We start from the raw sequence: 72,089 nt of genomic DNA, 5'->3' as shown, positions 1-72,089 counted from the left end.
TTGTTCGCACTACATTCTCAGTTTGATGAGTTGTTGACTGAGCTTGATTTAAATTATGCGCTAATTCCATTTCAGCACAGAAACGAGCAACCTTTGAATTATGAGGCTAGTGTAAGTGATGCAGCATCTCACCCGAAATGTTGACCATCCCTTTGCCTCCACTGATGCTGCCTGACCTGCTGAGTTCCTCCAGCAGTTTGTTTTTTGCTCCAGATCTCAGCATTTACGATCTCCTGTGTCTCTAATTTACCATCTTAATGCTTTTCAAAATGTCTAAGCTCCTCTTTGAGGTTCTCATGGTTGGATGTGTATAAGTTATAGAATGAATGATAACACTTCTCTGTTATTAAGCACCAGTTGCAGCATTGTCTCTTATGCATTTTTGCTTCTCAATGATCTACACAGTTGTGAAATAATAGTTGTTCAATTCTGAAATCTATTTTAATGCCATAATCTTAAAGTAGGATGGAGATGGGATTTGGAGAGGTAGGGAGTGGAAGGGAAAGGAGTTAATTTCTTTATAAATGGTTTGTTTACCTGAATAAACTTTTAAGCATACCCTGCACAGGTGAAGAGAGTTTCTAGTATTTTCTGGTTTTGTTTCTGATTTCTAGTTCTGAGCTTGACCTTTTATTTGAAAAAAAATACTTCTTTTAGCTTATCTATCACTGTTGATCATTGCTTTGCTGCTCCCAACTCAGCTCTCAGCTGTGGAAGCAACTGGTTGTTTAGTCTTCCTTGGCACTGAGTCCATTGAGCATCGCAGCTGCACCAAAGACATGATGGCAGGCCTGGTTTTCTATGCCAGTGCCATGATTCACATTAGCTGCAAGTATACTCTGTGTATAGCTTAGTTATAAATCTGACTCTCTCATCCTCACAGACTATGTTGTTTAGGCAGTTCCCACCATCAACACCAAATAGCTATGACAGGGATGACAATGTGGTTAGCAGAATTTGGACAGATGCAGTCAATCAGGTTGCGCAGGCAATTACACAATTCATTAACTAAGCATGCTTTCTTTTGTACATATATTGGAGTGCTACAAATAATTACCTAGAGTGTCTGGCTTTCTCTAAAATTTTTGTACAATCAAGAATCCTACCAAACCTCCCTCGAGAACTGTTGACTGCACTCATACCCTAAGGCACAGCATGTGTAGACTTGTCAGAAACTACAACTGTAGTTCCTCAAATGGGTAGCTTAGACAAGACTTCAACTGCTCCGAACTAGAAAATATTGGAAAATATATCCAAGCATTTCTTCTGTCTTTTCGCTTTACAGATTCTTGTAATTCCAACGTGATCTTTTGCTGTTATTTGAAATTACCAGCATTTGTCTTTTTTATTAACACTTAATCTGACCTGTACTTCTGCTTGTGAAACTTGCACACACTCAATTATAGGAGGAACAAAGCAGAGCTTAGGCTTTTTGGAGTGGTAAATTATTCTTTTCTAATAATTCAAAGCCAGGGAATATTTAACAAAGATTTATTATCTTGAAATATGTAGACACACCTTGGACAAATATATTCATTAAGCTTCTAATAAATCTCCTGATATAGCTTGAGGTTCATGCATAGAAATTGAGTAATGCATTTGGCATAATGTAAAATGCCCACAGCACCTCTTTGCAAGCCATTATTAAAAGAGCAAACATGGAAAGAAGTACATTAAACATGGAGACACACGAGACTGCAGATGCTGGAATCTGGAGCAACAAACAATCTGCTGGAAGAACTCAGCGGGTCGAGCAGCAGCTGTGGGGGGAACAGGGAGGAACTGCTTGACCAGATGAACTCCTCCAGCAGACTGTTTGTTGCAGTATGCTAAACATGATGTCCTGAGAAATAAGAAAACTTATATATGGTCATGAATATGTAGAAATTAAAACAAGAGTTACAAATCCAATTACCTTTCAGTATTTGATCTGACCTTTCCACTCTACTCTCATCTCCCCATAACTTCTCTTTCATTTGCTTTACATTGTGAAGATGCAGAACCTGAAATCCCCAAACTCCTTGTTTACAGAGTGGAAATAGATAATGTACGAAAATTGAAGTGCTCCAAAAGGGGATAAAGGAGTTTGGGAACAGAAACCTAAAAGATTTATCAATGTTTAACATATGCAACAGCATTAAACATATTCTACCCAACGTTATCACACAATTTTTGATTAAAACAAAATTAACAATTTAAGAAGCAGTGGTTATTCTGATATTACTATACAGATTCAAGGGCTGGAACAGGAGAAAGGTTGATAGCCAAATGATAACAATAGCAGAGGTGAGTAGGTTGAGAGGAATTATTGGGATTATTCAAATAGTCAAGAATGGGAAGAACAAAACTTGGGCAAAAGATTGCAAGATCCAGTGGCATAAGAATATTGCAAGACTCAAATACTGTTAATGACCCTGCATACAGACATACATGGAAGAAGAAACTGAGGAAGCCAAGGAAGTGCTGAATTGACAACGTCAAGAGTGATTTATCACAGAGAAGGAACCAGATGGTGGAAGCCGTGAGCTGAGTCCAGAACCAGCAACTATGGAGTGAATTAATTCAGCTCCAGCATTACTGTTGAGTTAGTGTGTGTGAATTTGGTAATAGTAAGCATTTATTACATTGAAAAATATGCTGAGTGAATTTGTTTCTAGTTTAGCACTTTACTTTTCTATCAAGAGATGACATGGTGGATATTAGTCCATGGCCTCTCCATTCCTTGTCCCTGTAATGTCTTCCAGCTCTGCAATCCTTTAAAAATCTCTGTGCTCTCCCAATTCTGGCCTCTTGTGCATTCCCAAATTTAATCATTCCGCTAACATGAGTGTACCTGAGTCCTGAACTCTGGAGTTCCGTCCCCAAACTTCAGCCTCTCTATTTTTCTATCCTATCAGATTCTCCTCAAAACCTAACCATCTTCTTATATGCTATTCTGTCATTTTTGTTTGATTATGTTCCTGGGAAGCATCTTGGGATGTTCTACCATATTAAACGTGCTATTCCAGCACAAGACTTTGTTGTTGGTAATATAAAGGAGAAAATATTTTTGATCTACTGTGGTCCAAATTTAATGTGTGAACAATTTAAAATAAAATCATCTGAACTAACCATCAATTCAAATTTTGGGGTGGGCCTCAAAATGGGCAGAAATCTAACTACCTTAAGCTTTAAGCTGCTCAGTATGACTGGGGTAGGCATAGGATGGATGCAGGTAATGTTGATGGGGCATTGAAGGAATTTGATAAATTGCAGTAGGTTGGATATTTTTAACGAGTTAGGAAGAGGATTATACTATCAAATGCATTTTTTATTTTCCACTTTGTAATGCATGCACATAAATATGATGATGTTAGTGCTGAGATTGCTTTACTGAGAGCCAGTCAAGCAAACAGTTTTATTCCAGTCAACCAAACAATGCCAATTTATAATCTGGCCACAATTAAATTCTTGTCAAGATGACAGATTTAATGGACACTTTTGAATGCATGTACTAAATGTCCATGATGTTATTTGAAAATAGATTGTACTGATTGACTGGTTTAGGGATTCTTAAGGCCCAGGACAAAGCTTACAGCATGAAGTCAAAGTTTAAACAGAATAAAAGCCACGGGCAATGTCTGAGATCCCACTCTAAGCAAATTCCACTTTAATCAATGCTAGAAAGCCCATGATTTAAGGTGGTGTCATATTAAAACATCTCATTTAAACTCCTGCAATATTCAATTTTATTTAGGAGAATAACAAGATCATAAAAAATGTCAAAAATGAGAGGAGGTCATTCATCTATTAAGATTCACTACCCTCTCCCCATCAACACCCCCTCACCAGTATATAATGGAATTCAAAAGAAAAGCCATCAAAGTTAAGAAAGTAATATATAAAAATACACTCTGCATCTTGTCTAAACAAATAACAGTAAAACTATATTAAAAAAACTAGAAAGATGCAATTTTCAGAGATGTTTTTGGATCTAATTTTACCAGTTTGCACATTCTGCATTGAAGTATCATTATTTATGTAATGGAATAAAGTTATACAACAACTTGTTGCTGAAACTACAAAGATATTGACCCATGTTATTATATAACACAGATTTGTACCTTAGTCACTGGACTAGAATTTTGTCATCAACTTTTTTTCCCAGCATCAAAATGGCATTTGCAATCTTCCTAATGCTGTTCTAAAAAGCTCTAAAATAACACAAGAAATTTCATAAGACCATCTTAAAAAAGCACAGGTGGGCTCCTTCAAGAAACATTACACAGGGACTGAGTTACTGATCTGATTTCTCTCGTCAGAACATCTTTTCTCACTGCTCAGGCTTCAGGAAGTAGCCCATATAAGGTCACACCACAATACAACCAGCACTCTCACCTTGTTTCTGAAGGACAAGAGACAGTCTAGAAAGGAGCTCATGTTAACATTTGCCAGAAAGATGTCTATAAGAATATAAGTGCTCCTTATCAACACCTGCATTTTTGAAGCCTCTGCATTACCCTTTGAGAGCTGAACAGATAACAAACATTGACCAAAAATCAAAGGGTACCTTTCATAATGGTTGAACAATTTTAACTTCTGCAATGCAGCAGTGACCAGCAAAGTGTCATATGTCAGATATCTCAGGAGAGGCAGACTGTAAGGCCTCCATAAGCAATTTTGACTTTGAGTGGTGCAGATCCTTGTGTGAGTTTACATTCATGGTTTTAGAGGTTACAGACAGACCTCAAGTGACAAACAAAGCCAAGCTCCTGCACTGCTCTTAAAGCTAGGATCACTCTCGCTCTCAAAAACCTTGCCTCAGGTTGCTTATAGGTTGTTGCATTGCAGAAGTCATAAGAAATCTCCAGTGGAGAACCTTCAATACTCAGTCAAAGTGAGTTCCACATTCATACCGAGAAGGTGCATTTGGCAACTCCTCCATTGTGAAGTTCAGAAATTCATAGAAGGCACACATGCCCTTACAAATGCCTCCCAAACAACTTTCTGCCACCATCACGATTTGACAAAAAAGCAAGTTCCTGCACACACTGTTCTTCAGAACTGGTGCAAGCTCTTTTGTCCCCTCGAGAGGACCCTGCCAGCCCCTCCATTCATTGTAACATGCACTCTTCCTTTCCCACTCTCCCCAGCAGTTGAAAGGATGCTGGATGTATTGTAAGGTCTTTAGGGTCTACTTCCCAAGATCAAAGATGGTGAAGAATATTTTTAGTGTCACCTCTTTTCTCAGGTGTCTATCCCTTGTTTGTTACTCATTTCTGATCTGATGAACAAGAAGCTACTTCCCTTTTGACAGGATTTCTTCTGGCATTTTTCAAGTGGAACCTGCCATGACCAGTTGTGGGTCTGGCAACTTACTTTTTTCCTCCAACATAGGTGGAGGCTATTTAGACCATCAAGTCTATGCCAGCTCTCAGAGCAATCTTATCGATTCCATTCCCCCACCACTTCCTTATAACCCATTTTCTCCCCTACCACCCACCCACAGTGAAAGTAATTTACAGCAGCCAATTAATTGATAAAATAGCATGTTTTTGGGATGTGGAAATAAAAAGGAGCACCTGGGAAATCCACGGCTTCACAGAGAGAACGTGCAAACATCACACTGACAGCACTGGAGGTCAGGGTTCAATCTGGGCAGCTGAAGCAGTGGGGTAGCAGCACTACCTGCTGCACCATGCTGCCCAGCATTCTTGTAAATCAGGATTCCAGTTTGGGTCAGTCTAAATGTGGTTTGTTTGACAGAAAGGTATGCAAGGAAGCCATGCCTGGCCTTTTAATAGAGCTCACTTTAAGCCTTCAATTTTTTTTTTCCCCAGAAGTTTCTTCTGTGAATGAACAGCCATACTTCAGACCAAAGGAGAGCAAGATTTTGAGTATTGCTCCAATGAAAAATTTACTTGCAGCAGTATCACAGGCACATAGTATCATATCAGCAGCACTCACAAGGAAACCATCAATTAAACACAATTTTTTACAAGAAAGAACACAATTAGAAAAAAATGAAAACAAAGTCCATTTTAGTGCAAAGTCATCAAAGTGGTCACAGTGTTGCTAAATTGTAGTGATTAGGGTTGTGGTGTGGGACTTCAGATTGATGTGACATGAGTGAGATGGATGCCAGAAAAAAAGCGCAAGGATACATACAACCTCCCCACCATCAGTAGCATCTACAGGAGGTGCTGCCTCAAGAAAGCAACATCCATCATCAAAGATCCTCACCATCCAGGCCATGCCATCTTCTCGCAGCTACCATCGGGCAGGAGGTACAGAAGCCTGTAGTCCCACATCACCAGGTTCAAGAACAGCTACTTCCTTACAACCATTTGGTTCTTGAACCAACCACTGCAACCTTAATCACTACAGTTTAGCAACACTGTGACCACTTTTGATCACTTTGCACTAAAATGGACTTAGTTTTCTTTTGTTCTAATTGTATTCTTTCTTGTAAAAATTGTGTTTAATTTATGTTTAATTGATATTTTTCTTGTGAATACTTCTTATATGATGCTATGTGCCTGTGATTCTGCTGCAAGTAACATTTTCATTGCACCTATGCATACATGTGCTCATACATATGACAATTTTTTGAAATTTCACATCAAAAAAGCACTCTCCCAGAAGCATTCCCCAAATTGGTTAATCCTGAATTCAGGCAGTTTTCATCTGAGCAACACTTTTTTTCTGGCATTAAATACAGAAGGAAATCTAGACCATTGTCTTCAATACAAGAATGTCCAAATGAGTTTCAGAGTCAGGTTTCCAGGTGTAAGTCGAAGCCAAAATATTAACAACAGGCTGTTTTAAACTTGTCTGAACAGCACTGTTACCAGAAGAAACAGCAAAACTTTTACTGCAGAGTAAAGGGCGGGGAAGGTCTAACAAATGTTGCAAACACCAGTGATTGTTCCACATTGTTGTCAGCTGTTTGGTTTAGCCAATGCTTACTGCAATCAGACCAAATAGATTTTGTTCTGGTCATAACAAACCAAGGATTTAGATTCAACATTGCAAGTCCAATACGGGGCATATTCAGTTTGTCCTTCTGTGCCTTAGACCTAAGCAACAGGCAAACAAATTCCATTCTATTAAACCCTCCTAGTCTAGAACACTGTGTCTCAAGCAGCTTCCCAAAAGGACTGCAAAATCAGTGTGGAATATATTATACAAAATTCATTCTTATTTTGGATTAATGATAAAACTGAATTCTCTCTTCAATGAAACATATTATTGTATTTTGTAAAACTGCATATTTTATATTTTTGAGAATGAAATAACTTTTAGGTTACAAATGTGACATTTTAAAGAAAGTATGGCTGAGAAATTCAAAGCTTTTGTACAATTGGTGGTAAATTTTATCCAAAAATAGATGGATGAACTTTAAAGAAGTTTCAGTACTTAGTTTACTGGTAAGACACTTTTGACTTTTTAGTTCTAGATCCTCTGTACTTATGGTTAACATATGCATGATAACCTTTGGGCCTGCATATTGCCTTCAAATGGAGGATAACACTGAATTTCACTTTACTTGCACAAAATTGTTCTGTACAGAGAACAGCCAGAAATGGTATGCAACTTTACCATATGCTTGTTTGGACATTACTTAAGGAAGGCCCAATCTTACCTGGAATACACCAGGAATCCAAAGCATCCATCTTCTTTCAAAAACAGCTCTTTCAAAATGGTTTTCTGTGTGATTGTTCCCATGAACTGCCTTAACTGCTGTTGTTAACAGGACCCCTTCATACTCTCTCCAACCCTCTCATACTAGTTCCCATCATTGAATTTCAGATGAAATTTCCTTAGTCTTTTCCATTACAGACTGAACCAATCCTCTCTCACAGGACATTTTTAAAGTCAAATATAATCGATTCTTCCTCCCTCCCCCACATCTGTGATCCACTCTAAGCACCAATTATCACCTTTGCAAATCCCTCACTCTCACTGTATCTCTCTCCTTATCTTTCCACCCACCCTCCTGATCCTCTCCACTCTCCAACCATATCCACCATCTGTTCTCCACTGCAAGCTCCATTCTGCCCAATAGCAACAACTAACAGCTAAGTAACCTCTGCGGGAAATCACATGGTCTGTTCTTTTTCTTCAAGAATAAAAACTTTATTCATTATAAAAAATATATATAAAAGAAGAAACAGTGCAAAACTTTTACATTCATGGTCATTACACTCAGTAGTGTTAACTCATTTTTTTAAAAACCATAACATCATTGCCACTCGTGTTCTCCCTGGGGTGATAGCTTTTTCATTGTTTGAGGGCCATTCTCACCCAACCCTGCCCTTCCATGTGTGGTAGGGGAAGGAGCCTATACTGTGGTCCTTCCCCACAGAGCCTTAGTATTGATTGCACCAAGCTTCAGTGCGTTCCTCAGCACATACTCCTGCACCCTGAACTGTGCCATTCTGCAGCATTCCCTTACAGACATCTCATTGTGCTAGAAGACCAACAAGGTTTGGGCAGACCAAAGGCCGTCCTTCACCGAGTTGATGACCTTCCAGTGGCACTTGATGTCTGTCTCGGTGTGTGTCCCTGGGAACAGCCCATAGATCAGAGAGTCCTCTGTCACGCTGCTGCTGGGGATGAACCAGGACACGGACCCCTGCATCTGTTTCCACACCATCTTAGCAAACCCACAGTCTGCAAAGAGGTGGGTGACAGTTTCTTCCCCACCGCAGCTGTCCCGAGGGCAGCGTAGATTGGGGGTTATGTCGTATGTAGAGGAAGGCTCTGACTGTGAGCAAACCTCTAACCACCAGTCAAGTGAGGGTTTGGTGCTTGTTAGTCAGATCTGGCAATGAAGCATTCTGCCAGATGGTTTGGACCGTTTGCTCAGGGAACAAACCCCCCAGAATCCATAGTGTCGCTGCCCCGCAGCGTCTGGAGTAGGTTCCATGCTGACCACTGCCTGATGGACTTGTGGTCAAAGGTAATTACATGGAAGAACTCTTCCACAAAGGACAGGTAGTGCGGCAATGTCCAGCTGACTGGGGTGCTGCATGGTAAAGGGGCCAGGCCTATCCTCTGCAACACCAGGGATAGGTAGAACCTCAGTACATAGTGACACTTGGTGCCCACATACTTTGGGTCCACACGCCATCTGATGCAGCCACACATGAAGGCGGTCATCAGGATGAGGGCAAAGCTTGGTACACTTTTGCCCTCATTCTCGGGGGACTTGTGCATCGTGACCCATTGGACTCGCTGCATCTTGGACCCCCAGATAAACTGAAAGGCATCCCAGATGATTGCCGAGGCAGAGGAGTGAGGAACAGGCCACATCTGCACCAAGTACTGCAGCCTTGAGAGCACATCGCACCTGATGACCAAGTTCTTCCCAGTTATTGACAAGAGAACTCCATTTCCACAAACCCAATTTTTGTGTGACCTTCCCGATCCACTCCAGTCAATTTTTGTTACACACCTCAGCCCCTCCAAACCAGATTGCCAGCACTTTCAGGTAGTCAGACCCGACGGTGAAGGGGACATTGGAACAGTCACGCCAGTTGCCAAGGAGCATGGCCTCGCTCTTCATGTGGTTGACTCTGGCCCCTGATGCCAACTCCAACTGGTCACAAATGCTGATTATTCTGTGAACTGACCATGGATCCGAGCAGAAGACGGTGACATCGTCCATATACAGGGAGATGTTGACTTGCGTGCCTCCACTGCCCGACAATGTCACCCCTCTTATGCTCTCGTCCTTCTTGATGGATTTGGCAAAGGGTTCTCTGCAGCACACAAACAAGACAGGGGAGAGTGGACAACCCTGCCTGACTCCAGACTTGATGGGGAAACTATCTGTCTCCCACCTATTGATTTGAATTGCACTACAGATATCTGTGTAGAGCAGTTGGATCTAATTTCTGATTCCCTCTCCAAAACCCATTCTGGAGAGCACGTCCATCACATACATGTGTGATATCCTGTCAAAGGTGTTCTCCTGGTCCAAGCTGACTAGGCAGGCATCCATCCCTCTGTCCTGCACGTAGGCAATGGTGTCCCTGAGCAGCGCAAGGCTGTCAGAGATTTTCATGCCAGGAACAGGTTTGGTCTGGGTGGATCACATCCCAGAGCAGATTTGACCCAATTGGCGATGGTCTTGGACAGGATCTTATAATCCACATTCAACAGTGAAATGGGTCTCCAATTCCTGATGTGTTTCATTTCCCCCTTCTGCTTGTTGGGGAGGTAATGATGCCATTCCTCATGGAGCCTGACATGCTGCCAGCCAGAAGCATAGCATTATACGCTTCCAGCAGGTCTGGGCCTATCCAATCCCACAGAGCCGAGTACAATTCAGCCGGTAAGCCGTCGCTTCCAGGAGTTTTATTCATGCCAAAGGAATGGATGGAGCCAGTCAGCTCCTCCAGGGACAGTGACCAGTCCAGACTCTCCTGCTTAATGTCATCTAGCTCCTCTGTGATAGTGGACAGGAAATTTTGAGAGGGTGTGCTGTCTGTGGTCTTACTATCATACAGACCAGCATAAAAGGATCTGCAGATCCACAGTACGTTTGTCTGTGAGGATGTTACTGAGCTGTCCTCTTCCTCTAAGCTGAGGATCACAGAGCTCCCCCTGTGAACCTTTCAGAAGAAGTGTGAGCACATCTCACCCTGCTCCACAAAGCGGACTCTGGATCTGATGATGATCTTGGAAGATTCCGAAGTAAAGAGCACAGCTTGCCGACTCTTCACTTCTCGAAGTTCCTCTCTCACATCCAACCCCTTGAATGCAGAAGGAGAAGTTGCTGCAAGTCTGTCTGAAGTTGGGACAATTCCCTCTGACTTTGTCTTGCTTTCTGAATACCTTTGAGGATGCAGAACCTCTTGATATTCTCCTTGGTTGCTTCCCACCAGCAAATTGGAAAGTCAAAGAGGGTTTTCATGGTTCTCCAGCCTGTGTAATCCCTCTTTAGTTCCTTGATGTTCTATGGGGTCAGCAGCTTGACATTCAACTTCCATGTCCACCTGCCTGCAAGTCCTCCTGTAGGTGACAGGAAGCTCGAAGGAGGCAGTGATCAGGGAAGTATGCCAGCATGATGTTGGTGGATCTGACTGTGACTGCCTTCGACATGAAGAGGAAGTCTGTCCAGGACCATACTGAACTGCCCGGTCCGGTTCAAGTGTGTAGCAGCTGATCTCCACCCGCAGGTGTGCTGAAGGCGTCACCCAGCTTTGCATCTTTAACCGTTTCCATCAGGAGTCTGGAGCTGCTGTCCAGTCTCCTGATGGCATTGCTGGATTGTCCAGCTGCATCAATGATGAAGTTGGAGTCTCCAGCCAGAACGGCTGGTAGGGACATTAGCAGTAGCAGGAGCTGCTGGAGGACAGCTAGCCGCTCACTCAGCATGGGTGAGGTGTACACATTGATTAGCCAGAGCAGATTGTTATGGTACTTTACATCAGCCACATGGAGCCGCCCTCCCCCCCCCACCACCTCTTTGATTTCAGTGATAGAGAAGTTGCCTCCCCGCAGCAGAATCCCCAGGCCGGATGCACAACTATCATTCCCCCCCAACCAAACAGATAATCCCTTGGACCTCCATCGCAACCACCTCTGATAGTTGTGGAGGTGTGGCAGCCCACACTCCTGTAAAAAAAAGTCACACCTGCCTTGATCTTAACAATGTATTAACACATTGCACAGTGCTCTTCACACTGCGCAGGTTTAGAGATGCCTGTTTTACTTCCATAGTTATTTGAGTTCTGGGATCACAAATGCTACAGTCTATCGACAATCAGCCTGAGCCCTCATGCGCACAGCCTTGGTGAACTGCAGCACTTTTTTTTGGGCTCATGTACTGGGAACAGTCCTCCCCAGAGTGTGGCGATGCTGGTGGTGTCACTGGGAAGAGCTTCGTCTCTGTTCCTGTTCCAACCTCTGGCTCTGATTGTTCCGTGCCCTCCATCTCTCAGAACTAGGGTGCGTCAGAATCTGTGCTGTTCCTGGTCTCCAGGAGCTGGGGGCTGACGGATTCTGTGCTGTTCCTGGACTCCCGGAGCTAGGGGTCGATGGCCTCCATGCTGCTCCTGGTCTCCTGGAGCGGTGGGGCAGCAGGCTGAATTCCTTCCTCACCCATATTTGTCTGTAGGCTCCCCTCCTCTCTGCTCCCTCCATTTTGGCACTTCCACTGCCTGCGTCGATGGTTTTGCATATCAGCATCATCCTCCAACGAGGAGAAGTTGCTGGTGTCTGTCTGTTGTATTGCCTTTTTCTTCCCATTATTTTTACTCTCCACAGTCCGTTCTCTCTTGCGTGGTGTCTTCTGGTACTTCTTCCTTTTCACCACCTGCCACTCCCCTACTTGTCCCTCTGCCCTTCCCTCTTCCATTGACTCCTCCTCTTAAGGAGGGGCCTGGGGGTTTGTGGCTGGGGTTTGGGAGCACGAGGCAGTTGGCTTTTCCTCAGCCCTGGTCTCATTCTCTGTTGGGGCCTCTGCATTGGCAGGGGGTGTGCCAGCATTCCTCTGGGGGTTGTAGTGCCAGCTCCTCCTCTTATTGCCTGGACAAAGGTACAGGCACGCTCTGGGCAGATCTTGAAGAGATAGCCTGTCTCCCCACACGGGTTGCAACTTTTGCTTTCTCTGCAGCACTTGGTCTGGTGGCCTTCCTGCTTGCTGTTCTTGCAGATGACTGCAATGCATTGGGCCGCCACATGTCCAGACTTGTTGCAGTTACAACACAGTCTGGGTTGTCCTGCAAATACCATGTAACCGCGGTTTCCTCCAGTAGCAAACATTGAGGAAGGGTGGATGATGGCACCATCTGGATCCACCCTTAGCTTGACCTTCACCTTCACCTGGCGCTTGCTGATCCAGATCCCAAACAGGTACTTGATGTCCACACAGCTTCCTGCTCCCTTGACATAATGGGCCAGGGAGGTGAGCTCATCCACAACAGGCACATGTGGATTGAACAGGTGCGCCGTTATCACACGTTCCTTCAGGGAGGGGAGGGTGAAGAGAGGCTGCAGCTTCAACAGTGACAGCAGAGCCTCATTTCCCCCTCTCCAGAAAGTCCTGCAGCATCTTCTACCATCCCACAAGGTACTTAAAGGTAACATCAGAGTACCCGATACTTGGGAAGTCCTGGATGCAGTAGATGTCCTTCGCCTTGAACTTGCAGCACCCCAGCAGGACCTTCTTGATGAAGACGTCTCTGGTGAAGGGATTCTCCTTGCTGAGGTCCTTCGTTGCTACGCTGACAGTGTTTCGAATCCCCCGTTCTCCTCCCAAGGCGCTCGTTGCTGCAGCCATCCTGATGGAGCTGGTTGGTTATAGCAAGTAATTTGCAGGAAAGAGGTGTTAGATTGGTTTCCTAATCAGCATTAGCATCCACCCCTATATCAGCAGGTTAAGTTCTCGTCAGGTAGTCACTTGATCGTGAAATGTCACCGTTGTCTTCCTTCTTCTTCAACGTCAATGTTCAGGTTCACCCACAGAAAGAACGGCCTTTCTGACCACGGTCTTTCCCCTGGCAGGAAAGTATTTCTCATCATAAACTGTAGAAATAATCCTTGAAAGTGTTCTATTACACATGATATCTTGGACCTCCCGCACACTATAACCTCACTGAAAGGCTTCTTTCAGATGCATGTCATATCCAGCTTTCTCCATCTGATCTGTGGTGACACACACTTCTGACAATTCAGCACATTATTTTTGGACAGCATAAAGGACTTTTTTAATAAAATTCTTTGCAATTAAGCAATATTTACATTGGAATTGGTTTATTATTGTCACATTTACTAAGGTACAGTGAAAAACTTGTCTTACATACTGTACCATTCATACAGATCAATTCATTGCACAGTGCATTGAGGTAGTACAAGGTAAAACAATAACAGAATGCAGAATAAAGTGTAATAGCTACAGAGAAAGTGCAATGCAAGTAGACAATAAGGTGCAAGGTCATAACGAGGTAGATTGCGAGGTCAAGAGTCCATTTTATTGTACTAGGGAACCATTCAATAGACCAATAACAGTGGGATTGAAACTGTCCTTGAACCTGGTGGTATGTGCTTTCAGGCTTTCGTATCTTCTGCCCGATAGAAGAGGGGAGAAGAGAGAATGTCCAGGGTGGGTGGGGTCTTGGATTATGCTGGCTGCTTTACTGAAGCAGTGAGAAATATAGATAGAGTCCATGGAGGGGAGGCTGGTTTCTATGCTGTGCTGAGCTGTATCCACAACTCTCTGCAGTTTCTTGCGGTCACGGGCAGAGCAGTTGCCATACCAAACCATGATGCATCTGGATTGAATGCTTTCTATGGTGCATCAAAAAAAATTGGACACACAAAATTTCCTTAGCCTTCTGAGGAAGTAGAGGCGCTAGTGAGCTTTCTTGGTTGGACCAGGACAGGCTATTGGTGATGTTCACTCCTGGGAACTTGAAACTCTCAACCCTCTTAACCTTAGTGCTGTTGATGTAAACAGGAGCATGTGCACCATTCCCCCTTCCTGAAGTGAATGACCAACTCTTTTGTTTTGCTGATATTGAAGGAAAGGTTTTTGTCATGACACCATGTCACTAAGCTCTTTATCTCCTTCCCATACTCCAACTCAATGTTATTTGAGGTACAGTGAAAAACTTGTCTTACGTACTGTACCATTCATACAGATCAATTCATTGCACAGAGTAATATTACAAAAAAATAAAAAAATAGAATATTCAGAAAATTAGCATTAATTGGTTTTGAATTGAGTTGAGTAAATTATGTGGCATCTGGGATTATCCAATCCCGGTGTACAAAACGTCCTGTTAAAAATCTGTTGCCAATAGATTAATAAGAGCTATCATCTGCTCATGCAAAACCAGTACCCATTAATGTTTTAAGTTTTACAGCAAATGCAAGGATAAACTGAGGAAATGTCTGAATGTATCAAGAACTTAATGTGGGAGAGGAACCAAACATGAGTTGAAAACAACCAAATTAGTATGCAGCAGACTGTGTTGAGATTCAATTTCCACTGATAACAAATGTTTGAAAGTTAAGACTAGGGATAGTCTACTACTCATAAATGTAAAAGGAATGGATTTTTGAGCTCTGAGTGTTACTGAGAATTGGCAGAACTTTTTGCTTGCTTCTACCTCTCAGGAGTCACCAGAAAGATAAGTGGACTTCTGTAAGGACCGACACAAATAACATTAATGTTATTAGTCCTTTCCTGTCTTTGATACTGACAATAATTAGAAACTGTACATTAACTTTCGGACCCTGTGAAAGTTTTAAATATGAAAGCACATAAAAGATTAGATTTTTTTGTTAATTTGTGACTGATAAAAAACTGAAAGCATAACTATCTAGATTTCACGGAGTGAGTTTTGCCAGCAAATGTTAGCAGTTCCCGCACTTTCCCCAACCTAAGTGCCACCATCGTTTCACAAGAATATGATAATACTGAACACTAACTGGCTGTCATTTTCCAACAATTTCCTGATTGTACTTTAAACGCTAAACTCAATGATCATTGCAAAGTTGCAGCAACTGAGGTACCTGCCTCAACCAGGTTAAATCTAGCAAAGGAACACCACCTTCATTCATTTGAATGGAGGGAATGGTGCAGGAGATCAAGGTAAGTTAATGTGCAATTTTTGAATTGCTTTTAGAATGTATTTAAATAGTTGATTTGTTTCTTTAGTTTTTAGTTTCCCTAATCATGTTTGTAATTTTCCACGCATTGAATATTGTTTTAACTGCTTAGGAATGTTACTGAGCATCTATGGATGCCAATGTCTGATGAATTTGACAGGCTGCATAGCTGGAGAATGGCTCAGTCCAGTCCAGATGAAGGATCTCGACCTAAAACGTTGACAGTCCCATTTCCCTCCATAGATGCTGTCTGACCTGCTGAATTCCTCCAGTATTTTGGTTGTTGCTCCAGATTCTGGCATCTTCAGTCTCGTGTGTCTCCAGGAGAAAATCTAAGCCTGCTTCTGTGGATATGTAAACCATTGCCCAGAAATTCAATGCACACGTGGTTTTTTTCAGCATTGTGCAATTGGGAAAATCAATATTTTCCAGTGTAAAGTCATTTTGCCCTCACTCAGAAAATTCAACCAAGCATTTCTTGTCACCTCTAAAACCTTGACATGATGTCACTATTAGGACTTGCAAGAGATGATGTCATTCCCTGTACAACATGTCTATTGGAGCATTTCTAGAGAATTTGGACCATGTTGTCTTGGGACCTCCTTTTGTTGGCCATTCCCAGGACATTTCTCCCAACACAATACAAAGCTGGGAGGCCTATCAACACAGAGGCCATGGGCCCTTCTCCACAAGAATAATGTGTCCCCCTAACAATCAACCCCATCCCAACAATCTCTCTGAGACATCTCCAACCTCCTGATCTGTGCCCCTAACACCCCCGCCCCACCCAATTCCCCATTAGGACTTTATTCCTTGTCCCATTCCCTAATTCAAAAACCTGATCAGCTCCATCCCCCACCATGGACTCCTAATCTCTGATCTCCCCACCGACAATAGTCACCTGGGTCTCTGCTCTTAGGCATGCATATTAACATTGAAAAATTAACATTGCAAACAATGGATTTACTGGCTCAAAATTGAACTTGTTTGTGCAGTTTTTGTGTGCAAATTGATAGGAGGGGAAATGCATGAGCACTTGTAATTCACCAAGAAACTACAAGGAAACTCTGCAGCAGATCAACAAGGAGAATTGAGTTAAAGGGCCATCACTGCTCCATTGACATATTGTTTTCTGCATCTGTCACCTCAGGGGAAAAAAAAACTAACAGCAGTTCCAGGTATTCCACAATTTAAAGCAACTCTTCTACATAACTCGCAGCAGAGATACATGCTGCGATCCCTGCCAGTGTGATGTGCCTAAATCTTGCAGTGGCACAGAGCTACTTGCAGCTCAGGATTCCATCTGTGTGGATAACCGTGGGTTGGGAGAGGGCAGATACCCTGAAGACTTACCTCCCTACTTCCCTCAGTTGCCCTCACCTTCTTAGCAGCCTTCTTCCGCAGCTGCTCTGTGGCTTCAATGGGGAGAGCTTCTTTAAGGCTCTGACACCCTTCCTTTAGTTCATTGTGAGACTGATATGGTGGCTGCAATCTCTAAAGGTGGATGCCATGGTTAAAATTTCACACATGAATGAAGGTGTTAACCAACCAAACAAATACTTAACTGGCTTCTCTGGCTTTTTTTTCCCCAAAATTTCCAGATTTTTCTGCAGATCAGCGGATGCTCCATGCAGCACCGCCCATTGAATCCACCCAAAAGGCTCACTTCCAGTTTCTAAGCAAACATTCCTCAGAGCTACAATATCTCCCCAGAATGTGTACACAGAAATAAATTGTTATTATTTGAAAATAAAACCAAAGTGCTACTAAGCAGTTGGACAAGAAAAGAAGAAAGGAAACTGTTCTGGTAAGAAGATGGACCTGAAATTAGAAGAGACCAAATCTAACTGTGATGTTTGTCAATCAAGAAAATCATTCTTAGATTTTGTGGTTCATTGCTCTTCCTATTTTTCTTGGGGTCAGTATTTCTCATCCAATCCTTGCACCTTTGCATTTGACCCATTATTATTCTGACTGCTTATATAAATGTTTAGGAATTCATACTCAGGCGAGAGCACTAACTGCACTTTACCGTTACATCAGCACGTTCCCCAGTGATTTCAATGGGATAACTTGCTGTCATTACTCTATGGTGCTCTTAGCTCCTCTGACTGAGAGGTGAATTTCCAGGCACATATGTTCTCAGATCTTCCTTAAATTCAAGTGGTAGGAGAATAAATACTTATTAGACCAATGTTGCATGAAATAGACTGGTGATGGCATTTTGAGACTGTTAAACATAAAACAAACAACTAAAAAATAAAAATTACATTTAAATTAATTTATACAGAAACACATAAAACCTAAATAATTTAAAGCATTAAATAAGACACAAATGATGAAAAGCATGAAACTAAACCTAAACAATTTAATAAAACTTGGAATTTACCTTTCTATTCATCCTATAACGGCAGACCTACAGTCTCCATTGAAATCAAAGTTCATAGCTTCCTGCACAAAATTTAATGGAGCAGAGGATCTGAGAGCCAATTCCCTAGCATCAATGTCGAAGATAGAGCTTGACTGCTGGACTCAAAGGGTCCAGTGGCAGAGTGAATGGATAGATCAGGTGTTCTGAATCTGTCAATAAACTTGGAACTTCAGTTTAGACTGTTAGCACTTACCAGCAATATTCAGACCATTCTTTTAAACTCCCAGAGCTATCTGTTCAACACAAAAATATGCCAATCTAGCATGAATTCAGTCAAAACACATACAATATTTTGGATTACATGGTGGCTTGTTCTCTGATCTTGGATAACTTACTCTGAAGTGGTATCTATTATTGTACCAAATATAACTGGATGTTATTTTGGGACCAGTCCTAGTTTACACCATATGTATGTTTAGCATTGAACAGAAAGAAATCAATTCTTCCAACTAAAGTGCACAAATGTGCACTTCGTAAACAACATGTCAGCAGCATCTCGTTTAATGATTTGTAACTCAAATACATCATCATCTCACATTATAGTCATGGAAATTTTTCACTCTGTCTTTTGATATTACTTTTGATAAGAATGGAGAAGACAAAGGTGGTGAGTGTGGGTTAATGTTCCACAACTAAACATACACAAACTTATCATATGATCTTGATCAAGAAGATGCACCAGATATAATCTATGCTTATTAACTTATGTAATAACTTGTGTATTGCAGGAGGCAATGCATCATTGTCATGTGACAATGACCCTGGTTTTTTTTTCATTCCATGTACACTTCCTGGATGTGTAAAATTACTGAACAGTTCAGTATCTTAAAAATGTCGTACATCATCCTGAGTTGGTTGGGTAATTATTGGGCAGGGAGGAGTTAGAAAGTGGGAGCAAAGAAAATACATTCACATAGGTGAGATATGACAAGTAATCTTATGTAATCTTTACTGAGACCTTAGCTTTCATCACACAAACCAATGTTTTGTGTGAAAGAGTAGAGAGCAATGTTTCCATGTCTGCAGATGAGCCAGATTAACAATGTACAGACAAACAGTAAGTTACAAAGTGACATGCATTAGTGCTAGGGGTAGATTTTGGGTTTGGATTTGGAGTAGAGTTACCATTAGGGTTTGGGTTAGTGGGAACTCAACTCAGGGTCAAACATGACATCAAGTTGCAAAACTGCTTCAGTTGTACAATTGTAGCAGGTAAGATCTCTTTGGAAATACGCAAAATATTTCCATTTTAGATCTGATCGCAGCAAATATTTATCAGCAATGACAATAGCAATATAATTTGGTTTAGGTCACACAAAAACTGAGTGCACAGGTGCAAATGGAATCAAAAAGACAAATAAAATATTGACTTTATTAAGACCTGGAATACAAAAGGGAGAAAGTTATAACCTCATATGTAGAGTCTTGCACTGATTCTATCCATGAGTACTTCAAGTCATACAGCATGGAAGCAGGCTTTTCGGCCCAACTCATCCATGCCGACTGTGTTGCCCAGTGAGCTAGTCCCATCTGCCTGCATTTGGCCCATAGCCCTCTAAACCCCTCCTATCCATTTGCTTATTTAGATAGCTTTTAAATGTTGATAATGTGCTCCCCTCAACCACTATTTCTAGCAGTTCATTCCAAATACATACCACCCCTTGCATGAAGAAGCTGTCCTGATGTCCCTTTTAAATCTCTCACCTCCAATCTTAAACCTGTGCCCTCTTGTTTTTAGCAGCCCATCCCTGGGAAAAAGACTATGTGCTTTCATCCCATCTGTGCCCCTCATGATCTTATATACCTCCATCAGGTCATCCCTCAACTTCTTACGTTCTAGGGAATAAAGTTAGAGTCTTCGCAACTTCTCCTTGTAACTCAGGTCCCCACGTCCAGGCAACATCCTGGTAAATCTTTTCTGCACTCTTTCCAGTTAAATAACATCTTTCCTATAACAGGGTGACCAAAACTGTACACAATACTCCAAGTGTGGCCTCACCAACATCTTATATATCTGCAACATAACTTCTCAACTCCAACACTCAATGCCCTGATTGATGAAGGCCAGCATGCCAAACGTCTTCTTCACACCCTACCTACCTGAGCTACTGCTTTCAGCGAACTATGCACTTGCACTGCTAGGTCCTTCTGTTCCATAACACTCCCCAGGACCCTACCATTCACTGTATAAGTCCTACCCTGGCTTGATATCCCAAAATGTATTACCTCCTATTTAGCTGGATTAAAAGCCATTTGCCAATTCTCAGCCCACATACCTAGTTGATTAAGATCCCCCTGTAATTTTTTTCATAACCTTCGACACGATTTATAACATCACTTATTTTAGACTTTGGACATAATACTTTGAGACATTTATATTTGCCTTGGAAGGGTGGAATTGAGAAGATTGAGTGGTGATCTAATTCTGGTGTTTAACTTAATAAAAGAATGTATTGGGGTGCCTGCAGTCCAATTAATTTCTGTCTTAGAGAACTTCAGCACAAAGGATAAAATTTAATACAATTGCCAGAAGTGAGGTCAAGAAATACTGCTTTAAAAAGTGTACTGAAAAGTTGGAATTCTGTTTCTGGGATGACTGCCACTCATGGACCAATAATACTTTCAGGCCAGCAAATTTCTGTTAGGCTGAATATTTTTGAAATTTAATATACAACGGACACGTGAAAATTACTTTTAAAAAAAAAACCTGAAACTTCATGATTTGATTTAGAATTGGGTTCATCACCAAAATCTTCATGAGTTTCATTAGATTTTACATGTGTTTGGTTCAAAAGTCAAGCTCTCTTGCCATTACTTCCTGTGCCAAATATGCTACCCCTCAATATGAAGTCAGTGACAATATGCTTGGCAAAGTCTTCATGACAGATGTTATTTTCTGGTTGTTAAATAAGCAATTAATGTCAAATGGAAATGCAATTCTAAAATCTCTAAGCTCTCTTCTAGCAAAATGGACTAACAGGGATGACATTCATTCACATTCATAGGCATAGAATGCTACAGAAAATAAGATTAGAGTAGATAGGTACTAAATGGTCGTTGTAGACATGGTGGGCTGAAGGTCTTGTTTCTGTGCTGTATTACTGTAACAATCATGCATTGTTTATCTCATTGTCAAACCACTCTTTGCAAACATTCTTAATAATAATTTCTAGTTGAGATAGATCATGTCCATAATGGTACTGGATACATTTTAATGCATTTATTTTTTTTTACAATGAATAGCTCACATAAGTAAATGACAAGAAGCACACATCCACGAATTTATTTCAGCAATAATTTTGCTCTTTCTTTGAAACAGCTTCAAACAACAGCAACAATCTCCACTTATAAAGGATGGAAGGCTGGAATTAGGTGATGCTATATAGTTGGAAATGGGTGACCCTAGTATTGTCACAGGCATGAGATTCGAAACTCAACTCAGGCTCAAACATGATAGCAAGTTTGCAAAAGCTCTGGTTAAGTTGCCAAGGAAAGGGATGAAGTAAAAACCTTGGGGATGGTATTTGTGACAGAGATTGAAGACAATGACTATGAGCTCCTAAAATTTAACTGGAGGAAATTTCTGCTCATTTGTCATGGTCTTACAATATAATGATTGTGGATGGCCAAGAGAGGTGCTGAACAGGGTGAAACTGGGTGTCAACAGCATGTACGTGTAAACCACCAACATGCTTTGGGATGATGTTGGTAAGCGGAATCATATAAGTGGGACTGAGAATAGATCTTTAGGCTGACACTGTGAGTGAGGAAAGTGAATCCACTGCTGTTGATTCTTTGACTATGACTGGAGAGGTAAGAGAGAGACCAGGAGAATGTGGACCACTGTAGAGAGGCATTGGAGGAGGATGGAGCTGTCACCCATTTCAAAGGCTACAGAAAAATCAAGAAGCACAAAAAGGGAAACATACAACTTTACATGTGTACATCTTCAAATAAAAAGCAGAAAGTGTTGGAAATACTTTATATCAAAATACTGTTTTTGTTTCAGATGTATAGCATCTTCAGTTTTTTTTTGCTTTTTGGAAACATCCTTTCACCTGGTACCATGCTGCTTTTGCTTTTCCAAACACTTGCTTCACCTGACCAATGCACCAGATGCAGGACACCCTTCAGCTAGTTGTCTGAATGACATCAAAGAACATTTATAATGTAACTATAAGAAAGGAGTAGGCCATATCCCCTTGAGCCTGTTCTGCTATTGATCAAGTTCAATGGCTGATCTATAGAACAATACAGCATGATACAGGCCCTTCGGCCCACCATGTTGTACCGACCTTTAAACCACACCTAAGACTATCTAATCCCTTCCTCCCACATATCCCCCTATTTTAAATTCCTCCATATGCTTATCTAACAACCTCTTGAACTTGACCAACATACCTGCCTCCACCACTACCCCAGGCAGCGCATTCCATGCACCAACCACTCTCTGGGTGAAAAACCTCCCTCTGATATCTCCCTTGAACTTCCCACCCATTGCTTTAAAGCCATGCCCTCTTGTATTGAGCATCAGTGCCCTAGGAAAGAGGTGCTGTCTGCCTACTCTATCTATTCCTCTTAATATTTTGTATACCTCTATCAAGTCTCCTCTCATCCTCCTTCTCTCCAATGAGTAAAGCCCTAGCTCCCTTAGTCTCTCCTCATAATCCATACTCTCCAATCCAGGCAGCATCCTGGTAAATCTCCTCTGCACCCTTTCCAATGCTACCACATCCTTCCTATAATCTGATTTGGGCTTCAGCTCTGCTTTCTTGCCTGTTCCCCAACCCTTGTAGCCTCGTTGGACTAGAACTCTACTTGTTACTTTGAGAACTTGGTCTTCAATGATTCAACCTTCACAGCTCTGTGGGGTAGAAAGTTCCAAATATTCACAAGCCTCAGGTAATTATTCCTCAATTCCAACTGAAATGATGGCCCCATATTTGGAAACTGTTCTTCCTTGACCCAATTACCTCCAGTAGGGGAAATATTCTTGTCACATCTACCCTGTCAATCCCCATCAGAATATTTGATGTTTCGATTAGATCAATCATCATTCTTCCAAACTGCAGTGAGTATAATTCTCACCTGTCCACCCTTTCCCAAATGAAGAAAAGACAGAAGTTCTGGTGATAGGTCATTGATTGGAAATGTTAACTCCGATTCACTTTCCACTGATACGCCCTGAGCTGCTGACTATATTCTGTATTATTTGTTTTTATTAACACAGTGGAAGATTTGAACTGGAAATTCCTCTCAATCATTTCATCCACCATTCATGCTGCATTTGTGCTGGTGATGGTAAGTATTCCATTTGGACATTACCCTGGCATTTTTGTTTGTACACTACAGTCAGAGTAAGTATTAAAAAGAGATTTGGAGCTAAGATGCTACGGAAATGTGGCATGGCACAGATCACTGATTTTATGATTTTTTTTGGAAAAAGGTCCCCTATGACTTGCAGAGCACGCTTTTCTGTGCACTAAGTCATCACATAACTTGGGATTGTGACAGAGAATCACCAAAATGTTTCATGTGCCAACACTTGAATGCACTCCTTATTTAAATCAATACTTGCAGTGAATTGTGACCGGCTTCAATCCTAAAATGATATTATTTGAAAAATGGAAAAAGATTGCAGAGGCTGGAAATTTCAGATAAAAAACAGGAAATGCTGAAAATACTCAGCAGGTCAGGCAACATCTGTTGAGAGAGGGTGACAGAGCTAACACTTCAAATCGATGGCTTTTCTGCAGAACTATGGTATTATTTATATGAAACGGATGAATGAATGCAATGCAAATTTCACTGTAAGCTATATAACTCCCTGTCACACATTCATTTACAACAAGGTCAGGTGAAAATGTTCTCATTTAACATATATTTGTATGGATCCTCAAACATGCTTGAAATCACAGCTTAAGAGTGATATATGAAGCTATTACTCAGGAGTGGGTTCAAGAACCTTCCCAATTTTCCAAGAAATTATACAGCCATTCACCCATACGTGAACGTCTGACATCCAAGTCCTCACACTTACAAACAGGTGTCCATATGAAACTGTTAACTTCTCCGTTCTGACTTATGAATATTTGGCTGCACATCCAAACTCAAAATCAAAATCTAGTTCACAAAATGAGCAATATACAAAACACTGCACAACATCCCGTTATACTCATGCAAAGCCAATGTCTCCTTTAGCAGAAAGTTTGAGTTGTAACAAGGTTTCTCCACTTTATTGTTTCATTTTCCACCCTAACCAGGTCGGACAAATGTAAGAGTGCACGTGATGGTTGTGGTCCTGTCAAGAAACACCATGCCATTGAAAAGGAAATGAAAATGGATATGATAAGGCAACATGACCAAAGTCAACCACAATCAGGTACTGGGCATGCTTTAGGGCCAAACCATTCCATGGTTGGGATGATCATAAAAGACAAGGCACAAATTCTGGAACGTGTGAAAGCAATTATGGAATTAAACAAAGCACTTGTGTTAGCAATGAAAGTGAAAATGATTTGGATTGAAGACTGACACTCAGATTAAAGATAAGTTGAAATACTCTAAAGTATTTTATTAGTATAGCACTTAATTGTTAATTTTGTTATTGCACTTCTTGTTTTATTAAGTATATCAATTATTGCAGGTATTTTCACTAGAATATTTTTTACCTCTTCAGTACTACTTCTGTTAGCAAATATAACATTGACATTAAAAACATGTTCCAACTTGCAATCAAATGGGCAGGTTTCAGGAACACGATTCATTTGTAAATCGAGAACTTCACATCTCAATCAAGATCACTCTGCTTTAAAGCAAAATCCTTTGATGTGTGTCCTGGGGCCTTCTGAAGGCCCCAGGACTATATAATTGGATGATATTGAGAGTATTATAAACAGAATTGAACATACTGTACAACTACCAGTAGACAGTTCAATATAAAGCCCATTGATAAAGGGCCTGAGGACTGTTGGATGCTTCCCTGCATAACCCCAGTATTAAAGCTCCCAACAACCACACCTCTTTTCCTTTGTCCAATATATGAATCCAGATGCTGGGGAGTTTTCCCCTTGAGGCCACAATTTTCAGTTTAATTATGGCTCTTTGGTGCTACTCTCAGTCAAGTACACTCTTGATGTCAAGAGCCTTTGCTCTGTTCTGGCTTGTTCTGATGCGAGATTATCTACCCACTAAACTAATGCTGATTCATCTCAGTATTTCCAGGATTATCCTTTGTTCCAGATTTCCTACAATTAATCTGTTCTGCAGCTCACAGTTCTTATATGTTCTTTTATTTTTTCTCTCTTTCTAACTGGTCTCATTCATCTATTGACTAGCCAGCTCCAAAAGCAATGTGCCATCTGGGCAAACATGATCTCCACCTAATTCCCTTTGTCCTGTGCATCCTTCCCTCTCTCTGCAACATAAAACATACTTGTGTTCTCACATTTCCAGTTCTTTGACTTGAAGCATAAACTCTGTTTGTCCCTCCACTGATGCTGCCTGGTCCACTATGTATTTGCAGCACATTCTGGTTTTATTTCTCATGTGAATTAGCCATGGCAAAATCCAATCTGATTAAAGACCTCCACAGAGAGAATATTCTGGAATGGCTAAAAGAAAAAAAATAAACAAACAGGTAGCACTAAGGAGAGCCATCCAGCATGAATATAGCCAGAGTCTGGACTGTTCATTCAGTCATGGAGTTTATTACACTATTTGATGTGTAAAAGAAGTTAAAATAATGAAAATTCAGTCCATTAACCTTATCCATTTCTTCATTCAGTTCTTGTGACTTTGTTTTATTATATTCTGATGCAAACCAAGGTTGGAGCTCAGTACTCCTTTGTGTTTCATTCTGGCTTTTCATTCCAGTGGTTTGACACAGTTAAGAAACTCTTTATCATTTGGGGGATTGTTTGGAATCAACCACATTGCTTTGGGTCTGGAGTCTCATATATATTCACCAGATCAAGTAAGGATTGCAGGCTTCTTTCTGTAAAGGACATCAATGGACTAATTGATTTTAATGATAATCCTCCTTTCTCATGTTCACTTTTTCTAATACCATTGCATAATTAAACTGAATTCAATTTCTGAAAGTACCATGGTTGGATTTGAATTAATCTGAATTATGACTTTAGGCCTCTAGATTGCTAGAGTAGTTAAAAAAAAGACTACACAACCAAACCTCAGCCCATACTTTTCAGCCTTGTAGGCTCTACATTTGAAAAGTGACATAAAGAGGGCCCATGTTACTTAATCTATGCTCTGTGTACATGGATAAATTATAGTCAATTGAACCTTGGTTGACTTTTTTTTCTAAGAAGTATGATAGATAGCTGTGTTATCAGTTATAACCATTAGTATAGGCAGAAGTAATCAGATACTTCATGGGAACATTAGACCTTTGTCCATTGTGAACAGCAAATATCATGTATTGAAAGCAGCCCCTGATGAATGAAAATGTGTAGAATAATGAAAAAGTATCACTGAAGATTGATTGGTATAAGCTGTTGTGTTTGGGTGAATTGAACTGCTCTGTGACAGGATAGGGGATGGTGTGTTGAATACAGTTTTTGCTTCTCCCATCATTTCGTCTACTGCCATTTTCCTAACTTTTCTGACATCAGTCAGTACTTATCCCCAACTTTTCACTTCCACCTGATAGTTTCAGCTCTCATTTTGGCAGTCAATTTGACATTAATTTCATAAACCATTATCATATTGAAAAAACACACATCTTGAATGTTATGCAAAGCCTCCTGCAAATCATAGCCCTTGTCAGCTGATTGAGTGCTTTCCTGGATAAATTGCTGTAGATTTGTGAGGCAGAACCCATTCCCTGTAAGCCTATCCTCTAAGTGAACATTGATAGCATCCCATAAAGTGCCGTGAAGCATTTCTGCTGCTGTGTATGGTGAACAATTGCTTCCCAATTCCATTCTTATACTGTCCGATTAGTAGAATCACATCAACTAATATTTAGATACTACTTTCAAGTTCATGGATGTCCTTAAAATTGCCTCACTCAATTCAGTTCATTGAGGGTATTGTGAACTTCATTCAGTTCATTGAGGGTGTTGTGAAGTTTTCAATGTAGCTTTACATTTTACCCTACAGGAACTATTGTTTCCATTTGGTTCATTGAGCACTCAAGCTGCTTGAAGTTACCAAACTCCTTACTGTCATATTGTAGTTTACCACTACAATAGTGTAAGCAGGTTTGTAAAGGAGCTGGACATCTGAAACATAAAACCAGGTTAAGGAGGAAGGTAGCTGGAAACATGCACATTGCAAAGGTGGATATTTCTTCTGTGCTAATCTCTCATGAGCCAATTGGTTTTATTCTGGGTTATGGAAGCACACTTAAACTGGCTTGGAACAAAAAAAGAATTGTAGGTTGAATTAATTAAGTGCTTTGGAACTGCTCTAGAGAGACACCAGGCTGATTCATAGTACACACGTTAGAGTCCACCACTGGAGAACAGTGTGAATCAGAGAAGCAAGACGTGCAGAAGATGAGAGGGTATTTTGTGCAAAGTGAAAGGAACTTGAAGAAAGGATATTTTAAACTTTAGTTATACCTTTGAAAGGAAAAATGCACTTCACTCTAAATATCTACGATGAAGTAAATGAGAAGTTGCCTTTATCAAAGAATTATTGGAAATATTCAGTCCTGGAGGACAAATCAGACAGACGTTCTCTGATGAAATTAAGGCAGAACAAAAGTTTTGAAGTTTTGAACAATAGCACTGACAAGTAATCATTCTGAAACGAGGATAATATATTGGCGAAAGATAAAATAAATGAACATTCATTCTACACATTTTTAAACAGATAGATAACATTAATAAATTTTAAATAACATTAATATAATACTAATAAAATGGCACCTTTTGCATCCAAGGACCTACTATAAATGTCTTGGACTTCAGTCAGCTTCATATTTTCTAAGTTTTTCTTTAAAAATAGCTAGTGAAGGATGCTGGAATTCCATGAACAATTTGTGTTCCTTTGTATTCCATCATTTGTTGGCCTCCTCCTGAGTCACTTTGGTCTTAAACATATCAAAAACATTTTTTTAACTGCAAAGGATTAATTTTGTATATTTACCATCTTGTTAGACCAGATACTGGGCAAATTGGACAATGGTGAATTGCCATTTCTCTTATACCCTGTGCTTGTATGTTAAAGATGAACTTTTGACCTCACAATCTACCTCATTGTGGCCCTTGCATCTTATTGTCTACCTGCATTGCACTTTCTCTGTAACTGTAACACTATATTCTGCATTCTGTTATTGCTTTTCATTTTTACTATCTCAATGTACTTATGTCTTGAAATGATCTGCACGGATGGCTTGCAAACCTAAATTTTTCACTGTATCTTGGTACATGTGACAATAATAAACCAATTCCAACTAATATCCTTTCCCAATGAATGTAAATTAGCTGCCAATTTGCCATCACACCTTGTGTTATCGTCCAAAACGATTTTATCCTTTCGATTTCCATTCGGAATCCATTTTTACATTCCACTTATTTTTTTCTTAACATCCGTATCTTGATGCTTCTACCTTTCTTCAAGAAAAATTGTGAAACTCCCAGTCCATGTTGTGGTTAGTTACATTGTAATTGTGCACTTTTTGCTTCATATGACAAGCTGGAATGAACAGGAGAAAGCAACTAACACTCATGTAAGCATTAATTATAAAAACAGAAATTACAATGCGGGATGCTGGCATGTGAACATTTCAACACTGTACTTGGAACAAACTTATAATTGCCTCTCGTGAAGCACTGCTGACAGAAACATCAGATGAAGGCATTTTCACATACTGGTATCCCACAGCATAATTCCAGGGTCCAAATTTTTTGTGCACAAAATTATTTAGTCAACTAAATCTTTCATCAAGTATTGCAATGCCACACAAACACTTAAGTGATTTGCTCCTTCCCACATTCTACTTATATTCAAATGATGTTTGGAAACTTTACTAATGTTTCAAAAGTTTAAGTGCAATGAATAATGAAGACAAACTGGACAGGGAGCTATTCCTGCCAGTTTCCTGGATTGTGTGCCTCACATTAAAAACAAAAAGCCTAAAACGCTGGTAGCCCCACCTACAGCTGCTAGCATCAAAAGCAGGAGTTTCTGCTACACTGCAGCATTGACACTTTCAGACACTGCTGAAGCAAGCACACTGTTCCTTATTAGCAGACTAAATTCTATTAGTTGGAACTATGGACCTTAAAAGTACCTTCTGTGTGGATTTTACAGGATCTGTGCTTAAGGTAATTGCATTTGTTTTCTGTTTATCACTTGTCTTCAGGATTCATCTGTTTCTGATCACTTTGAAAAGTATGAGGATAGTGCATTCGGAAAGCCTGTTACAATCATATTGGCAATTGATTACCTGAGATTTTCAGTACCTAAGAGCTTAGCTTCATTATATTTTGTCAGCAGCATTTAAGTACATACAATATATTACATAAGAGGAACTGGCCTGTGGAGATGTTATTTAACACAGACCAATTGCTGATTTGCTACTTTTATATCTCAAATGCCAGCACTCTCTATTGAATAAGTTTAGAAAAGCAGAAAGAATGCATAGATATTTATTCTCTGTGTTATTAGCAGCATTAAGATTTGCATTCTGCTATTTCCCATTAGATCACGAAGAATGAACTAAATGCCAATGTTAAATTCAGTGAAGCTTTTAAAATTTTACCAACAGGTTAGAATGATTCGCACTTTCACCCTGGAATTAAATAAAATCTGAATACAAATACTTTAAAAACTCTGAAGTTTTCCCAATATGAACGTACTTTTAAGCTTTTGTAGAGGATAGCATCAGTTGTACAACAAAATATATGAAAAAAGGATGCAAAATTGGTCATTGGGATCAAAATTTGAAGCAGTTAGCAAGTAGTCTCTAAACAAACAAGTGTTCTCATCTAGTAATGTGGGAATAATATGGGCAATATGCAGAGGGAGAAAAAGCTCACTGCCTACAAATTGTTTTTCCCACAGGCTCAATATTTAATCCCCAACTCTTAACTGCCAGGTTATGTATATTATTAATTTTCAGCTGCAATTATTTTTCAGTGTTTATTTTATTTCACACTTTCTACATTGAATCGGTTCACTAAATACTCACACCCTAAATATTCACTTTATATTCATAATGTACACTGAAACATTTTACAATCTATTATTTTCACCAAAAAAATTTTAGCTGTCAGAATTCTTGCAAAGAAGTTTCACAATTTACAATAAAACCAGAAATCCTAAAAATGCTTAACAGGTCAGGCTTTTGTTTTATTATTTACAAAGTAATGCTGTCATAAAAAGTAAACCATGATTAATCATCAAAACAAACTGGGGCCCAAGCTTTCCTTCTTATTTCATGATGGCATTAACACAATTTTACCAAAAGGGATTAATACCAGTTGCATCCAAATATTTTATTATTTCCTGCCATCAGAGATCAGACAACCAGCAAAATGATTTCTATGCCACATAAAATCACTTCGAAAACTTTCACAAATTAGTCATGTAGATTGGAACCAAACAGCCCAGAACAATTCCAAGGAAAACTGCTGAACATTCAGAGTTAGCTATTCTCTCATCTGACAACAGCTCATTATAGAAAGATGCCAACACCATCCCCACTCATTGCCTACCATCATCTGCTCTGGAATGAATAGTCAGGCCATCCGATTCCTTACAGGTGGAAATCAAGGTACAAGTGGAATTCAGTGAAACAGGATCCCAAACCAAATTCAAAATTTTCAGCTGATATGCATCTCTTGTCATTGATGTCCCAATTTTGGGAAGTAAACACCTGTGCAGTTGAACATCAGCAATAATAAACTTCAAAAGAGAGATGGGAAACAATTGGAAGTATACAAAATTGTTTTGAAAGTCTCCTATGTGACGTGTTGATTGGTGAGGGAAATGTACATCTTGGTGAGAATGCAGACAGAGAAGACTCCTAATGTAAAAATAGAAACTTTTGGAAATATTGAAATCAGAGGGCATCCATGGAGAATGAAACATAGGTTTCATGTTGATGATTTTTCACCATACATGCTGTGCCAACATATTGGATGTTGCGACTTTGGGAAACTTTAGGCATTAACTGTGTCAATTTCTGCTTCTTTAATGCTGACAGATGGAAATGTTAATGACTTCAATTTTCCACTGTGTTTGTTCATTTTAATTATGATAGCCTTATCAAGCAGTCACCTGGTCAATAGCAAACTGCCTTTAATTTTGACCTTGTAAAATGGCCTCTCAACTGTTCACTTCAGGGAACGGAAAACTGAAACAGGCCTTGCAGCCCAGTTAGTCTACACAGCAGGTCACGTACTGAGTAAGGCTCCTAGCTATCTAATCTGAACAATCTACCTAGTTTAATGACCTTACTATTAAAAGATTTTGTACATCCTGTGTAATTGATCATGGTACTAGAAGTTAGTTGCTGTAACGTGTAATCATTGAGCTTTTGAATTATGTTCTTTGCAATTTCTATCAAGTTTTAAGTCATGTGTCTATCCTCCACCTTTGTAATTCGGATTGGTAAGTGTCTTGTGTTTATTTACAGGTGACTTCTGACATGACAATGCTTTTTATATCAATATCGAAGTTTGTAATGTTCCTGAACATGAAAGGAACTGTAGCCTCATAATACTGTTTCCACATAAAAAAAGTGAAAATCTTAATTAAGCATCAAGATCACATTTCTTATCAGATAATTCAAGTCAACTAGCTTTGAGGAGTAGAGGAACTGCCCTCTAAGGAACACATAGGAGCTTTCAATAGTTTACTGTTCAATTCTTCACATCGCCTATATTCAGGTCATTTATTCTTAATATTAGGAACTATGTAAGAAACTGTGTTAGGGTATGCCTGTGGTCTGGTTGGGTGAGGGTTCATCTAATATAAAAATCCCTACCCCTCAAATCGTATAGTAATCCAGTTGATGTAACAATTACAGCAAAATCCAGGTTGAACAGATATGCCTAAAAAAACCTAGTGCATCCACTGGGCAGCACTGGAATGGCAATGATGTGTGGGACCAACGACAGTCTTTGTCATTGGTCCACGATGTGAAACTTCAGTTTTTTTCAAGACCTAGACTATGTTGAACATGTTGGAGAAAATGTTCAATATGATCCTCCAAGGCCCAATTAAACCATTGGAGCTCAATATTTGGGGTGTGAGTGCTCAGATTAGAAGCAGCAGCAAGGTTGGAATCGGCTGGCAGAGAGGTGTAATAATTGTAGACTGGTAGACAAAAGGAGGCAGTGAGGTTAATGGATTTTTGGATCTGGGGAAATTGGAACAGGTAGCAAAACAAATGGGGATTGCATAGTTAGGAGGGGGGTTATGGGGAGACACATGGATATTAATGGATATTGAAGGAGTCACATTAGCTCTCAGTTTGAAGACCATGTTGTCTCATGAGTATTCAACAAGAGCAATGTTATCATGTGCACCCATGCACCCAGCCAGGATCACAAGGATGACTGAAGACAGAAAATACATGGTTGAATTTCTAAATGATGCAATAGGATTCAGAGTTAGGCATTTCCAGAAATACAGTTTCAATTGCATAAAACTGTGAAAAATGTGTGCTTCCATTATTAGCAATTATGTTATTGAGGTAGGACTGGTGATAACCTTATTTCAACTTGATAACTCAAGCACCCCTTGATAACTAAATTAACACTACTTAGATTGAAAAGCAATTTTCAAAACTGCAATGAGAAATTGCAGAAATGCAAAATGAATGTCACCACCTATTTTATTCCCATTTTTGCTGAGGAACCTGAGCATTTCATTCTGGATAGAAGTTTAGTGGAACAGCATCCATTGTTATGTTCTTCTTGTGATATAAATGAAAGGAATGTCAGGTGGGTTATGTTCATGATAAATCATTTAACCAACCAGAATTCCTATCCTACTATCCATCAAGATTATGCTTAACATCCAGGGCTGTGCTCAAGATGCAGGCCTTAAATGTGAATATTTAACATTGTGAACATTAAAAGCCAATGATTTCAGCTGGTCTCTAGCTTCTCTGCCAACTTTATGCCCATTTACTACTATAATTTCTATTTAAGACAATGATGAGTCAAAAAAAAGCCCTCAGATGGTTGGGAGTCTTTAGAACTCAAAGGCAGTATAAGCAGAGTCTTAATACTCTAGTGGCACAGGTGGATAGATTCGTGTTTTGCAGGGTGAAAGGTTCCCACAGGTCGACAGGAATATAGAATTGAAATTACAGTGAGATCAGGTATGATCGCATTAAATGGCAGAGCAAGTTTCAGGGGCTGAGTAGCTTACTGCTGTCTCAAATTCACAAGTGTGTATGTATCATTGCTGTTAAAATGTAAAAATGAAACATCCTCCATAGACTTTTGTTTGTCACAGTTATTAATATGCTGGTCCTTAAACCAGCTCTCAGGAACTGCGGAGCTTTACAACAGATTGAGAACAGTAAATTCTGCAGATTACATTTGAGAAGTTCCTATTTGTAAATAAGCCAATATTCAAGCCTGCAGCAAGTTATTGTTGGCTGCACGGCAAGAGCCTTTGCACTCTAGAATCTCTGTTCAAGTCTTAGCTTGTCTAGTTAATAATGGGTGAATGGTGCAATAGAGTAAGAACTCTGCATTTTAACAGAGGCCAACAGCATTACATTCTGACTACACATTACCAATAGAGCTCTGTAACAATCACATCTAGTGGTTCCTGCACCTTCTCCCAACCCAAACCTCAAAAATGCATTCAATGGACATCATGGTTTTAATGACTACAATTCAAAGCAGGCAGGATTTTTTTGTCTCCCTCTTCAATGTTGTTGCATCAGTAACTCAATGGCCAAGTCAATTGTTAGTAATATCCCTTCCATTATAGGCATCTTTCTTTTTAAAAAAAAATGGGTTTTTTGTAAACCTATTTCTCTGTGGAGGGGAAAGAGCTGGAATAGGCTTTTGTTTGCCAATATTATACTCAAAGGAAGTAACAAAGCTTTGCAAAGTCACCATGCAGTATATCCTGATTTCTTCAAACAGTTTTATAAAATGTGCACCAAACCGTTAATTCCATGATAACACGATGCACAGACTTACTAGAATATGGCCACAATATACAGAGTCAAAAATTAAATGAATGTTGACAAATTTTTACCTCACTCCACAATTTCCTTTTGGTTTTAATCCTGCAAATTCATTTGGACATCCCATCAAACATTTCAGAGCCCTTGAACTATTCATGGTACTGTGCTGATTCAATTCTCCTGCACAGTAAACAGGAGGAAATTGAAAATGACAATATTTGATGAGGTGCCTGCTCACTTTCAGTCCACTACCCCCGTTATTATGAAACAAGATTAAAATCCAGCAGCTATTTTTGAAAATTTGCAGTAAAGCAGGTTAGCAACAAAAGAATTGCATTTTTGCAGCATAATTAAAATAGGAAATCATTTCAAGGACTCCATGGAGACATAGTTAGACAAAAATGAAGATTAAACAGAAGCAGGAGACAAAAAAAAGAGACGTGTCCAAAAGTATGCAATTTTAGCCATTGTTTTATGGAGGAGGGGGTCATCAGAGGAATGGAAAGGTTACAGAAGGGATTTCAAGAATTCTACATTTATCATTGGAAGAACGACAGGGGATGCAAATAATGCAAATCACAGGAAATGCAGCTTGGATTAACATCCAATTTTACCTAAAAGTTGAATGGAAAAGTGAGAGAAAATGAACTCTCACATTACTCGTGACAGAAAGGAAATGCAATGTACCAACTTCTTGCTCCTTAAACAAGAAAGATTTTCTACTTATAAGATAAGGACGATACTTCTACTTTTATAAACTCCCCTGTATAATATACATTTTGAGAGTTTCCTGAATAAAGTCAAGATTCTGATGTCATCTATCTGGATAGAAGTCAAGTGAAGGAAGTTGTGCGGACTTAAAAACTCAGTACCATACTTTTAGTCCTCATTCCAGCTTTTTCAGTAAAGCTGACAGACTGAATGCTCAGACAGGTTGCCACCCAAGAAAGTCAGTCAATATTAGCAAGTTTCCAAAATAATAATTGGCAATATGCCCAATGGCAGACAACAGGAGATCAGGCATGTTTAGAAGCATGTGACAAGAGAAGAGAGAGAGAGTTGAGTGGTGGAGGTGGAGTGAAAGTGTGTGGGGTTGTGGAGTGTTGTCACTGGTGGGAATTAAGAGGAACCTCCATGTGTTGAAGGAACAGAAAATATGGGTCAATTGAAAACAATTTTACACCTCACACATTTTAAAATTTTCACACAAAAAAGAAAAATTCCCTCCAATCGGAAGTGGATTTTCAAATTGGACCAACCAGAACCCACCACCTCACTTCCCAATATTCACCGGACCCACATCCATGTGTCTCATCAACCTGCCCACAAAGACACAGGGACTCACAACAACTTGGGCAGAGCAAGAGCGAGCACGGAGAGACACAGAGGGACTCTGCAAGCACAAGTCCAAGGAGTAAGACTACATCATTCATAGTTAATTAAAAAAAATCACTGATATCATTCCTCAGGCTCATGACTCATTGATACTTTTTTCCCTTTGCCATTCAGAATGGTTACCTTTTTTGTTCTAACCCAAGATAATCTTCCTCTACCCCAACCCAATTCAATTTTGTACTTTTCATCATCTCCAATTCAAAGTGGCAATTCTGCTCTCTTTCTCATCAACTTTGTAGTGTATCCATGCCATCCACCTTCACCCCTCAGTGTGTGCCAGCATTCATTCCACAAGCTGACGATCTTCCTCATCCTTTTGTACTGGCACTCTCATCTGCATTCTTTCTTTTAAGATAACATTGACACACTTCCTCTTCCTTCAAAGTATCACTTTTAACTTCATCCCATTTCTTCCATAAACTGGCATGCCCAGCTTTTCTTTGTTTCCATATCAATTTTTCCCCTAACATCTCAAATTTGCTGACACCTATTTTTCATACCCTTTGCCATTTATTGCTGAACTTGTTTTTTTTCTTCTCACTGCTCTTTACTGGCGTACAATTTTACTTTTCCAGCTTCTTTTCAATGTTAGCTTACATCAAGTATTTCTCCCTTTAAGTGATCCAGCCTTGACTAGCACAATAATTTATAGATAGTATAAAGGTCAAACATTAAAGCTTATGCAGAGAATTTCAAAAATTCAGCAAAGGGGGAAACAAGGAATTATTAAAGAAATAAAAAACAGAATATGAGAGCAATCTAGTGACTCACCAACCAGCTCACACAGGCACATGGCATCAGCAACTTCTCTAGACATGCAATAGTTCACATGGGTTCCTTACAAACTGTCGCATAAGAAGTTGTGTTCAGGAATAAAAGCAATAGCAAAGAAAGTAAACAAACAAATTGTACCAAACAATTCCTCCTTAATAAATAAATTGAAACCATTGGAGAACAATAGGTTTGGAGTGAATGACAAGCTGAATGAAATGAATGCAAGTCGAACTTAATAGGACTGAAAAGCAATAAATCCACAGAACCAGATAATCTGCTTCCAAAGGTCTTGAAAGAGGTGGCTATGGAGACGAGAGATTAGCTATCATCTTCCAAAGTTCCATAAATTATAAGGCGTTTCCATCGAACAGAAGGTATTAAATAAAACCCCGATGCGAAGGGGGAAAGGAAACAGGGAACAACATACAAGTTAGCCTGAGATCAGTAGGGAAATACTAGAATTCATTATTAGCAAAGTGGTTCAAGGACAACTAGAAAATTATTATTGGATTGGACAGAGTCAACACAGAATTACGAAAGGAAAATCACCACTGATAAATCTGCTGGAGTTTTATTTTAATCTGTTAACGAGCAGAATATATCAGGTGGAATCAGTGGATGTGGTATATTTTGACTTTCAGAAGGCCTTCAGGTAAAGGATTATTACAAAAAAAACACATAGGATTATGCGTAATATCCTGGGGTGGATTGATTGGTTAACAGACAGAACACCAGAGTAAGAAGAAATAAGTAATTTGCAGGTGAGTGGCTGCAACCGGTAGATTACTGTGGGGATCATACCAGGGACACGGCTGATCACAATCTGTATCTGTGTGGATGAGAGAACTGAGCATGTTCTACATATCCAAGTCTTCTGATGATACAAAGCTAATTGGCAGTGTGAATTGTGAAGCAACTTCATAGTCAGGTTAAGTGAATGGACAATGATGTGACTGATGGAATATAGAGTGTGGTTATCTTAGTTAAAAAAATTAAAAAATAGGACAATTTTAAACAGTGAGTGGCTGAAAGACGTTGATGTTAAGAGGGACTTGAATAGTTTTGTACTCAAGTCACAAACTTATTGAACACATACAGCAAGCAATTAGGAAAGTAAATGGTATAATGATGATTTTTGGAAGAGAATTTGAGGACAAGCATAAAATTATCTTACTGAAATGACATGGAGCACTGGTGGCTATTGTATACATGTCTTATCTCTGCAGCCAAGGAAATGCATACTTGTGACTGAGAGGGTACAATGAAGATGTTGCTGGGACCCAAGGGCTCAAGTTATAAAGAGACTGCACAGGCTGGGATTGTTTTCCTTGGAGCAAAGGAGGCCAAGGGATGGCCTTGCAGAGCTTCATAAAACAATGAGGGACACAGATAAAGTGGGTGGCCACAGTCTTTTTCCCAGTGTAGGGGAGTCTAAAACTAGAGGACATAGGTTTAAGGTGAGAGGGGAAAGATTTACAGAGGACCCAAGAGGCAATTTTTCCTACATTGAGGGCGGTGGGTATTTGGAACGAGCTGCCAGAGTAAGTAGTAGAGTTGGATACAATTACGATGTTCAAAAGACATTTGGAGGGGAACATGGATAGGAAAGGTTTAGAGGGAATATAGGGCAAATGCAGGCAAATGGAATTAGCTCAGGCAGGCATCCTAGTCGGCATGGACGAGCTTAGGCCAAGGGGCCTATTTCTGTGCTGTATGATTCTATGACTAACCTTCATTGGATTGATTTTTCTTAATTCATTCATGGGACATAGGCTTCGCAGGCTGAGCCAGCATTTAATTACCTGTCCCTAGTTGCCCTCTTGGTGGTGGTGAGCTGCCTTCTTGAACCGCTATAGCCCTTGCAGTGTGGGTACACCCACAATTCTGCGAGGGAGAGAGTTCCAGGATTTTGACCCAGATTTTGATTCTGATTGTAGGAGTTGGATATTTTCCTATGAGAAGAAATTAGATAAACTAGACATCTACTCTTTGGAGTTCAGAAGGTTGTGATACGGAGACATACAAAACTCATGACAGGGTAGATTCAAGGCTGATATTTTAGGAATGTGTGGCATTAGAATGGAGCAATTTCTCCGAACATAGGATGGAATTAATTGCAAAGTCGTCATTCCTACTAGTTTCTGATTTATGTCAACAGGTAAACTGATAAATTTGTCACATGTACCAAGGTACAGTGAAAAACTTTGTTTTGCAGGCCATCCATCCAGATCATTTCATTACAGCAGTACTTGAGGTAGTACAAAGAAAAGCAATAACAGAATGCAGGATAAAGTTACAGTTACAGAGAAAGTGCAGTGCAGGCAGACAATAAGGTTCAAGACCATAATGAGGTAGATTGTGAGGTCAAGACTCCACCTTATCGTATGAGGGAACTGTTCAACACAAGCAGGCAGACAGTCTCCCTCTTGCTGTGTATTTTGATACCCTATTAATACTTACCTGCTGTACTGACAGCTTTTTAAATCGGGTCCATTTTTATCTGTATGAATTGGTTACAACATCAGAGTTCCAAGTTTGAGATAAGCCCTTGTGGATCTCCACTAATCAGAATCTTGATAAGAAGACATGAGACATTTCGAATCAATTTCCAGGCAATTAACATATTTTTTGCCTGGTCTAGCCCATCTAAGAGAAAGTCTTGCCTCTCGAGGCAAGCCCTTTGATGTGAAAAGGTCAGAGGTCAAATGTGGCATGTTTTCTTACCAATTTCCTCTACCTGACACCTTTGAATAAGTATTTGCAAAGTATTTAGCTGAGGAAAATTCAGTCCCACTGAGGTCATTTATCACATGGATATTTACTCCTGAAAGCATCAAGGAGGATTCTAACATGAATGATTTATGAGGCAGCCTAGCATCTGAACTATTTTCTGAAATATTAAAATTATACCTTGAATTGGATGTCAAATTCCTATGCTCAATCTTAAACTGAAACCATTAAGGACTGGATGATTTTGTTCCAGTCATATCACTGTCTTCACAATATATGGTATAGAATCCTGGTTGATTCCAAGATATAAAAATAATAGAACTGCTTGCTACTGAGAAAGAAAAGCAGACTGAGGCTTTCAATGTGTCATAAGAACATTGATAATATAATCAATGTTCTTTTGATAAACAGTAGTGCTTGTATAGATACTTCTCCTAGTTGATGCAAATTAAAAATTTGCTTGTCCCACATATCATCATCAATACTCTGCTGCAATAAACAGGCTGATAAGGAACACACTATCACTTAACATTAATCAGATTAGCCATCAAAATCAGTCACTCTTTTAATTAATACTATATTCACCAAAATGAATACTTGCATTTGAAGTCCAGATATTTAACAGTTTAAATACCACTGCAAATCAACTCATCAATTTAACAAGTTTAGAATATAGTTTTATTTATCCTCAGAATAAAATGAATTAACAGGTGTGTTTTAGGATTGTTTTTTTAAACAATACGATAATGAACTTCCAAGATTCAGTCCACAGACAATGCTTGCAAATGCATACGTTTGGAAGTTGAATTCCAAGTCATTGACTTCTAGTCATTCAGCCTTGCCCTTACCATCTTCAAAATAAAAAGGTACCTTACCCAGTGGTCCCACTGTGCATTTCCACCCTCTAATACTTGAGGTCCATGACAAGACTCTAGAAAACATAGACCACTTCCTATGCCTCAGGAGCCACCTCTTAACAAGGCAGACAGAAGCACTGAAATTCACCATTTTCTCCAATATGCCAGCACAGCCTTCACCTATCCAAGGAAAAATGTCTTTGAAGATCAAGACCTCAAACCTGGCAGAAAGCTTACATTCCACAGGGCAGTAGTGATCCCCATCTTTCTCTACATACCCAAGCCATAAAGGACAGACAGCTGGCAACACCATGCAGTCTCCACCAAATCCACAGGATAAGCAAACCAATGCCAGCATCATTCATAGGCCAACACCTCCAGCACCAAGGCCCTAATTAAACTCAGCTGGCTCAAATGGACAGGCCATGCTGTCCTCATGCCTAATACTAAACTCCCAAAGCAGATACTATTCCCAGCTCCGCCACAGCAAGACGTTACCAGGTGGAAGGATGAAACAATTCAAAGATATCCTCACTAAAAAAGTGCTGCTTCCTCACTGCCTTTTGGAAATCAATGCATTGGAGAGTGTGCAGAGGGGGTTCACCAGGATTTTGCCTGGATTGGAAGCCTTCAGTCATGGGGAGAGATTGGACAAGCTGGTCTTGTTTACCCCAGAGCAAAGGAGGCTGAGGGCTGACTTGATAGCGGTATATAAAATTATTAAGAATCATAAATATGGTAGATGGTCAAAAAAATTTTTCCCATGGTAGGGGCATCAAAAAAAAAAGAGGTTTAAGGTGAGAGGAAGGAGCTTTAAAGTATATTTGAGGGGTTAGTCTTTTTTAAAAAGCACAGAGTGGTTGATATCTGGAACATGCTACCAGAGGTGGTGGTGGAGGACTCAGCTACAATTGTTATCTTTAAGAGGCATTTACACAGATACTTAAATAAGCAAGGCATAGAGGACACAGTCATAATGCAGGCAAATGGGATTTAAAGATGGGCAAAAAGGTTGCCATGAGTATAGGGAGCCAAAGGACTTGTTTCTGTGCTGTAACAATCTACAGTATGACCACTCAAAATGGAGAAGCTTTTGGGATGGCATTGAGAACCTTGAGCCAGTTTATCAGGAGGCCACAGAAATCCTGGGTAAACAGCAGTAAAAGTGCACTGTCCCTCAAACTACCCATCTGCCCACCCCTTCAAGTACCTGCAGCCCCACTTCCAGCAGAGTCTGCTGGTCCCACATTGGCCTCATCAGCCATCTCAGAACCCCCCCTTGACAATTAGAGGGCTGCCTAAGAGTGAACAAATATCTAACTTCTTAATGCAGCTCACCGTCTTGTAACTGCTCCAATCATGAACCTCCTTGTGCCATTATTCATTGATATACGAATTGCCACTCCAGCTGGAGACCCCAGCCCCACCCAGACACCTCCTACCCAGCTCTCCTATAGTCAGCCCAACCAGGTCTCCTGGCCCCTCTCTTTACATCTAAGTGAATAGCACAGGATGAGTCGGGGTGCTTGCTCCCTCTCCTGCAGCCTCTCTGTTGATCCTTGCCACCATGACATGTGATGGCTGCTTTCTGTGTTTGCAGTGGACTGTGCCTTTAAGAACTGACATCTTTGTGGAATTGATTTGTGGTGGTCCCATTTAGCATGAAAGTCCAGCATTGTTAAAAGGTGTCTTCAGGCAAAGCTGTGATTTTATTTGCTAATAAACCAAAATCATGAGCATTAATGCTAGTCACAGCAACCCATTTAGTACAAACATCCTTAAACACGAATTTCTAGGTTCTGCAAGAATTTTGTAAGTTTCAAGAGATATCCTCTCATCTTTCTAAATCCGATTCTACTCAATTTCTCAACCAGGAAACCCACCATCCCTGGAATCAGTCAGGTGAATCTTCAGAGCACTCCCTCTGCGGCAAGTACAGGTGACTCTCATGTTACAGCCATTAGGGTTATGGAAACTTGCACTTCCAGAATTCACAAATCACTCCCCAAAAATGGGATTTGGAATAAAGTTCACTCTGACTGAATTTGTGTGTAAAAAAAGTAAAAAAACAGTAAATAAACATTGCACATATTGTATGTGCAGATGACACACAGACAGTTTTCTTGGTACGCACGACTACCACCCCCCCCCCCCCCCCTCACCCCCAATAACACAGGAGTTGCCTTTATATCCTTTCTTGTGCAAGATCACAAAACTGTGCATAATACCAAAGGTGCGGTCTCACCAATGTTCAAAACAATTGCAGTAAGACTTCCTTACTCCTGTTTTCAAATCCTATTGTAATTAAAGTTAAGATACCAATTGCCCTTCTACTCACTTGTTGAACTTGTATCCTGAATAACTTCTATACTGTATAACTGAAAGCCAACATGCAAAGATATCTGTCCCTTGAACATCAGCACTACCCAATCTCTCACCATTTAAAAACAAAATACTCTGTTTCTGTTTTATGCACCAAAGCACAATTTTCCACATTATTCTGTTTTATTCTGACCCATTCACTTGTCTATATCCCCTTGAACCCTGTTTACATCCTCCTCCCTACTCAATCTCACTTAGTTAAGTATCATCTGCTTGGAAATATGTCATTTGGCCCCCTCAATCAAATTGCTGATACAGATTCATCTCAACTTTTCTTACTGGAGAGGTTCTAACCTTCCTTTGGGGAAAGAAGTAGTTCCTTCAGAATATCCTTTTATGACTTCTTGTTTACTATCTCATATTGCTGGCCTTCAGTTTGTCTCCTCTCCAGAAGTGGAAACATTCTTCGCCTGCTCCATCCAAACCTGTGACTTTTAAGGTATGACGTCTCCTCAGACTTTGCTTTTCAAGAGCAATGATACCCAGCCTGTTTATGATTTCCTGATAGGTATAAACTTCATTTCTGGTATCTTTGTAACTCTTTTTGCATTTTCTCCATACCACTCCATCCTTTTCATTATATGACAGCTCTACGTGGTCTTAGCAAAGATTATTTTAACTTCACTACTTTGCAGTTTTATCTTATTAGAAAAAAATTGAATACTTGGTTTGCTCTTATTATGGCTTTATTAAACTGTCTTTCAACTTTAGCAATTTGTACTCTTGAATCACTTTGTTCCCTTTAAGTACAATTAAAATTAATATATCAGTAAAGTTCATCCATAAAATGATGAAATCTCAAAATGATACAGGTACACTATAAATACACAACTGCATTCTTTTTGCCACTGTTACCATCCCAGAAAATTATTCCACATTTCTTTCTGATATACTTGTTCAGCAAAGAAGTTATTTGTGCTCAAGCCAATAGCTGGTCCATTGCAATCACAATAAATTGATAGCTCCTTTTGAATCTGGAGATACAGCACAAAGCTTAGTTTTTTTTAAATGTCCATATTGACCTGTTTTGCAAGTTTTAATGTTTTTTGAATATGTACTCCTGGATCTCTTTTCCCCTCCATCTCAATTAAGTTCTATTTTCTGAATGATATGTGGTCCTCGCTTAATTTACCGATATGTAATACCAGATAATTTATGAACTAGATGCATCTATATTCTGCAGATTTGTTGTATTTCTTGGCGAACTTGCCACCAGCTGACATCATTCACAGGAGACAGGAAGACAGTTGTGATCTTTTGAGTCCGGTCTTCTCAGCCCCAGGACATCATTGCCAGGGCAGTGTTGTATCGTTACACCAGAACAGACCTGAGAAAACAAAAATAGGGAAACATTCATCTTGTTTTTCTACTTTCTATTGTATGTTCCACAAAATGAATCATTTTTGTCTAATCTATCACCTTGACCTTCATTCCACTTGTGTAATTCTCAACTATAATAATATTTAAACCATATCATGGTCACAATTGTCAAGACATTCCACTCCTTCTATTTATCAGATCCTGTCTGGTATATTCCCAATTACTTAAGTCAGTAATGAATTTCTGTTGGCCTTCCACACATGGGAATCTTGCACACATTGTACATTTTATCTCCTTGCAACTTTTACCGAGATCTTTTGTTAATTGATGGTTAGGCTGGTTAAAATCCCACATAACAATTGTTCTGTCTTAAACTCATTATTCTTTCTATTATTAGGTGTTTGGGGACTAACCATATTAGATTAATTAATATTTTTTCACCTCATTTTTATTCCTATATGGATTCTATTTCCGTCTTACAAATCATCATGTTTTTTTGTCTGCTGCCATCATTATCTTCCCTTTTCTATATTTTCCCAAATGTCTTACATATTGCACTCTTTACTTTCAGTCATGATTGTTCTGACGTCATTTTAAAATCCTAAGTTCTCTCTCCAACCAAAGAAAATAGCTTCTGAATCTTCACCATCAATCCTTCTCAGTCACGCCCTTCAATGAAATTGCTGCTCATTCTCCTATACCCTTGTGAGTATGGACTCACCCATTCTTATCTCTCCTTTTTGGACCAACTTCTCAACTCAGAAATAAATCAAGTAAATTTTCATTTAAATGTCTGCAAATCAATTATATACTTCCTTGGATACCGAGGTCTAAACCAAATAGTGTTCACACAATCTCACAAAAGTCCTGTATAACTGCAATTTTTGCAATTAATTGCAAGAGGTATAATGTACAATTTGAGTTCTAATTGTTTTCTGCACGTGAAACACTTTAATGCATCAGCCCCTCCAACCCGTTTTCCAATTTTTCACCAATTCAAGTATATCCTGTTTGCTATTCTTCCAACCAAAGTAAACTTTTTCCCTTTTTTTCATTGTGAGCCATTTGCCAGCATCCTGTTTGTTTGTTTAACCATCTATATCCTTTACCAGACCTGTTGTGTCCTCATCATAGCATATTTTCCCTCCTAGTTTCATATTATCAAGAAATGTAGGTATATTACACCTTGCCTATTCACCCAAGTCAATAATACAGACTGTAATGTAGTTTGGATGGCCTGCTCTTTGAAGATGGTAACCTGGGAAAGGATCTGGTAAGGAAGCTTTACCATCATCTAACCTTTCTATGCCACACTGGGTTATTTGATGTTAATACTATCTGAGGCACTGTTTAATTTCTTTCCTTTGAAAATATAAAATTCACAGCAAAAAGAAACGGCAAAAACAAAAGCAGAATGTTTTTGTTTAAAATCAATTATGGAGGATTCACGTGAAAGATTTACTATTATAACATCAAGTAATTGATCCTTTGTTTTACAGAAATGTATCTGCGTTCTTTTAATGTTGTTCTGCCACAAAATACCAAGCTACCTGTCTACAGAATTTGAATATAAAGTGCAAGAGAATGAGGATGAAGGAGTATTCATTGGAAATATAGCCAATGATTTAGTTTCCACATTGGATATGGAATGTGATTCACTGGCTTATAAATTCATGAAAGAAGTGGAATATGTCATGCTGAAGAATGAGAGTGGGGAGATGTATACAACAAAGCAGAGAATCGACAGGGAAACATTATGCCCAGTTGAGTTCCACGGTAGTCCTTGTACCCAGGAAGTCAATGTGGTCATTCTATGTGCCAATCAGTACCTGCAAATGGTGAAGGTTAAGATAGTCATTCTGGATGTCAATGATAATGCACCACATTTTGAAGAAGAACTGATGGAACTCTCCATTCCAGAGGATGCAGCTGTAGGCACGTCTTTCGGAATAGATTACTTTGCCACCGACAATGATGCCGGGATAAATAGCATTCAGAATTATTACCTTGACAGCAGCCAAAACGTATTTGGTTTGAGAGATGGTGAAACACCCTCCATTGTTGTCCTGCAGTCATTAGATAGGGAGATAAAGAATCTATACAAGATGAAAATTATAGCAGTGGATGGTGGCACTCCTCCCTTATCTGGATCAGCCACACTTCTGATCAACATTCAAGACATTAATGACAACTGCCCTGCTTTTAATGTGTCAGAGTTTGTAGTTCAGATCCCTGAAAACATGTCTTCTAATAGCATGGTGATGCAGCTTCATGCTGTTGATGCAGATTTAGGACCCAATGCTGAAATCACCTATTCCTATGGTAATCGTGTGCAGGATGCATCCAAGAAACTATTTAACTTAGACAGTGCCACTGGGCTTATCACATTTTCTGGAAGTAGAAGTCCAGAGACACATCCTGAACATAAACTCACTATTTTAGCCAATGGTCCAGGATGTGCCCCAGTCATAGTTCAAGTTACAGTGATCATCATTCACAGTAGCAAGTATAAACCAAAGCTAGAAATCAGCTACATCGCTAACCAGGCAGATGGTGTGATTTTCCTTAAGGAAACAGCACCTGCAAACACACCAATTGCTCTATTAGAGGTGACTGACCCTGACCATTATTTAAAAGGTTCACTCTACATCATTGGCAATGTTCCCTTCTATCTAAAACCCTATGAAAGGTCAGGAAATAAACATTTGGTTGTCACATCAGACCAGCTAGATTATGAGCTTGAGAACCAGTATGAAATCATCGTTAAGGCTGAAGATCCCCATAACGTTCATCAACTAGCAATCCATGTTCAGATTACTGATGAAAATGACAACTCTCCCCAATTTCATCAAAGTTCCTTTGAAACCTCAGTTGAAGAAAACAATGCACCAGGAGCTTTATTGCTGAAGATTTTTGCAACAGATGCAGACAGTGGTCAAAATGGAAAAGTGGCCTACCTTCTGGGATCTGACGCTCCAAACATATTTTCAATTGAACGGTTTACTGGGATTTTAACTGTGTCTACCACTTTGGACAGAGAGAAAGAGAAATTGTACACGTTTACCGTTTCTGCTATTGACCATGGAACCCCACCTAGAAGGAAGAGTACAACTGTAATCATTCACGTCTTAGACCAAAATGATAACACGCCTTCTTTCCTCACTAATGACTATACATTCTTTATACCAGAAAACTTCCCGAGTCATGGCGAAATTGGAGTTATTAATGTAACAGATTTAGATGCAGGTCTCAATGGACACGTTATTGTATCTATCTTGAATGGCAGTAATAATTTTTTAATGGACAACAGCAGAGGAACTTTACGCTGCAATTCTTCAGTGGACAGAGAGAAAAATACCATGCATGTGTTTTGGGTTGAGGCTGTTGACGGTGGACAACCATCTCTCTCTGCAACAGCAAAAATAACAGTGTTCGTCCTGGATATAAATGATAATCCCCCCATTGTATTGCTTCCTCAGTCAAATGCATCCTGGCTTCTTGTGCCCCCTAACACACCCCAAGGAGCCTCTGTGGCTGAGATTTATGCTGTTGACTATGACACTGGTATTAATGCTGTCATGACATATAATATCATTGGGAGAAATGGTCCTGCCCCTCACATATTTGGAATTAATACAGCAACAGGAAATATTACATTGCAGGAAAAATTGTTGCACAAAGACTATGGCTTGTATCAACTTCTGGTTAAAGTCAGCGACCTTGGGCAACCGCAACCACTCCACTCCACGATAATGGTTAATCTGTTTGTCAATGAGACTGTGAGCAATAAAAGTTACTTGGAGGCTTTGTTACACAGCCAAACTGTTTTCACAGAAGAGAAACAGACAGAACCAAATCCATGCCCCTTATTTCAGACATTGGACTTTCCCTGTTCACCTCCTGTTATTCCCATTGCAGTCGCAATGATAGTTGTCTCTGTTATTTTCCTTACCATTGCTCTTTATATGCTTCTGAGCATAAGAAAGAAAAGCAAAAGGAAAGAACTTTACAAAGATGCCCAAATACCATTAAAAATAAACCTTGACTACTACACGAAAGACTGGAATGATGCACAATTGTAATGCTGATTAGCTTGTTATAAAAAGAACACAGGACGGATCGCAATAAGAACATAACCAATGGCTATTTAGAATGAATAGAAATCAACCATGTCAAGAACAGTTTTTATTTTTCAGAAACAAATATATATATTTTTAACCTTTTCTCAATCAAGTTGCGTGATAACAAACATTTCACACACGTTGAATAAATACTAGTGAGAATTTTGGCAGAAGATATGCACACTGATAAGATGTTGAAAGATAAGAATTGAAAAGATCTGAAAATAAAACCTCTAGTTGTATAGTATTAGTAAAAAGGGAATGGGGAATTCAACACAAGAGTGTACAATCAGTGTAGACTGTTGAAAAATGCAATTAATTAGCCTGATTGTGAAATATAAACAGACCATGGGAGTAAAGCTTCTGATAGTATTCAACTTTTCATTCATTCTTGATACCAAAAGAAAATGATCTATTCTTTAAAAAATCTTAAATTACATAACATTGCTATTTTTGCATTAATTTCAGTTCACTCAGGAGCAGTTGAATTTTTAGCAATTTGAAATTTCAGATTAAAATTCAAAGGATGAAATCTGGTTTCCAATATTTGAGTTGTTCATTATACCTCCAAACTGGAACAAAGGGAGAAAATTTGAAATGCAAGGCTTGGCTCTACCTCACAAGGACAGCTGTTGCTTCGCATTCCAACTGACTGACTCGAAGCATCAGTGAAGGGCTTGGGCCGGGGCTACTGGCTGGCCTCCCAGACACAGTACATTGTGACAGTGATTACAGTAGACCTCAGGTTTGAGATTCCCAAGAAGTGCATCAATAAGGATCAGAGGAGAAATTTAACCCCTTAAAAAGAATGGACTTGGGAATTCTGGAAGTTTTTTTTAAAATCAACATGTGCCCATCTCTCTACATATATCTCTTCCTACATTCAGGTTGCAAGAGCAATGATGGACACAGATAAGTGCATCAGGACCATTATATAGCAAGCTGCCTACAGAGGCGGATGCGTAGAGACCTGTATACACTATGGATTCAATACAAGTAAACTTTATAAGGAACTACATGCAATGGGTATACAGGTTCCTACATACTCATCCCATTTGGAAGCTTGCAGCAGATTAGTCCCATTCATGCAACCTTGTCCAGATGTAGAGTATAAACAGGTTCCTTACAATTAACAAGATCACACCTGTACCCCTCTCACTCCACTCAGTGCTGTAAGAAGTAGGTCCCCTCATACTCACCTGGGTCAGCTCCTCATTGCATGTAGGTCCCTGAAAATTGATCTGTATTAAATGTACAGTATATACAGGTCCCTACACACTCACCCATGTTGGCAGCTCACCAGGGACAGAACTTCACACTCTTATCTGTGTCAGACCCTACATAAGGTTGAGTCTGCAGGAACCCATGTTGAATACACTATTTATAATCAGTCCCTGTACATTCAGCTGTGTCAGTCTTTCCCCAGGGGTGAACACTGGCCTTTTGTTCCAGATATTTGTAGATATTTAAACAGCTATAGGTCCCTTAGTTTTCAAATCCATTCTGGTAGTGCAATGGCACTGGGATTGTGTAGACATGCACTGGTCTTCTGACTCTTCAATAAAAATCCTGCTAGGAACTCAGTTTCTACATCGAATGACCACAAAAGCAAGCAAGCAAATCATTGAGGTGAGCTTGGGTTATGGAATTTCATATCTGTAACATGCAAGGAAGAATTCAGCCCAGAAGAATTCTTTGCTTCATGACATCAATGCAAAAACACCAACATAAAAGATGATTTGAATCACATTGAGCCTTTGTTATGGTCAGTCTTTACTCTTATGTAAAATGAATACATTGTTCCTGGTGGACACAAACAAACATTGAGTTGGTTGTGCATTAGCATGCTTCATCACACCACCAGCCACATCATGCCAAAGACCAGCATTTTAGGAATCTAGTTTAAGCAGCACAGTAACCAAGCTGCCTTTACACTCAAGAAGAAAACTTTTGGTTCAAAGCATAATATAAATGCATTCTCAAATATTAAACAAGTTTTAGAGCAAACCATATCATTTGGAGAAGGATGCAACCTTTTCAGCAAAATCAAGTCTATATCAAGAAGTCTTCTGAGCAATCGAGATCAAGGCGAGTTTTTGATTGTTATATTCCACAAACCAGGAGGGAATTTGCATAACAACCTGGCTACGAGAAACATCTCAATCAAACCAGAGATACGAATATTTCTGTAAGTGTTCCTGTATCTTCCAACAACTCTCATCCTGAAAGGTAGTCCAGTGGAAGGCAATGAACAAATATCTGTGTTTTAGTAAGGTTATGACTAGTTTTTGTTCAGCCAACAATAATTAAATGTTAATGTTTCCTCAGCTTTAATGTTATATATGAGACACCCCTGACTTGACAATTCTTTGATAGCCAAGAGATGAATCATCAAGTTCCTGCTGTCATAGATATTCTAAAATATGGAGTGAGAAAGAATGACAATTACAATTATAATGCTAGCTTTTCATGAATTTTATTCTCAAGTGCCTTCTGGAATGTGTAATTTCAGGACAGTTGGTACCATTTCGAATATTAAGAACACTAAAAGTAGCAATTCCTGAATAATGGCTGGGCAAAGAATGGGCTGGGTCCATGAGAATTTATTTCTACACATCACAATAGTCAAGTATTTACTTGTATTTACTAAGTAGCCACTCTATTATCAGCAAGAAAGTAAGAAGTTTAACTCCATAATAGTGTACCATAAAAAAAATCTGAACTTCCATTTTCTTGGTTGGATATACTAAGGGAAAAATGATTTCAGTGTTTGTGTTTTGGGATATGCATTATAGAGAATTATAAAGTTTGTAAATTTCTGCACATATTTTGCATGAAATATGATTTATGTTCTGTATTGAATAAATTTTCTGCTGTTCTATTGCTCAAGTCTCAAATTAATAATCCAAAATCAAAATATTGCAGATGTTGGAAGTCTGAAATATGAACATGAAATGTTGAAAATACTTGACAAGTTAGACGGCATCTATGGAGGGAGAAACAGTTAACATTTCAGGTCAAGAACTTTCATCAGGTAGAAGTTCTCTCCACAGATGAAGCCCAATTTGTTAGTTTCTTCATCATTTTCTATTTGTATCTTTAATTAATTACCATTCATTGTTTATTTGCCAACTAAAGATAGGAAGATCACATGGTAGCATCTCTACATTGTACTAAGTAGGCTCAGGGCGAACAAGGACACATTGACTGTTTACGCTGGTGCTGGACTGCTAAAGGTATGTTCCAGAACAGAAAAGTGGTGATGAGGGAGGGAAATGGATACAAAATAAACCAATCTGGACTAGGACATCAAGATGAAGCCTAAAAATGTATCACTTTGCAGAGGCGAAGATGTAGCAAATTCTTTCAATTCAACCACAGGATAAACATGCAAACAATGGAGGATATGGAAGGGTCTTTGGACATCATAATATAGACTTTTTGCCTGATCCAAATTCTTACAATATTCAGAGAAAACCAAACACAGTTAAAAATATATTTTAAAAAAAGGACAATGAGGATAAAACCCAAGGAAATTCCATTCAACTCATCTGGAGTGATGAAAACTAATCTCAGAAACTTTAATTAATAATATTCAGAGTCTATCTTTACTCTTTGCCCCAAACGGGTCCAAGTGTCATTTAAATGAACCCAAGATTTTTTTAAACACTATTTCAAGGTGTAACACAAACCAAGTGAGGCAAAACAAATAATACAGAAATTTCTTCATATGAGAGTTCTCATACTCATCCACACAGCTTTGGTTGAAGAACATGGAAGCTCTTTGGAGACTGGGTCTTGGGGGGATTTTGCCTTCTTCTACCAACATTATAGAAGACAAGCAGCGAATCCCCACTGAAATTTACCCCTCACTCATTTTTAGCTTGCAAGAGTTTTTCCTTGTTTTCCCCCTATTTCAAGTGCAACAGTCAAGCTGCAGGAATGCTGACAATTTACTTGCCACCACTGATAAGTTTTTTTGATGTCTGAAAGCCGCATCACAGATTAAGATCATCTTTGAATTCAACAAGCATGTCAACTTCAGTGAAAATTATCTTGAATTTATTTTACAATCCAATCAAAGACTTCTCTTTTGGTAGCAGCTTTTCATTTTTGTTCAAAAACAAAACATAAATTGAAGAGTTTATCCATCTCACAAAAGTTTGAAAAATACATCACTGAACCTTAAGATTTTTTTCTCCTTCACAACCTAGCATCATCTGAAAAAAACTGTACAAGATGAGTGCTTTTTCTTTCCAAAAACAACAGATTCAGTTTATCCAACCTCTCCTCATAACTAAAGTCCTTCTGCCCTGGTAACATTCTAGTAAATAAAACACCTCAGTACCTGGTATTCCCATGTGTTCTTTTGTATTGTTATTCAATAAAAGACAAGAAAAGAGTTACACATAACATACCTTTTTTTGAAGGCAGTCAACAACCACTTAGCAACAAGGCAGTTAACAAATACTCAGCCCTTTACAAAAGTCATACCACATGGTGCACAAAGTTCTTAATGGTACATACATACAACACTGCTTTCCCTTTAAAAAGATTAACAAAACTATACCAATAATTATTTCCATAAATATAAAATTATACAATTAATTATTTACAAAGATACAGGTATATGATAATTCTTAGCTTATCCTAAAAGATCACATTACCAATCAGCTTCATGAACAATTAGTTGTACTTCCTCTACTATAATTGATATCCTGACTACTTTATTCAAAATACACTGTGTCCTAAAAATCAATTGCAACTCCAAACTTAACATAGACCAATACACCCATCAACCACTATAGCAATAATGATCCCAATATTTCCACAGGTACCATAAGTTCAATAGTGGCATTTTTTAAGTTGAACTTTTTTTTTAACAACTTCCATCTCTGTGCCTTTGCAGACACTCCGTCTTGTACCTTGACTTCCAGTCTGGCTTCCCGTGAATACTGGACATCTAATATCCCTTTCAGCAATATAAAGCCATTGATCTGAATTTCCTATTCTGGATTGTTTCCAATGCTTGCCTTTTGGTCATCTTATTAGTCTCTGTTAGTGCACTTTAGCTACGCTGTATTGAAGCAACATCAGTTAGTTCAAGCCCAATGCAACGACACTCACAGGAACCACAGAATTCTTCAGTCACTTCCACATCACAATATAATTTTCTCTCAAGGCACCCAGATCAGTCTGTGTTTGATTCAGCCCTTTTAGTAACACCATGAACAACACTAACCTGATAGTCACCACGCACATAGAGTCAGACTGCACAGAAATGGGGTCTTCAGCCCAAATGGTCCATGTCAACCAAGGTTACCATCTAAGCTAGTCCCATTTGCTCAGTTTGGCCCATACCCCTCTAAGTCTTTCCTATCCATGCACCTGTCCAGGTATCTATTAAATGTTGTTAATGTACCTGTCTCAACCACCTCTTCTGGCAGCTCATTCCATATACTGACCATCTTCTGGGTGAAACAGTTGCCCCTCAGGTTCCTATTAAATATCCCTTCCTCACCCTAAACCTGTGTCCTCTAGTTCTTGATTCCCCAACCTTGGGAAAAAAACTTATGCAGATAGACCCTATGCCCCTCATGATTTCTCACCCCTCACTCTCCTATGCTCCAAGGAAAACAGTCCCAACATGCTCAACCTCTCTCAATAACTCAGTCCTTTGAGTCCTGGCAACATCTTCATAAATCTCCTCTGCACTCTTTCCAGCTTAATGACATTTCCAAAACTTGCAAATTCTCATCCACTGCTTCATTTGATTGAAACAACCTTACTACAACACCCTGCACTGAGTTTCTAACCTTCCACCTTAGCAGTGGACTCCAGCAATGATACAACCAATAACCAAGACACTTCAATAAGTCAGTCATCTGAGATCATGAAAACAATAAATATTCCTGTTCAGGTGCTGCCTGCGTGCAGTTTGCACATATGCCCTGTGATTTGTCCCTGGTGTAAATGGTTCTCAGGGGATCATTGCTGATAGACACATGAGATAGTATAAGCTACAAGGAAATAAATAAGGCAATGTAGCCAATGGGATTGGTCTCTGACCCTACTGCCAGCAACAATGCCACCTTTTCGCTTACGGCTGCATTTTCAGTGCTCAATGAGCTCTGTTGAAACCTCATTACATTGTTCACTCTCAGGAACTTTTCCACTCATTCCTTGTACACATCAAATAGCTGAGATCTCTTGTACTTCTCCAGTTGACCAGCATAAAGTCATAGAGTCAAACAGCACAAAAACAAGCCCTTCCCACTTTACCGATGCTGACCATAACTACCTATCTTTACTAATCCCATTCACCAAAAACCCCATCTGTAGGCTACATATCCGGCATATTTACTGCCTTTCATCATCACTGCTCTCTCTAGAGAGATTTATTCTCCCAATATTTAATTGTTTCCTCAAACAGAAACATCCCAATATCATTAACAATGTAGTGTCCATTCACTCTTTTATGTTACTATTGTTCAAGGCAAGTATTAAGGGTGGGACTGCATAAAGTACATTCTTTATCGGAGACAGTCAAGACTGAAGCAACAACTGTAGGTGTTACCATTATAAATATATCAATATAATTATCAAAACATATCAAAAATGAGACATGGTGCATATTGTTCTTAAAGGCACATGCACACTCAAAATGTATAGCACATCCTTTCAACAGCCTTTCTTAAATTGTCCACTGCATGCCCATCCAAAAAAAAAACACAATCTGTGGGGAGTTGAAAATTACATTGATCAGTTGCCTTTATTACCCTATCCTCAATACTGTCAATGAAATTTAAACCATCATCTTACGAGATAAGTACTAGCAGTATTGAAAATTTGAAGTAAGTGTCTCTACATTTAACTATCTCACTATCCAAACATGAGTTGAGAATTCATTTGTATTTTTCCATGTGCTTTCAAACTGACATTTTCAGGATAGCCTTTTACCAAGATCTCCACAAATCTGGATGAACAACCATATTTCTTTTCATCCAATACTGGAATTGGGTTAAAAGTAGCAGTTCTAACTGACAGCAAGTCTCTTAAGGACTTAACCATCTATTTACATGAATAAGATGAATGACTTTCATTTGACCTGAGGATCTGACCAAGAAAAATAGTTTCTAATTAACCAAACTAATTAAAGTCAGTTGCCTTAAAGGTGTTGATTAAATTATAAGCAGCTGCACTTCAGAGTAATTGTGCTTTAAAGGCATATGCCCAGAAATTGTTATAGCCCTTAATAGGACTATTGTGTGGAGAGCTAATGATAGTTTTGTTCAAGGCCTCAGGCACAACTGAAGATCCAGTGCAAGTTTTCCTTTGCATGTAATTTCCCTGTTGAGCAGGTAAAGAAAAATTGATTTAAATGGCTTTGTGTGGGAAGATGGGGTAAGAGAAGGGGCAGAATCAGGGCATGGGATAATTTTTGATTGCTTGAGATAATTTTTGAGGTACAGAGAATGATAGGAAGGGGTTGAGGAGGTAAGTTAGGAGCAGAGTGATCAGGCGGTTGACACTTGGGCCAATTGGCATGGTAAGGGGTAGAGCTTTGGTTTTAGTTGAGATGCTGGGCAAAGGAGTTGACTCGAGGTTGGAAGTCTATGGGAGAGGAGGTAATTAATGCAACTTACCTGAGTAGTGTTCCAGCTCAGAGCAACATAGGGGCAAACCATGTTTCCACAGAAATGCCCAAAAATAGGTGTAATGGAGACAAAGTGATCTAATTTCCCTGGCAACATCCCAAAAGGAATGTTGCAAAAGGCATTGTGTTGGCTGATGTATATGTTATTTGGAAATAATGTTAGATGTACAGACACGAATTAAATGACATGATTCAACCAAAAAATGGTTACAATTTAGTTCCATTCTGGAAAGTTAAAAATTGACATTCAGGCACAGAGAATGGGAAAACAATAATGTTCATCTAAAGTTTTTGACAAATATTCCTGTTCAGTTAAATTTAGCATATTTTCCAATCTACTTGTGGCAAATTCATGGAAGATGAACTGTTAAATGCATTAACAATGGTCATTCTAGCCACTTCAAATTGTGAGGTAAAGTAAAAGATGACATGATACTGTTCAGGAAATCAAAATTTATAGGTATTAAATCTTAAAGTACTGACATAATGTCCTGGATCTGAAAACTAGGAGAAAGAAACTGTCCATCGTGTCCGCAACAGCCCATAAGCTTTTCTAAGATGTTTTGTGGCAAAATGGTACTTGAACATATTTCTCAGCATATGTTCGCTGCAGGGAAGCTTGGGTATGTCTGAGCTGGCAAAAACCACAATCTATCTTTTCAAATTGAGAATCTTCACTGAACTATGCTGAGTCTAAACAAAGAACTGTAAGTTAGAATATTTAATGCAATGTGAGATTGTGGACAGAAAGCAAAATAAAGTGAGTGAAAATAAAACAACAAGTGAGCAAAATTATTTTAATAAGTCACCAACCATCATTAAATCCTGACTGAATGAGACATCACATGTTCATTTTTCATTGCTGGAGAAATACTGTAGTTCAAAAGTATTTCAAACAAAGGAAAGAAAGACTTGCATTTATGTAACACCTACCATTGCACTAAGTCTACCCTAAAGGATTTTACAGGCAATGAAGCACTTTGGAAATGTAACAACGGTTATAACATAGGAGTAGAATGTAGTTAAAGTAGCCAATTTGTAAACAATGTTCTCACAAACACATTGTGATAATGCACAGTTTATGTGCTTTTTGATATGTTGACTGAGTGACAAATATTACCATTTATATTGGATATAAATTTCCTTCTCTTTGTGATTCTATTGGATTATTTTTTGATCAGCTGAGAAGCTTCAATTTTATATCTCATGAAAAATGCCACCTCTGACTGCAAAGCTCTTCCTCAGTATTACATTGAGTGTCAGATTTTGGTGTTTATTTCTTTGGAGTGGGCCTTCCATCCCAAACTCACATCTGGACTTAAAAATGATACCAACAAATTAGCAATGGCTATCTCATTAACAATTCATTTGCACTTGAGTGCGTAAGGGCTCACTTTTGTAGCTTGTTTGTTGTGTAATTATTAGAATGTATCTGAATATTGAATCCAACAGTAAATATTGAATACAAGTGCAGTGAAGCTCATGTAAGGCAGAGTTAATCACACAGTAAATTGGTAATTTCTATCTTTATTTGCACATTTTCCAGCACCAAAAGCTGTTGTCAAAAGTACTCTGTAGAAAATCCTAATAACCTCATAGTTATTCCAAATATAGAATTCTAAAACTGGGCATGAAGTCATTTTTGAAGGTACCTAGTCTGTACATAGCTCCAGTCTGCATTTAATCACAGATCTTCCTCTCTCTCCCCCCCCCACCTCTCTCTCCTCCCCCCCCCCACCTCTCTCTCCTCCCCCCCCCACCTCTCCTCTGCCCCCCCCCACCTCTCTCTCCTCCCCCCCACCTCTCTCTCCTCCCCCCCCCACCTCTCTCTCCTCCCCCCCCACCTCTACTCCCCCCTCTCTCTCCCCCCCCCCACCTCTCTCTCCTCCCCCCCCCACCTCTCTCTCCTCCCCCCCCCCCTCTCTCTCCTCCCCCCCCCACCTCTCTCTCCTCCCCCCCCCCTCTCTCTCCTCCCCCCCCCACCTCTCTCTCCTCCCCCCCCACCTCTCTCCTCCTCCCCCCCCACCTCTCTCTCCTCCCCCCCCCACCTCTCTCTCCTCCCCCCCCCCCTCTCTCTCCTCCCCCCCACCTCTCTCTCCTCCCCCCCCCCCACCTCTCTCTCCTCCCCCCCCCACCTCTCTCCTCCCCCCCCCACCTCTCTCTCCTCCCCCCCCCACCTCTCTCTCCTCCCCCCCCACCTCTCTCTCCTCCCCCCCACCTCTCTCTCCTCCCCCCCCCCACCTCTCTCTCCTCCCCCCCCCCACCTCTCTCTCCTCCCCCCCCACCTCTCTCTCCTCCCCCCCCACCTCTCTCTCCTCCCCCCCCCACCTCTCTCCTCCCCCCCCCACCTCTCTCTCCTCCCCCCCCACCTCTCGCTCCTCCCCCCCCCACCTCTCTCTCCTCCCCCCCCCACCTCTCTCTCCTCCCCCCCCCACCTCTCTCTCCTCCCCCCACCACCTCTCTCTCCTCCCCCCCCCACCTCTCCCCCCCTCTCTCTCCTCCCCCCCCCACCTCTCTCTCCTCCCCCCACCCACCTCTCTCTCCTCCCCCCCCACCTCTCTCTCCTCCCCCCCCACCTCTCTCTCCTCCCCCCCCACCTCTCTCTCCTCCCCCCCCCACCTCTCTCTCCTCCACCCCCCCACCTCTCTCTCCTCCCCCCCCCACCTCTCTCTCCTCCCCCCCCCACCTCTCTCTCCTCCCCCCCCCACCTCTCTCTCCTCCCCCCCCCACCTCTCTCTCCTCCCCCCCCCACCTCTCTCTCCTCCCCCCCTCTCTCTCCTCCCCCCCACCTCTCTCTCCCCCCCCACCTCTCTCATCCCTCCCCCCCCACCTCTCTCTCCTCCCCCCCCAACCTCTCTCTCCTCCCCCCCCCACCTCTCTCTCCTCTCCCCCCCCACCTCTCTCTCCTCCCCCCCCCACCTCTCTCTCCTCCCCCCCCACCTCTCTCTCCTCCCCCCCCACCTCTCATTACTCCCCCCCCACCTCTCTCTCCTCCCCCCCACCTCTCTCTCCTCCCCCCCCACCTCTCTCTCCTCCCCCCCCCACCTCTCTCTCCTCCCCCCCCCACCTCTCTCTCCTCCCCCCCCCACCTCTCTCTCCCTCCCCCCCCCACCTCTCTCTCCTCCCCCCCCCACCTCTCTCTCCTCCCCCCCCACCTCTCTCGTCCTCCCCCCCCCCACCTCTCTCTCCTCCCCCCCCACCTCTCTCATCCTCCCCCCCCCCACCTCTCTCTCCTCCCCCCCCCCCACCTCTCTCTCCTCCCCCCCCCACCTCTCTCTCCTCCCCCCCCCCACCTCTCTCTCCTCCCCCCCCCACCTCTCTCTCCTCCCCCCCCACCTCTCTCGTCCTCCCCCCCCCACCTCTCTCTCCTCCCCCCCACCTCTCTCTCCTCCCCCCCCCACCTCTCTCTCCTCCCCCCCCCACCTCTCTCCTCTCCCCCCCCCACCTCTCTCTCCTCCCCCCCCCACCTCTCTCTCCTCCCCCCCCCACCTCTCTCTCCTCCACCCCCCACCTCTCTCTCCTCCCCCCCCCCACCTCTCTCTCCTCCCCCCCCCACCTCTCTCTCCTCCCCCCCCCACCTCTCTCGTCCTCCCCCCCCCCCACCTCTCTCTCCTCCTCCCCCCCCCACCTCTCTCTCCTCCCCCCCCCCACCTCTCTCTCCTCCCCCCCCCACCTCTCTCTCCTCCCCCCCCCACCTCTCTCTCCTCCCCCCCCCCACCTCTCTCTCCTCCCCCCCCCCACTCTCTCTCTCCTCCCCCCCCCACCTCTCTCTCCTCCCCCCACCCACCTCTCTCTCCTCCCCCCCCCACCTCTCTCTCCTCCCCCCCCCACCTCTCTCTCCTCCCCACCCCCACCTCTCTCTCCTCCCCCCCCCCCACCTCTCTCTCCTCCCCCCCCCCCACCTCTCTCTCCTCCCCCCCCCCACCTCTCTCTCCTCCCCCCCCCCACCTCTCTCTCCTCCCCCCCCCACCTCTCTCCTCCCCCCCCCACCTCTCTCTCCTCCCCCCCCACCTCTCTCTCCTCCCCCCCCACCTCTCTCTCCTCCCCCCCCCACCTCTCTCTCCTCCCCCCCCACCCCCTCTCTCCTCCCCCCCCCACCTCTCTCTCCTCCCCCCCCCCACCTCTCTCTCCTCCCCCCCCCCACCTCTCTCTCCTCCCCCCCCCCACCTCTCTCTCCTCCCCCCCCCCACCTCTCTCTCCCTCCCCCCCCCACCTCTCTCTCCTCCCCCCCCCCCACCTCTCTCTCCTCCCCCCCCCCACCTCTCTCTCCTCCCCCCCCCACCTCTCTCTCCTCCCCCCCCCACCTCTCTCTCCTCCCCCCCCCCACCTCTCTCTCCTCCCCCCCCCACCTCTCTCTCCTCCCCCCCCCACCTCTCTCTCCTCCCCCCCCACCTCTCTCTCTCCCCCCCCCACCTCTCTCTCCTCCCCCCCCACCTCTCTCTTCCTCCTCCCCCCCCACCTCTCTCTCCTCCCCCCCCCACCTCTCTCATCCTCCCCCCACCTCTCTCTCCTCCCCCCCCCCACCTCTCTCTCCTCCCCCCCCCACCTCTCTCTCCTCCCCCCCCCCACCTCTCTCTCCTCCCCCCCCACCTCTCTCATCCTCCCCCCCCCCACCTCTCTCTCCTCCCCCCCCCCACCTCTCTCTCCTCCCCCCCCCCACCTCTCTCTCCTCCCCCCCCCCACCTCTCTCTCCTCCCCCCCCCCCACCTCTCTCTCCTCCCCCCCCCACCTCTCTCTCCTCCCCCCCCCCACCTCTCTCTCCTCCCCCCCCCCACCTCTCTCTCCTCCCCCCCCCACCTCTCTCATCCTCCCCCCCCCACCTCTCTCCTCCCCCCCCACCTCTCTCTCCTCCCCCCCCCACCTCTCTCCTCCTCCCCCCCCCACCTCTCTCTCCTCCCCCCCCCCCACCTCTCTCTCCTCCCCCCCCCCCACCTCTCTCTCTCCGCCCCCCCCCAACCTCTCTCTCCTCCCCCCCCCACCTCTCTCTCCTCCCCCCCCCACCTCTCTCTCCTCCCCCCCCCACCCTCTCTCTCCTCCCCCCCCCCACCTCTCTCTCCTCCCCCCCCCCCCACCTCTCTCTCCTCCCCCCCCCCACCTCTCTCTCCTCCCCCACCCCCACCTCTCTCTCCTCCACCCCCCACCTCTCTCTCCTCCCCCCCCCCACCTCTCTCTCCTCCCCCCCCCACCTCTCTCTCCTCCCCCCCCCCACCTCTCTCTCCTCCCCCCCCCCCACCTCTCTCTCCTCCCCCCCCCACCTCTCTCTCCTCCCCCCCCCACCTCTCTCTCCTCCCCCCCCCACCTCTCTTCTCCTCCCCCCCCCACCTCTCTCTCCTCCCCCCCCCCACCTCTCTCTCCTCCCCCCCCCACCTCTCTCTCCTCCCCCCCCCCACCTCTCTCTCCTCCCCCCCCCACCTCTCTCCTACCCTTCTCTCCCCCCCCACCTCTCTCTCCTCCCCCCCCCACCTCTCTCTCCTCCCCCCCCCACCTCTCTCTCCTCCCCCCCCCACCTCTCTCTCCTCCCCCCCCACCTCTCTCTCCTCCCCCCCCACCTCTCTCTCCTCCCCCCCCCACCTCTCTCTCCTCCCCCCCCACCTCTCTCTCCTCCCCCCCCCACCTCTCTCTCCTCCCCCCCACCTCTCTCTCCTCCCCCCCCCACCTCTCTCTCCTCCCCCCCCCACCTCTCTCTCCTCCCCCCCCACCTCTCTCTCCTCCCCCCCCCACCTCTCTCTCCTCCCCCCCCCACCTCTCTCTCCTCCCCCCCCCCACCTCTCTCTCCTCCCCCCCCACCTCTCTCTCCTCCCCCCCCCACCTCTCTCCCTCCCCCCCCACCTCTCTCTCCTCCCCCCCCCACCTCTCTCTCCTCCCCCCCCACCTCTCTCTCCTCCCCCCCCCACCTCTCTCTCCTCCCCCCCCACCTCTCTCTCCTCCCCCCCCACCTCTCTCTCCTCCCCCCCCCACCTCTCTCTCCTCCCCCCCCCACCTCTCTCTCCTCCCCCCCCCCACCTCTCTCTCCTCCCCCCCCCACCTCTCTCTCCTCCCCCCCCACCTCTCTCTCCTCCCCCCCCACCTCTCTCTCCTCCCCCCCCACCTCTCTCTCCTCCCCCCCCCCCCACCTCTCTCTCCTCCCCCCCCCACCTCTCTCTCCTCCCCCCCACCTCTCTCTCCTCCCCCCCCCCACCTCTCTCTCCTCCCCCCCCCACCTCTCTCTCCTCCCCCCCCCCACCTCTCTCTCCTCCCCCCCCCCACTCTCTCTCCTCCCCCCCCCACCTCTCTCTCCTCCCCCCCCACCTCTCTCTCCTCCCCCCCCCCACCTCTCTCTCCTCCCCCCCCACCTCTCTCTCCTCCCCCCCCCCCCTCACCCTCTCCCCCCCCCACCTCTCTCTCTTCCTCCCCCACCCTCTCTCTCCTCCCCCCCCCACCTCTCTCTCCTCCCCCCCCACCTCTCTCTCCTCCCCCCCACCTCTCTCTCCTCCCCCCCCACCTCTCTCTCCTCCCCCCCCCACCTCTCTCTCCTCCCCCCCCCCACCTCTCTCTCCTCCCCCCCCCCCCACCTCTCTCTCCTCCACCCCCCCACCTCTCTCTCCTCCCCCCCCCCCACCTCTCTCTCCTCCCCCCCCCCCACCTCTCTCTCCTCCCCCCCCCACCTCTCTCTCCTCCCCCCCCCCCACCTCTCTCTCCTCCCCCCCCACCTCTCTCTCTCCTCCCCCCCCCACCTCTCTCTCCCCCCCCTCCTCGCTCCCCCCCCACCTCTCTCTCCCCCCCCCCCCCACCTCTCTCTCCTCCCCCCCCCCACCTCTCTCTCCTCCCCCCCCCCACCTCTCTCTCTCCCCCCCCCCACCTCTCTCTCCTCCCCCCCCCCACCTCTCTCTCCTCCCCCCCCCCACCTCTCTCTCCTCCCCCCCCCACCTCTCTCTCCTCCCCCCCCCCACCTCTCTCTCCTCCCCCCCCCCCCTCTCTCTCCTCCCCCCCCCCACCTCTCTCTCCTCCCCCCCCCCCCACCTCTCTCTCCTCCCCCCCCCCACCTTCTCTCCTCCCCCCCCCCACCTCTCTCTCCTCCCCCCCCCCCCACCTCTCTCTCCTCCCCCCCCCCCCCCAACCTCTCTCTCCTCCCCCCCCCACCCCCCCCCCCCACTCCCTCTCTCTCCTCCCCCCCCCCCCACCTCGCTCTCCTCCCCCCCCCCCCACCTCTCTCTCCTCCCCCCCCCCCCCACCTCTCTCTCCTCCCCCCCCCCCCCCCCACCTCTCTCTCCTCCCCCCCCCCCCCCCCCCCCCCCCCCCCCCCCCCCCACCTCTCTCTCCTCCCCCCCCCCCCCTCCCCCCCCCCCCCCCCCACCTCTCCCCTATTGGTTCCCATTATCACCTTCCTAACTCATCAGGTACCAGCACTGGTAACCTTTTGTGTTACTGCTTATCACCCTTCCCTCCCTTTTCCTGGCTCCATCTTCCTTTTTTTGTCTGCCTCTTATCATCCACCTGCCTCTGTCTCCCAACTCCACCCCTCCCCATCTCCAGTCTGGCTCGATCTGCCTGTCATCCTACACCCACCCTCTTCAGTCCACCTATCACCTACTGGCCCCTGTCTGACCACTCCCCATCTCCTCTTTATACTGGCTCTCTTCCCTCTCCATTCTCAGTCCTGATGCAAAGTTTTGACCTGAAACGTCGACGATTCCTTTCCCCCTCACCTGCTGGAAGTGTACAATGCTATGCTTCTGTCTGGCAGCATGTCAGACTCCATGAGGATGGGCATCACTACCCTCATCCACAAGCAGAAGGGGGAGAGGGTGGACATCAGAAATTGGAGACCCATCTCACTGTTGAATGTGGATTATAAGATCCTGTCCAAGACCAAAGCCAACAGGGTCAAATCTACACTGGGACAGGTGATCCACCCAGACCAAACCTGTGCTGTACCTGGCAGGAAGATCTTTGACAGCCTCGTGCTGCTCAGGGATACCATTGCCTATGTACAGGACAGAGGGGTGGACACCTGCCTGAACAGCTTGGACCAGGAAAAGGCCTTTGACAGGATATCACACATGTACATGTTGGACGTGCTCTCCAAAATGGGCTTTGGGGAGGGAATCAGGAATTGGATCCAACTGCTCCACACAGACATCCGTAGCACAGTCCAAATCAATGAGTAGGAAACAGACAGCTTCCCCATCAAATGTGGAGTCGGGCAGGGCTGCCCTCTCTCCCCTGTCTTGTTTGTGTGCTGTATAGAACCCTTTGCCGAATCCATCAGGAAGGACGAGAGCATCAATGGGGTGACGTTGCCAGACAGTGGGGTCACCCAGGTGAAAACCTCCCTGTACGTGGACGACGTCGCTGTCTTCTGCTCGGACTCAGGGTCAGTTCGCAGATTGATAAGCATCTGCAACCAGTTTGAGTTGGCATCAGGAGCCAGAGTCAACTGCGCAAAGAGCGAGGCCATGCTCTTCAGCAACTGGCCCGACCAATCCAACATCCCCTTCACCATCAGGCCTGACTATTTGAAGGTGCTGGGTATCTGGTTCGGAGGAGCTGGGGCGTGCAACAAAAATTGGTGGGAGTGGATTGGGAAGGTGAAGCAGAAACTGGGACTGTGGGAATGGCACCCCCTGTCAATAACTGGGAAGAACTTGGTCTTCAGGTGTGAGGTGCTCTCAGGGCTGCTATACTTGGTGCAGGTGTGGCCTGTTCCTCGCTCCTCCAGCTTGGAACTCACTCGTACTGTCTTCCGGTTCATCTGGGGATCCAAGATGGAGCGGGTCTGATGGGTCACCATGCATAAGTCCCTGGACAATGGGGGTAAAGGTGTCCCCAATGTCACCCTCATCCTGATGACCACCTTCGTCTGTGGCTGCATCTGGCTGTGCATGGAACCCAAGTACATGGGCACCAAGTGTCACTATGTACCGAGGTTCTACCTGTCCCTGTTGTTGTGAAGGATGGGCCTGGCCCCAGGGCCACACAATGTCCCAGTCAGCTGGATACTACTGCACTACCTGTCCTTTGTTTAAAAAAAAGTTCTTCCAGACCAACACCTTTGACCACAAGTCCATCAGGCAGTGGTCAGCACGGAACTCCCTGCAGACATTGCAGGAGAAGGACTTGATGGATACTGTGGGGTGGTTCCCTGAGCAGACTGTCCAGACCATCTGGCAGAATGCCTCATCACCAGAACTCACCAACAAGCACCTAGACCTCGCTTGGCTGGCGGTGAGTGGGGTCCTCCCAGTCAGATCCTTCCTGCATGGTCAGAGCATCAGTCCCAGTGCGCGCTGCCCCTGCAAGGACTGTGCTGGGGACGAGACAGTCACCCACCTCTTTGCAGGCTGTGGGTTTGCGAGGCGGGTATGACGAGAAATGCAAGGGTCCTTGTCATGGTTCATCCCCAGCAGCTGCGTAACAGAGGATTCTCTGATCTACGGGCTGTTCCTGGGGTGACACACAGAAACGGACATCAACTGCTGCTGGAAGGTCATCAACTTGGTGAAAGACACCCTTTGGTCTGCCCGAAACTCGTGGGTCTCCCAGCACTGCGAGATGTTCGTAGGGGAATGTTGCCGACTGGTACATTCCAGGCTGCAGGAGTACGTACTGAGGGACACACTAAAGCTTGGTGCAGCCAACGCAAGGGCTCGGTGGGGAAGGACTACAGTTTAGTTTTCTTCTGCCACTGGAGAGGGAGGGGCGGGGTCAGGCGAGAAAGCCCCATGAATATTGTAAATACAGGACTTGGTAGCCCCCAGGGAGCCACACGCGTGGCATTGGTGCTGTGTTTTTTTATATAAAAAGGTAACACTAATGATTGATATGTACAAGAATGTAAAGGCTTGCACGATTTTATAATTGTATATAGTTTGTCTTTTATTATGAATAAAGTTTAGTTTGGAATAAAAAAAAATCCTTTCCCCCTCACAGATGCTGCTCAACCCACTGAGTTCCTGCAACAGATTCCAGATTCCAGCAGCTGCAGTCTTTTGCATCTGCCTTTAATTAAACTGGTTCAGCTTTTGGATCTTGATTTCCAATATCCGAGCTGAAAACCAGAAAATATTAAAGAGAGCAATGAATGTTGTAAAGAATTCTGCTCGCTCATGCTCTTTCTTTCACCTGACATATCCTTGTAGTAGTAATTTATGAGTTATATGAGACGTTTGAGCACCAACAAGGAAAGCAGCTCATGTTTGTCAAATGCAAATTAAACTCTTGCTCTTGCTGAAACTGCAGGAAGCATTTCACCTCAAGGAAATTTTGAAATGATCCCAGAATTAACATTTAAATTACCATCCAGGTCTGTCTGTTCCTGCACGTTCTCTATAATTGTGGCAGCATAGAACTCCTTTAAATTATCCATTTTAAAACTACCAGAGCATCTTCTTTAAATGTTCCCATCTTTAAAATGCGTTTATTTAACTTGAGGGTCATAACACATCAGTAAGGATTAAATGAGAGGGTTTAACCAGACAACTAATTTGAATTATTTTTAAGCATCATTCTTAAAAGTTAATCGAGACCAATATAACATGGCTGTGCAAATGTAACCAAAACAATCTGTTCCTTTTCATTCAGTCAGATTATTCAAATGCTTACATCATTCTCAGTTTTAGCAATATGTTTTTATTTTAGCATGCTGCTTACATTGCGTAATTCAATAGATTGCATTTAGATATCACTTTAACATGATAAACATGAAATTGTGGAATCATAGAATTGATATGGCACAGAAGGAGGCCATTAGCCCATTAAATCTATGCTGGCTCCTAATAGAGCAAGCCCATCCCCCATTCCCCAATACCCTGATAGGTTGTGAATTCCAGAATAAAACTGAGGAAAGCTTTTCTTCACATCACCCTTGTTTCTTCTGTCCAAAATGTTAAGCCTGTGCCCTCTGGTCTGCAAATCATCTACTAATAGAAACACCATCGCTCTATTTACCCCATCTGAACACCCCATCTTGTTCACTTATCTGAGACCTTCTCTCCACCTTTCTGCTCCATGTAGAACATCCCCAACTTCTCTGGTCTACCTTTATAGCTGAAATCCCTCAAACCTGGAACAATTCAAGTAAATCCTGCTTGCACCCTCTCTAGGACCTTCACATCCTTCCTAAACTTAGGCGACCAGCATTGGACACAATACTCCAGGTGCTGCCAAGCCAGTGTATACATCGGTTCAACATCTTATTTGTTACTCTATGCATTTGTTTATGAATTACTAACTACCCTTTTGACAAGCCCTGACACTTTCATTTGTACACCAATACTTCCAGGTCCTTCCATTCTTGTACCCCCATTAAAAGTGTGCTATTTAGTCAATATTGTCTCTCATTCTTTCAGCCACAGTTTATCACTTCACATTAAATTTCATGTGTTCTTATGCACTTTATTACAATCCTCCTCACTGTTCATAATACTTCTCTGATTTGTATCATCTGCAGACTTTGAAAGTTTACTGCGCACACCAAAGCCTAAGTTAAAAAAACAATTCTCCCAGCACTGAGCCTGGGTTTGCTCACCTCCAGTCTAAAACATAACAATTCACTGCTACTCTTCACAGTATCCAAACTTGTATTTAAAGGATACACTGAAGGGGTTAAGATTGACAGAGTGGAAAAATACTTCTGTGGAAAATAAACATCAATATACTGCATGTACCATGCAGTTAACTCATTGTAAATTACAGAGTAATTCAATTACTGACCACAAAACATTAAATACAGAGTATATGGGCTGAAATGTAGTGTCACTGTTTGTGACAAGTTAATCTCAAAGCTGCATATATTTACAAACTATGGAGGCATAAATCATGTCAAAATATATTAGTTTTTTATTCACTCAATTTTTGACAATTAAAATAGCAAAAATTTCTTTGGCGACTCTTCCTATCAGAAAGCAAAAGTCTGATGAACATACATATGTTTCACATTGATAACGCTCCCCTTAATAAAGTATAAAAGAAATCCTTGCACCAAAGTGAAAAGATATATTTTAACTTCATATTTTCTGAATGACTATTTGAAAATGCTCTGCTTTTCTCACTCAAACTGACAGGATATGTTTGATAATTATTGAAAATTGAGCTTTGTTCCAAAAAACTCTTCCTTAATATTTCTGGTTAAACAGGCACTTCAAACTTGACATGTGTCATACAACCATCACCAGCATTGTTTCAGACTCAATAATATTTCATGGCTACAGGTTACCAGAGGACATCTGCATTCATCATCAGTAATAGTAGCAGATTTGTGCAACAAATTGATAAAACTGATTTATGGAACTGTTTATGATAAATAAAATTTGCCTTCGCCTTTAATCCTATCAGAAAAGTGATGAAGGGTGTTTTGACAATGCAATTCAGCAACCTGCTCGTTGTTGCTCAGTTCAGATTTCACCAGGGCTGATCACATCCAGACCAACGGCTGTGGAGCAGGTGGGATTTGCACCCCATTCCAAGATCTCTCCACTAAAATTCATAAAATGTCAGCTCTTGGAGAAAACCCCATTATAGAAAAGAGTTAAACAGGTACTGGGCACATAATCACTTGGAAAAAATAACATTTTTCTTCCAGAAGAACTGAAATTATAAAATATAAAAATTGATCATCAAATGGAGTGGTTTTCAATTTTTCTTGCATGGTCAAAGTATTGGCAAGGATGAACACACTCTAACGGAAATCTGTAAGCACTAGTCTGTTTCCAGTGACCACTCAAGGAGAACAATAAAATAAACTTACAGGAGGTATTCTGAATAGAAAGGCTGCAAATGTAGAACACCAGTCAGGGACATTTAGTTTGCTGCAAGATTGATATGCACTATGGCAGTCAACTGTACTGACAGTTTTAGAAGTGATTGAAATATGATTATCTTCATAATGCTAACTAGAAACATATTCTTAACTTTCCATGATGGTTATATCATTTAGTCCTAAAATGGCTCCATGCATGCATCAGAAGTTGACACGTTTGCCAGTTCCTCCAAAGTTATTGCTGCTTGGGGTGAGCCATCACAGGATTAAATGCAGACTGTGCTTCAGCTCAGTCTGAAACTTAAACTATCTATTTATCTCCTTTGAGGCTTTCTAACCTGTTTATCATTATCAACTGCTAGGTTGAGTATTTTCATTAGCGATATACCATTTTGATAAGAACAGCAAGGAAGATTAGTAAGGAAGATCAGTTGGTTTTTAACTCGCAATTCGCACTTCACAAGTGAGTTAAGAGCAGATGGTGGTTTCTTGCATAGAAGTCAAGGGTGGGGGAGGGGTGGGGGAGGGGTGTGGAGAGGAATCTACATTGGAGAGTGCAGCCCTCTTCAGCCTAATTGTTAAGGTTGCTGTAAAACATATATATGTTACACCCTGGTGTCTTCAATAATAGGGAAAATCACTGAGCAGAAAAACAAAATGCAGAGCACTGACATGTCATGCAAGAAAGCCGACCAGGACTGTGCAGACAATGGAGGTGTCTGTCTCAGCATAATAGGATACATATTCCAAAGTGTTGTGATGCTGGCTTCTTGCAAGTTCAAAGCAGAAAATTTTGTGGAATATCAAATGCAGCTGCCAATCGTATCCATTCATGTCTTGGCCCCAGATTTGTAATCTATGGATACCTGGATGTCTCCCACCTGGAGTCACCTTTCAGTCCAACTCATCCATGCCAAACAAGTTGCCCAATTAAACAATTCCATTTGCCTGTGTTTGGCCGATATCCCTCTAAATCTTTCCTATCCATGTAACTGTCCAAATGCCTTTTAAATGTCACAATCGTATCCACCTCTCCCACTTCCTCTGGCAGCTCATTCCTTATACCAATCACATTCTAAATGAAAAAGTTGGTCCCGAGATCCCTTTTCATTTTCCCCCTCTCACTTTAAATCTATGCCCTCAAGTTTTAGACACCACTACCCTGGGGAAAAGACTTTAGCAATCCAAACTATCCATGCTCTACATGATTTTATATACTTCTATAAGGTCATCCCTCAGTCTCCAACACTCCTAGGAAAAAAGTCCCAGGCTATCCAGCCTCTCCTCATAACCCAAGCCCCCCAATCCCGATAACATCCTCATAAATCTTTTTTGCACCCTCTCCATCGTAATGACATGCTTCCAATAGCAGAGCAACGAGAAATGCATGAAGTACTCCAAACGTGGACTTACCAAGGTCTTGTACAGCTGTAACATGACCTCCCAACTGCTGTACTCAATATTCTAACCAATGAAGGCAAGTGTGCCAACTTCCTTCTTTACCACCCTTTCTACCTGTGTCTCCACTTTCAAGGAACGATGTACTTGCACTCCTAGGACTCGCTGTTAAATGGGACAAACAAAACCTCATCTTGTGGCATACAGTGCTGCTCTCTACTACCACCAAAATGCTCAGTGAAATGGTAGTGAAGTGTGGTTGAGCCATGAGAAGAAATAATAATAGAACAGCACAGGGAAGAGAGCTCCAGTCAGAGCGGCTTCCCATCCATAGCCCACCTCGCCATCAGTAGCTCCCATGCTGTTAGTATCTCGACAATATCATTTTGTCTTTCTCTTCAGATCCATCTGATGCTCTTAAGATTTCAGTCATTTTGATGTGATTGGGCATCCCCACAAAATGCAGAAAATAACATCTCAACATAATCAAACCCTTCCCTAAGTTCGAAAGCATGCATTAGAAAACATTTCCTTAATTTAGCCCCTTCAATTACAATTGTGTCCTCACCTTACCAATAAGGGGGCCTAAAAAACTACAGATTTGATCTTGTATATGAATGTGTATGAAATATTGCTGCAATTGGCAATTAGCAGATGCTTATTGTCAATCCACCTCTTCTGAAGGCACTCTGTAGATGCAATCAAACGTGCTAAAGTGACAGACTGAGGCACTTTCACTTTACCCAGATTTACTTAAATTTTCACTTAAATCCAAACACTCCACCATACTAAAGATCCCCCTCAGTGCAGGCGACTCAAAGGAAATAACAAATCGGACTGGCTATTTCTGAGTGGCACTCTAACAGAACATGCTGCTGGACACCTTATTTTCCTGCAGTTACCTGAGGCGAGTCTGGGTCAGAATCAGGTGAATCCTTCTGGACAGTCTGCATGCTACCTGACTTCTAATTCAGGGAAGCCCGACAGGTAATTGAAGGCAAGAGTGATTAGCTCCATAACACTGCTTTTGGGTTAGGAAGAGGGGAAGTGTGTGTTTTTGCAAATCTAACAAATCTGACCTTTAAAACTGCTCCAAGCACACATCAACTCCAACATTCACTACCTTCCGCTTAGATTTATTTCCTGCTATTCGTAAACTAGTTAAACTAGTTGCAAAGGACCTAATGCCCATTGAATCCTCAGCATTGCTTATTGGTGGGGTGGATGATTAAAACCAAAAAGTTAATCTCATTAGCACCTGATTGTTTTTAGAAAAGTGGATGAAGCCTGTTTAAGCCTGTTTGGTTATGGGGATGGAAGTTCAAGTCCTAAACTGTGGGTAAGGCTAATTTTGATGACGTTAGACAGGAATCAGAATCAGAATCAGGTTTATTATCACTGACATATGATAACTGACATATGTGAAATCTGTTGTTTTGTGGCAGCAGTACAGTGCAAGACATAGAGACATAAAAAATTCCTACAAGTTACAAAATTAAATAAATATTGCAAAAGAGGAATGACAAGGTAGTGTTCATGGGCTCATGGACCGTTCAGAAATCTAATGGCGGAGGGGAAGAAGCTGTTCCTGTAACGTTGAGTGTGGGTCTTCAGGCTCCTGTGCCTCCTGCCCAGTGGTAGTAACTTGAAAGGGCATGTCCAGGGTAGTGAGGGTCCTTAATGATGGATGCCGCCTTCTTGAGGCATCGCCTCTTGAAGATGTCGGGGAGGGTTGTGTCCATGATGAAGCTGGCTGAGTTAACAACCCTCTGCAGATCCCTTTCGATCCTGTGCATTGGAGCCTCCATACCAGGTGGTGATGCAACCAGTCAGGGTGTTCTCCACTGTACATCTGTAGAAATTTGCAAGAGTCTTTGGTGACATACCAAATCTCCTCAAACTCCAAATGAAGTAGAGCCGCTGGTGTGCCATCTTCATGATTGCATCAATAGTTGGGCCCAAGATAAATCCTCTGAGATGTTAATGCCCAGGAACTTGAAGCTGCTCACCCTTTCCACCGCTGACCCTTCAATAAAGACTGATGTGTGTTCTCCCGACTTCCCCTTTCTGAAGTCCACAATTAATTCCTTGGTCTTGCTGATGTTGAGTGCAAGGTTGTTGTTGTGACACCACTCAATCAGCCGATCTACCTCACTCCTGTACACTTCCTCATCGCCATCTGAGATTCTGCCAACAACAGTAGTGTCATCGGTGAATTTATAGATGGCATTTGAGCTGTGCCTTGAGGATGAAATCTTGAGAATGAAAGCCTCTCAGACCAATTAATGAGCCCCAATGTGACACCAAGGCTTTCTATAATAGGAGTGTGCCAGAGTACCTAGGAGCATTCAAAACCTATAAAAAATGAAATAAGAAATAAAAAATTTTATACAATATTAATTATTTTTTAAAAAACTTAAGACACCTTTAAACAATCAAAAACATCACAGCAAACAGAAATAACTAAAACAAAAGTAACTTACCATATTTTTAACTTCCTTCCACATATCCATAAAATCTCCATTGTGATTAATGGGTGTGTGGATCTGT

General features: G+C 42.4%; 1 protein-coding gene across 1 annotated transcript; it reads left to right on the top strand.

Annotated features, from left to right (window-relative positions):
• The first annotated feature begins 29,197 nt into the window (after positions 1 to 29,197).
• Positions 29,198 to 50,629, top strand: LOC127573893 (protocadherin-20-like). Its single transcript, XM_052022456.1, has 2 exons — positions 29,198 to 29,334; positions 45,127 to 50,629. The coding sequence occupies exons 1-2, from the start codon at positions 29,284 to 29,286 to the stop codon at positions 47,707 to 47,709; spliced, it is 2,634 nt and encodes an 877-aa protein (XP_051878416.1). The 5' UTR covers positions 29,198 to 29,283; the 3' UTR covers positions 47,710 to 50,629.
• The last annotated feature ends 21,460 nt before the right edge of the window (positions 50,630 to 72,089 follow it).

This window comes from Pristis pectinata, chromosome 8, assembly GCF_009764475.1.
Source record: "Pristis pectinata isolate sPriPec2 chromosome 8, sPriPec2.1.pri, whole genome shotgun sequence".
Classification (NCBI taxonomy): Eukaryota; Metazoa; Chordata; class Chondrichthyes; order Rhinopristiformes; family Pristidae; genus Pristis; species Pristis pectinata.
The sequence above is the reverse complement of the archived record's forward strand: the minus strand, read 5'-3'. Positions and strand labels throughout refer to the sequence as shown.

Bases quoted from the DNA above. Each gene is read 5' to 3' on its own strand.
- LOC127573893 (XM_052022456.1), top strand. From the start codon at position 29,284: ATGGACCTTAAAAGTACCTTCTGTGTGGATTTTACAGGATCTGTGCTT. The intron at 29,335-45,126 runs GTAATTGCATTT...TTTGTTTTACAG, and splicing joins TTACAGGATCTGTGCTTAAG to AAATGTATCTGCGTTCTTTT.